At 42.8% G+C, this 72,089-nt stretch overlaps 1 protein-coding gene across 1 annotated transcript; it reads right to left on the reverse strand.

The window, feature by feature from the left end:
* Window positions 1–1,301: 1,301 nt before the first annotated feature.
* RCL1 (RNA terminal phosphate cyclase like 1) lies at window positions 1,302–59,663 on the reverse strand. Its single transcript, XM_008144990.3, has 9 exons — window positions 59,353–59,663; window positions 43,110–43,181; window positions 39,406–39,581; window positions 33,563–33,637; window positions 29,831–29,955; window positions 20,350–20,475; window positions 16,443–16,599; window positions 11,977–12,080; window positions 1,302–2,071 (listed from the first exon to the last, which is right to left on the reverse strand). The coding sequence occupies exons 1-9, from the start codon at window positions 59,486–59,488 to the stop codon at window positions 1,921–1,923; spliced, it is 1,122 nt and encodes a 373-aa protein (XP_008143212.1). The 5' UTR covers window positions 59,489–59,663; the 3' UTR covers window positions 1,302–1,920.
* Window positions 59,664–72,089: the final 12,426 nt, after the last annotated feature.

Consider the following 72,089-nt stretch of genomic DNA (forward strand, 5'->3'; position numbering starts at 1 on the left):
GGTTATTGTTTTAAGCTGCTAAGTTTGTGGTATGCAGCAACAGAAACTAATACAGCATGGAAAGCTCTCGGCAAGTAGAGTGCACAGTTCAAAATGGTCTGGCCTTCCTCAATCTCCACATCCTCCCACACCCCAGTCGTAACAGCAGACTTGCTCAGGCCCCTTTCACTGAAAAAGAAAAGGGTGCCAAGAGGATTAGGGAGGCAAAGACTTTTCATACTTCCAAAGCCCACCCCAGAAGGGAAATACCACTTGGAATCCTAATAGAAAGAATTAGCCAAAACCGGTTTGGCTCAGTGTATAGAACGTCGGCCTGTGGACTGAAAGGTCCCAGGTTCGATTCCGGTCAAGGGCATGTACCTTGGTTGCGGGCCCATTCCCAGTAGGGGGTGTGCAGAAGGCAGCTGATCGATGTTTCTCTCTCATCGACGTTTCTAACTCTCTATCCCTCTCCCTTCCTCTCTGTAAAAAATCAATAAAATAAATTAAAAAAAAAAAAAGAATTAGATCTTCCCCCTTCTACCAACTCCAATGCCATAGCCGCAACCCTGAGTATTCCTACACATTCGTGCTGGGGAGGCCTTTACCTACCTGGCCCCCTTCTCATAACTGCGTTCACTGCAAGCAACCTGGAGGTATGAAGTCATGTCCACACCTGGAACAAGAGCAGGTATGCTGTAGGGGGCAGAGTCCCCAAGCATGCATGTGCCTTGCCTGTGATGCAACCCACTGCGTGAATGGCATCTTCCTGGGCCCCTCCACGTCACCATGTGGGACTTGGGAAACGGGAGGAACCAATTCAAACATGAAGTCATGCTGCTCGCTGTGCTCTGAGTGACAGGCTCAATCCCAATTGGGGGGCGTGCAGGAGGCAGCCAATCAATGATTATCTTTCATCATTGATGTATCTCTCTCTCCCTCTCCCTTCCTCTTTGAAATCAATAAAAATATATTTTTAAAAATCAAATTCTCTGACTCTTGAGTGAGGACTCTCATGTATTCTGCTAGCATCCATGAAACATTAATAATCTAACTTCCTAGCTTATACGTGAGGCAAAATTCCAGACTCTGACATTATTACACTTAGATCTTTAAGTCAGGTGGTCTAATGTCTTTACATTATAAATTTCAAAGGAACAAAATATCCTTTTTGAATATTCTTGCGGAGAGAATTAACTTCTACATCACAGAGTTATTATGAGAATTAAATAAGAAAATGTATAGCACACCTGAGATAGAGAAAATATCCAATAACTTTAATTGGACCCCTTCCTCCCCCCCCACCCCACCCCCCACCCCCAGGCACTCATCCCCATACACACAATGAACCAGACAGGGAGCAGAATCTGTCTCCAAGACAGCTGAGTCCATTCCGAAGATGAGGGATGAAATAGTCTCATATACCGTTTTGTTTTGTTTTTGTTTTTCCTGAAATATGCGTAACACTGCATTACTCATAAAGAGTTTCCACTGTGGTTGTCTCATTTAATCCCTACGCAGAAACCAAGGTTCAAAGAAGTCAGTCCTTGCAGAAAGAACAGTAACAGATGCCACAGGTCTGGAAAACGGCCACACGCCAGGAGCCCAGGGATGTGGGCTGAGGAAGCACTGCTGACATGGAGCTGTGATGATGGTCTATCAGCATGACTGTGTCCTGAAGGCCTGTTCTTTGTCCAGGTAAGCGAAGGGAGCACATCGTGACAGGCCTCCTGAGGAATGGCAATACCACTGGAGAAATGGCTGGAAACCACATGATATAAATATGTCTTTTATTTGCATATTCTGATTGTTTTTAAATGGAAAATGAAGAAAGGCCTTAATATCCGAGGTTATCCTGCCCTGTTTGGACGTAGTCCCTCTGGGTCCTTGGCAGCTTCTGCTTTGTCTGTAGGCGTTGGGGCCTTTTATCCTGTGACAGTATCACTTGAGGGTCTTGCTAAGGTTGGAGAAGCCAATGCCAACACAGGTCATCAGCACTTTATCCCCGCCCTTGCATTCTTCACCACATGGCTTGGTTTCAATTTTAAACATAATCTGGAAAAAGCTCTTCAAATGCCGCAAAAATTCTATCCTAAAATATAAAAAAGGGGAAGAATGAAAGAGGAATTTGATTTTTAAAAATATATTTTTATTGATTTCAAAGAGGAAGGGAGAGGGAGAGAGAGATACATCAATGATGAAAGATAATCATTGATTGGCTGCCTCCTGCACGCCCCCCAATTGGGATTGAGCCTGCAACCCGGGCATGTGCCCTGAATGGGAATCAACCAGAATCAAACCGTGACTTCCTGGTTCATAGGTTGATGCTCAACCACTGAGCCATGCCAGCCAGGCAGAATTTAATTTTTTTTTAAGTTCTCCTCCACCTAGAACCCAAACTTTTGATTTCAGATCAAGGGGAATGACCAAAATTAAGCAATTCTCATCAAGCTGATTAAATAATATTCCTTTATAGCCTACCAGTTTCCAAAGAGGATTTGTGTGTGTGTAGAGATGCACACAATACAAGCAGATTGTTTAAAGAAATAATGTTAGAAGTTAGTACACGACAGATAAGTCCTGTCCTGCACCTGTGTTACAGTGGACATAAATGTGGCATTAATCTCTGAGTGGCTCCTGCAAAGAAAGAAACACATACTGTCAACGATTCACAGCGTCATGCAGTAAAACCAAGCAGAATGACTACTGCTGGTGCCAAAACAGAGACGTGTCTCTTCATTCCTCAACCTCGACAGCCCCCTTCCACTCAGTTAACAAATATTTACTGAATGCCTACAATGTGTCAGGCAATGTTCTTGATGCAGATGATGCAGTCAACTAAAAATCACTTCTCACATGAAGTTTTCAATCTAATGGGGCAGACAAGGTAAGTTAAATATTCTTGAAGAGGGAAATTTAAATAACAAGGCAGATGAGGAGGAAATGTGGGTATAACAATATCTATGTGTATATGGAAGGAGGCAATATTAAATAAGGTGGCCAGGAAAGCGCTCACAGTAAATATGGCAAGAAGTTTCATGAGGCTGTTTCTTGTCATCTCCCTTAAGACAGAGCTATGGCTTCACCCCAAGAGTACCTTGGGAACAGCAATTCTGTGGCAGGACCATGGTATGAGTATGTAGGCTTCTGCTGGTCTGGCCTATAAGACTCACCTGGAAGAACTCATTAAACATACAGGTTCCTGAAGGCTCTGATCCACTGGCAACTGATGGGGAAGGCACGTCCATGTGGAAGAGCCCAGAATCACAGGCACACGTAAAGAGTCCCCCCCTTCCCACCCTTTTCCAGGCCCTGTCTCTCCAGTGCAGAGGAGCCAGAAAGCTATTATTCACAAGCACCACTGGTGATTTTTATCAGGAAAGTTTGAAAACCATTGGTTTAGTTAGGAACAGATGGTCTATATACCTGTAATAAAGTATTCCAGCAATCTTTTGTGCTCCCTGCCAATCAAACCATCCAAACTCCCTACCCCAGCCAGATGGTTCTCAGCACTGAATGTACATGGAATCCCCTGAGCGCTTTCAAAATACTGATCCTGATATGCAGATCAATGGAACGGAATTGAGAGTCAAGAAATAAACCATTTACATTCAACTGATTTTCAAAAAGGGTGCCAAGATAATTCAACAGGAAAAGAATAACCTTCTCAATGAATGGTGCTGGAACAACTTCACATAGGCCCTTTCTTAACATCATACACAAAAAATAACTCAATACTGCCCCAAGATCTGCATGTAAGAGCAAAAACTATGAAACTCACAGAAGAAAACAGAAGTAAATCATCATGATCTTGGGGCTAGATGGTGGTTTCTTAGACACAACATGAAAAGCAGAATGATGAAAGAAAAAATTAATAAACTGGACTTCATAAAAATTAAAACCTTTTGTGGACACTATCAAGAAAGTGAAAATACAATCCCCAGGGAGAAAATATTTTAAATCACATATCTGTTAAGAGTCTAGTATATAGCATATATAAAGAATTCTTACAACTCAATAATAAAAATCCAATAACCCAATTTAAAAATGGGTAAAGGATCTGCAAAGACATTTCTCTAAAGAAGATATACATATAACCAATTAACACACAAAAACATGTTCAACATCATTAGTCATTAGGGAAGTGGAAATCAAAACCACTATGAGATACCACTTCACACCCAATAACATGGTTACAGTAAAAAAGAGATAATAACCAATGAGTGGATCAGATAAAAAATGGTCACCACTGTGGAAAAGTCTGGCAGTTCCTCAAAATGTTAAACAAGGAGTTATCATGTGATCCAAGAATTCTACTTTTAGGTATATACAGAAGAGAAATGAAAACATGCACCCCCACAAAAACTTGTACACAAATGTTCAAAAGAGCATTATTCATAACAGTAAAAAAGTGGAAACAACTCAAATGCCCATTAACTGATGAGTGGATAAACAAAATGTGGTATACCCATACAATGGAATACTATTCAGCCATAAAAAGAAACAAAATACGGATACATGCTACAATATGAATGAACTTTGAAAACATTATGCTAAGTGAAAGAAGCCAGTCACCAAAGAACTCATTGTATGATTCCATTTACATGAAATGGACAAAACAGGCAACTCTACTATAGAGGCAGAAAGCAGATGATTGCCTGGGGCTGGGAGGAATGGTGAAGAACCATGAATGGGTAAAGGGTTTCTTTTCCGAGATGGTGCAATGTTCTAAAATTAGATGGTAGTTATATTTACTTTGTGAACTTTGTGAATATACTAAAAACCACTGAACGGTACACTTTAAGGTAGTATATGAATTATATCTCAAAAAAGCTACTTAAATACATAATATATATTTGTGAAGTTAAAAAAAAGTATTGATCCCGGCTCCCACCCTCAGAGTATATACCAAACTCAATATAATGTCTTCTGCAATGAATTTCCCACCCCTTCCTGTCCCTCTGTCCTAATCAATCTAGTCAAAGTAGGGAAAGACAAAAAAGAGAAAGGGGGCCCAAACAATTCCTCACCCTGTCTGGCTGACATGACCGGCATGTCAGTGGTTAAGAAATGAAAACAGGAACTCCCTGGAGTGTATTTCTGGTAAGTGCTACATACACACAGAAAAACTTCTTATTTCTTTTTAAAATTTTTTTCACTTATTTTATTTGTTTATTTGTTTGTTTATTTATTTATTTTTAGAAAGAGAGGAAGGGAGAAGGATAGAAACATTGATAAGAGAGAAACATTATCGATCTGCTGCCTCCTGCATGCCCTCTACAGGGGATGAAGCCTGCAATCCCGGCATGTGCCCTGACCCGGAATCAAACCAGTGATTTCTTGGTTCCTGGGTCGATGCTCAACCACTGACCCACACCAGCCAAACATCATCTCTTTTTAAAATTTTTTTATTTATTGACTTTTTTAGAGAGAGAAAGGGGAAGGGAAAAAGGACGTTTGGGGGGGGCGGGCATTGATTTGCTGTCCAAAATAAACGTTATTTATACATTCATTGGCTGCTTCTTGTATGTGCCCTAACCAGAGATTGAACTTGCAACCTTGGCATATTGGGACAACACTCTAACCAACTGAGTTACCCAGCCAGGGCCAATTCCTCTCTTCTTTACTCTCTCTCCACTGAAACCCATTATACTTGACTAGAGGCCCGGTGCACAAAATTCGTGCACAGAGGGGGGTTGTCCCTCAGCCCAGCCTGTACCCTCTCCAATATGGGACCCCTTGAGGGATGTCCGACTGCCCATTTAGGCCCTATCCTACATCCTGACTCACAATCCAGGACTGCTGGCTCCCAACTGCTTGCCTGCCTGCCTGCCTTCCTGATTGCTCCTAACCACTCCGCTGCCAGCCTGTTTGCCCCCACCTTCCCTCCTCTGCCAGCCTGGTCACCCCTAACTGCCCTCTCCTGCAGGGTTGATCACCTCCAACTGCCCTCCCTTGCAGGCTTGGTCCCTCTCAACTGCCCTCCCTTGCAGGCCAGGTGCCTTCCAACTGCCCTCTCCTGCTGGCCATCTTGTAGTGGCCATCTTGTGTCCACATGGGGGCAGGATCTTTGACCACATGGGGGCAGCTATATTGTGTGTTGCAGTGATGATCAATCTGCACATTACTCTTTTATTAGATAGGATAGAGGCCTGGTACAGGGGTGGAGGCCAGCTGGTTTGCCCTGAAGGGTGTCCCGGATCAGGTGGGGGTTCCCTTGGGGTGTGGGGCGGCCTGAGCGAGGGGCCTGTGGTGGTTTGCAGGCCGGCCACGCCCCCTGGCAACCCAAGCGGAGGCCCTGGTATCTGGGATTTATTTTCCTTCTACAATTGAAACTTTGTAGCCTGGAGTAGAGCCAAGCCTGGGGCTCCCTCCGAGGCCGGCAGCCATTTGTGTTGGGGTTATAATTGAAACTTTGTTGCCTTAAGCGGGTGGGCAGGGCCAGGGTGTGCGGAAAGCTTTGCTTCCCCTGTTGCCAGCAGCAACCCTGGCCTGCTCTCTCAAGCTCCATTCTGCCACCATTTGTTTGAATTTGTTTACCTTCTATAATTGAAACTTTGTAGCTTGAGTGGAGGCTTAGGCCTGGCAAGGGCAGGCGGAAAGCTTGGCTTCCTCTGTTACCTAAGAAACCTTGCTCTCTGTGGCTGTAGCCATCTTGGTTTGGGTTAATTTGCATACTCGCTGATTGGATGGTGGGCGTGGCTTGTGGGTGTGTTGGAGGTATGGTCAATTTGCATATTTTTCTATTATTAGATAGGCTAGGCATTATATCTGGCATTCAATAATGAGGCAAGAAATAGAATTTAAGAGTTAGAACTAATTTTGAGAAATGACTTAGCAATTAAGGGAAGTCAGTTTTTCCCCTGCTGGCTTTCCTGTCTTACCAATTTTCAGCGTTTTGTACCCCACCCTGTCCTAGGAAAAAAAGAAAAAACATCAAACCCATAGATAAACAGTCCACATCTGTGGGCAAAGCCTCCAGCTGGCAGCAGTGCAGACAAAGCCAGCATCTCACCCACTCACCCACTCATCTGCATTCTAAGGAGAAAACAGCTCTCTCTCTCTCTCCTCTCTCTCTCTCTCTCTCTCTCTCTCTCTCTCTCTCGCTGCTGACCGGGCTCTAACATAGGCCTGCTACCAGAGACTCCCCAGCCTACTTCACTCTGAATCATTCCACTGTGCTGGAAAAACCAGACACCTCCCCAGCTGGCAGACTCCTAAGAGGCCTCAGCTTGCTTCAGATCTCTTGGAGAAGGATGGAGAAACACAGGTTTGAGTGTGCAGGCCTACATATTTGCAGCTCTGAGGTATTTGTAGCCTTTGGAATCGTTAGAAAAAGCAAAGTCAGTTCCCCTTTTTACATAATGTTCTGCCAACGGCCTGTCTGAGGAAGACTCTGTAAGGGACTGGATTAAAATATGCTTCAGAATGTCCTCCTACCTCCAGCTATCTAAGACTAAACATGCTCAGAGGCTGAGAAACAACCACAGACAATATTAAATCCTAACAAACAGTCTCTTTAAGAAAATGAAAAGCAAACAGAGAACAAACTCGCCCCACATATACACGCAGTGAGCAAAGGTCACATCGGTGCTGATCCACATCCTTCTCCACAGCTCCAAGCACAGGCCCCACCAGGCCCCGCCTCTTCCCTTCCTTCTCTTCCAAGCACCATTCTGTAGATCCACACTTCCCAGACCCAACCACATGGCCGCACAGCCAGGCAAAAGAGAGCCATGCACGCTGAGAGCAGCTCTGCTCCTTGACAGAGGACTGCCCACCTGCGCAGTGTAACTGGCAGCTTTTCAGACCACCCATATTAGGCAGCTGGGACTGTAATTCCTGTGTGAAGGATTTAGAGAACTAAATCTGTAGTAAACTCTTTTTTTCTAATACAAAGTGACTTATTAAAAAACAAAACAAAAAACCCAGACCATGAAAGCCCCCAGGACACCTGAGAAGCAGGTTTCGAGAATCCTGGAACACAGAGAGAATTTTTCCCATATATCTTCCAAGAGTGGGTTGTTCCCACCAGCATTATTGATCAACAGGTGACAGCCATTGGGCTCAAAGTCATCTATCCGTTGAATCCCAACTGCCCAGGACTGACCAGGTGCCAGACTCTGCCCCTTAAAATACAGCACACCTCTCACCAGGTCCCTCTTCTAATGCCTGCTGGAGAGTGGAGATGAAAGCCATCATGGGGAGTTCTCCCTCCCTCCCCCCTCTCTTCCTCCCCTCTCTTCCTCTCCTCCCCTCCCCTCTCCTCTTCTCTCCTCTCCCGGAGGTGTTTAAAAGGACACTGGGCTCTCACAACCCAGCACTTCACAAGTAGCAGGAAGAGGTCATTAATTAAACTTAAAAAAAAACAAGCAGGCATGGTTCATTTTAGACTCTAAGACAGGAGATCATTTTGCAGCAAAATTTGAACTGAGGATTCTGGAAAGATGTGGCATGGCATCCTGTCTCGGGCAGGGAGGTGTCTGAAGTCCAACAAGAGGGGTGGAATCCCAGCACTTGCATAAGAGCAGTGAGTCAGGGAAGCAGGGACTCTGGACAAGACTGCCTGGCTCTGAACTCCACTTGCTGACTATGTGACCTTGGGCATGTGACTCAACTTCTCTGTGCCTCAATCCCCACACCTGTAAAATGGACTGTGCAATAGTAACCTCCTAGGGTTATTATGAAAACTAAATGAGTTCGTATTTGTCAAGTGCTTAAAACATTGGGCCAACAGTAAATACTGTGTTTGTTAAATAAACACCTACCTTACGCAGTTCTTGGGAACAGTGACATGTGTGTTGTTTATTTAGCAATATGACTACAGTGGTTAGTCATAAATTTAAAAATTAATGGAAACAGATTTATAGATATCTGAGCAAACACTTTACAGCTGACTTCAGGCCTGAGATAACCCAAAGCAAGTTTACTGGGCCTCCTGGTGTTCAGAATGACCTTAACAGGAGATTGGGTTTTCCCAGGCTGGGGCAGAGCAAGGGGGTATCCGGGCAGAAACTGCAGTGTCCAGCACTGACTGGGCTCTGCCAGGCCCACTGCATTGCTGGCTGGGAGCACTAAGTACCTTGCTCCATCTTCATAAACCCGACTTCAGGACCATTCACCTCCACAGAAAAGACCAAGGCTCAGAGATGCTAAACGCTGTCCACGGTCCCCGGTGCTTCCCGGTAGAGCCAGCATTGAAATCGGGTAGGCTGCACTTCAACGACCATGTACCGACAACAACACGTAGAAGGCTCTGTAACTGCAGTCTCCAGTCATAAATAATTTGTGAAAGTGCTATTTTCTTGCTGTTAATTCCACTTTTAAATAAAGTATAAATCCTCCCTAAACTGTAATATTAAGATTTTTCAGGGGAAGGTGGAATCACTGTAAACCAATTGCAAACCACCTGAACCTCAACAAAATGAACAAAAATAGATTTTCCACATACCAGCATGTTAGCCAATACTGTTTTATTCTTCTGAAAAACATCTCTCTGGCCTTCCTGAAAGATTTCACACATAGAGACGTGCTTTCTCAAGTAACACAGAAAACCACCAACAGAGAAGTAAGACAGAGGGAAGAATAAAGGGAAGAACAGAGACCCTTATTTTCCAGAAAGGGTTTCAAAGCAATACTCTAAGAAAACGCATCCCCCTTAATCCCAATGCTCTGTTAAAAAACACACACACACACACACACACACACACACACACACAAAACAACACTTTAAAAGCTTTTTAAACAAATCAGAATGTGAAAACTGCCACAAGAAATACATTTCTTGATTCTAGTTTTCTTGAGAAATTTGAGATTTCAAAAAATAGATTTTTATGACTTTTAAGTGTACTTTATAAAAATAAGTGATAGTTTGGTCTCCAAAACTCTTGAATCCAACTAGGATCAACTGAAACCCTCCCCCCACCACAATTATACTAACTATAGATTCTGTGCCTTTTTCATGCTAAGCTGTACTCACAAGTATGACAATAACTTTGTCTATGCGGTCCTGGAAGGACATATATTTCTTCCCATCTTTACCCTTCATCACTCTGAATGCCTGGAGCCTTCCACAATGATAACGAGCAACAAGGGTCCTGAACAGATACATCTTTCAAAAATAAACTCCTTACAACCCCCTGTCCCCACTGCGTGCTTGCTTGCCAAAAAGAAAGGAGGCGACGCTGTCCACCCCATAGTAGCCCCTCCTGCGTGAAACCCTGGGAGGCAGGAAACCCAAATAAACATAGCCCCAAGTTTCAAACATAATTCTGCTATTTGTTCCAGTCCTATAAAGCTCCATTCAGAGCAGACCACTTTGTTTTCCTGGGAGATGTAGTCATTATAGAGAGGTTTCTGGAAGACAAGACTGCAATTAATGTTTGGCGAGGGGTTTATGCGAGGAGGGCACGGGAACTTGAAAAAAATGTCCAGTCACATCTTGACCATCCTCACAGGGGCTGCTGACTTGAAAAAATTATAAAGGCCCTGTAGCCAAACTGAAAAAAATCTCTAAGAGCCAAAAAAAAAAAAAAAAGTGTCAAGGAACACTAAAAATATAGATTTCCTTTTGCACATAATGTTCTGCCAAACACCATGCCCCACGACCACACACATCTAGAGTCAGCCTCAAGCGGTGTGAGCGGTCAGGCCTTCTGCTGCCCTTGAAGCAGAGGCTGGGAAGGCAGCAGCGGCAGCGAGAGAGTTGGCTGAAGGGGCCTGGTGGTCACAGAGCAGTCAGCGCTTCCAGCCAACGCTCTACAGAAAGTGAATCTCTGCACTCAGGCGCTGTGTGTGTTCCCTCGCCTCCTCTCCAAACACCTCAGCTACAAAGTCTGTTTCAGCAATGTTGATTCCTGATGTTGGTGTTCCACTGAGGATTACTCGATTTCAGGTCCCTGTCCCATGAAATACTTTACAACTGTTAGCAGATAATGTGGTTCCTTACCAGCTTCCTGCTTATCAGTATTCCCCCACTGCTAAGGCTATATTCTCTTCCACTGCCATTTTCCAAAAAAACCACCTACCACCAACTCCAAATAAAAAAACCTCCAAAACAATCTCTTTCAAGCTTCTGGTCTCCATGCACCCCAGGCGATGTTCCAGAGGTACAAGCCCCCCTCCGCAGTGCTTGCCCCTTACTCAATGTGATGGCACCACCATTCTTCAGTTATCACAGTACTGTACCTTTCAGATATACAGCATCGGTACCATGATAACCGAAAAAGGACAGTTCAGTCTCATATCTACCTGAGTATCTCCTCCCACACAGGCCCACTCCCGCCCCACCCACAGATGGCCATGTAATGATTTCGAGCACATGTTCGCACACCCAGATGTCCGGGCTCAAACAGGCTGCTTACAGCAAGCTCATCTGCTACCTATGGGAAGTGCTGCTTTCACTGTGCTGTTAACAATCCAAGTCTTCTCATCAGCTGCTCTTTTTGTAGAGTGCTTGCTTTAATACCTCAGCAGTCATCTTCTGGTAACATCCAATGGCCTCAAACTCACCTTTACAATATCCCTACTAGTCCAGTGGCATTACTATAGATTTTGCCTCTTTTTTCCATCTTTCCAGCCAGTTTATACCCTTTCATCCTGGACAAAAAGACAGCTCTATTTGCCACAGGTAGGGAAAAGAGGGGAAATAAATAAATAAATAAATAAATAAATAAATAAATAAATAAATAACAAAATCTAAGTTATAATGGAACCAGATTACCTCCAAAATGAGAAAAATCTAAAGCACAAACAAAAGAACTGTCTACTATACCACACAACTGCAATGGCATGGGAATAATGCAACTACAGAAGAGAAAGGAAGGCAAGATGCCTGCTAAACACCAGGTTAAGAGTGACAACCTCCAGCTCATTCCAGGATCAGTACAAGCAGGTGTTCATAGTGATAGGCTATGCACAGTCCAACACCTTTGTCATTTCATGCAACTGGAAGATTAAATTGCACAGCAGTAATGAGGCTGAGAGAAAACAACTCACGTGTAGGGAGAGAGCGGTCCTAGCAGGACTTTGGAAACGTCCTGCTGCCCAAGGGTCATGAACAATAGAGCCAGGCTTTGGTTGGTCGAGTCCACGCATCCACCCTATAAATACAAACACTTTCAAGATTAGTCGTTATACCAACCAGAAAATGGAAAACCAAGAAAACAGTCACAAATACCCAGAATATCAGAACCACAGAAGAGCAGATTGCAAAGTTCAAGCAATAATAAAACAGAATACAAGTCTTTTCAGAGGAATCCTTGTATCACTTAACTTTGGGGGGTTAAACTAACTAGTCATCAAAGCAATTTTATTAGCTGAGACTATAAGAATAAATAGACACTCAAGTTTATTGAGGTGTATCTAAGGAAGAATAATACTTCCTCTCTGTAATTAAAGCAGCAGCAGCAGCAGGACATATAAACAAAAAAAGCATAATCAGTTCTAGGAAATGTACAGGTAATTAAGAAGGGTGAGGTGGATGTGGCTTGTTTATTTAATCTGTCAGGGAACACTACAGTCAATCTGACATGAAAGGGCCTTAACCTATAACTTATCCAGTCACATTCAAAACTGCTTGTCAAGTTACATTAGTTTCTCCTTTTGACTCTTCCTATGCACCTTAAAACTGAAGAATTACTAAGACCAGATCTCTCCATTCTTACTACTTATGCACTATTTCCCGCCACTTTTCCTTCCTTTTCTTCCAAATCAATAGGCACAACAGAATTCTCACAAACTTTCTCCTGAGGAATTGTTTTGGTTGCCTTTCTTCTTTCTTTCTTGGATTTCTTGACCATTTCAGCCATTCTACTTCTACTACATGCATGCATGAATGTTGTTTATGTGTGTGCCTTAAAAATGTCTATATTGCCCTGTCCAGTGTTGCTGAAGTGGTTAGAGTGTCAGCCTGAACACCAAAGGGTCACAGGTTCAATTCCCAGTCAAGGTCATGTACTCGGGTTTCAGGTTCACTCCCCGCCCCATTGGGACATGTGTAGGGAGGCAACCAGTCTCTCACACATCAATGTTTTTCCCTCTCTCTCTCCCTCACTTTCTCCCTCCAACTCTTTCTGAAAAGCAATCGAAAAAACATATTCTCAGGTGAGAATTAACAAACAAGAAAAGTCTTTATTTCTGATCTTCTTTCTGAGATAACTTTATTTAAAACAATTCAAACATATTGTACACAGTGAAAGTGGGATGACCTTAAATTTCTACATATTTTGTACATGCCACAAAAAGAACCCAGTTTCTGATGATGGCACATCACTGTTCGAACCTAGACTCCCAGACTTTAAACAGAACACGTGGCCACTCTCTCCTTTAAAAAAAAAAAAAAGTTTTTGTTGATTTTAGAGAAAGGAGAAGGGAGAGGGAAAAACACTGATGTGAGAGAGAAACATGGTCAGCCACCTCCTGCATGTGCAACTCAGGCATGTGCCCTGACTGGGAACCGAACCAGCAACCTCTTGATGAATGGGGATGAAGTTCAACCACTAAGCCACACCAGCCAGGGCAACCTCTCTCAAATGCATGCAGTGTAGGGAATAAATCAATTATCAGGCACAAACACTCATTCTTTGCTGTCAGACTTTATTTACAACTGAGTAGGAAAATAAGGGGGCTTATCCTACTGCCAGCTTTTATGAAAATCTACTGCTCTTCCTAAACTACCTTAAAGGACAATATTTATCTCTAAGCCAATGTTAGGACAAGAGGTATAACGTAAGTATTTCCATTAAAAAACAAACAAAAAACCCTGACCCATGGAGAATCTGAGGACCAACAAAAAGTGTTTTTACAAAATTTGCTCCCTTTCATAGACTGTGTTTCAAGAGATTTAGACGGAAGGGTATGTTGGAGAGGATCAGGAGAGGACTTGCACCCCTGCAAGTGGGGACAGCAGCACACCTGGTGGGTCAAGGGTGGGGGGAGGGGGCAGGAGACAGAGGCAGCTTAAAAGATGGACAGAAAAGGCAGTTTCAGAAAGCCTGGAACACAATCAAGAGGACTTGGTTGGTAACTGTTGAGACATAAATAGAATAAGAGGGATTAGATCAGAGGACTACAATGTTGATAAAAATAAACAGCACTTTCAAAGGGGATACATTTATATTATTCTTTTAAACATGTTATGTCACAGACATAAAGAATTATTCACAAAAACATGAAGTATTTTCATCCTTTTAACAACTAAAGACCATAGACACACACAAAAGAAATTTTCTTAATGACTTAAAAAAACAACAACTTGGTGCAGGCACAATGAAATGGTTTTAAATAGAACTTAACTAGAGTAAAGGGGAAAAAATAAAATAACCTAATCCAGATTGCATGTTTTCTCTCTGTGGCCTTGCTTTCACCCTGAGGCCTATAACGTGCTATTTATGAGGATACAGAACCCACCCTCCAGCTGGGCTCTTCTGTAATGTGATGCTTCCAACTCCCCCAGGTCTACTGGAAAGAGATGAGAGGGTCCCCACGGTCAGAAGGCCTGCAAGCCACAAGGAAGGGAAACCTGAACCAGTTGTCAGGGGCTTAGGACGCACGGATCACATGCACAGTCTGTCTAGATCAGCAGTCGCCAACCGGTGGTCCGTGGACCACTGGTGGTCCGTCAGGCCCGAAAGGTTGGCAACCGCTGGTCTAGATGACTAACTTCCTGTACTAAGTGACATGGTAACCTCTTGATCGCTTATTTACTCCCAACTTTTAGTTACTTCTCATCTTCCAAAAACAAAAATCACTAAATTAAGCATCAAACATTGGGCTGATTTAACATCAAAAAAGCTAAGGCCAGCCTTTGGCCACACAAGAAGTGTGAGAAGATACTTCCTCCTACGGGAGGATTTCATTTGAGAGGGCATTTCTTTCCGCCACTATTTGCTAGCTGAATGGTGAGGACAGGGAGTGGAGTTACTCCGCTGAAGACACAATTATAGGTCCTTTGTCTTCCATTTTAATTAGACGGACATTAATTAAAACCATTAAGACCTGGACATTTTAGTGAACTCTGAAGCAGTTCATTCTTACTTGTTCCACCTTGCAACCAATGAGGTATTGTTGAGAACGGTGAATGGACGGGGAGAAGACTTGGCTGTAGGCTGTTTTCCTTAGCCAGGCCAGTGCAGGGATCAATACCCATGAACCAGGTACCACTCTACCACGATGAGTAATAATTACAGCGACAAAAGGTATTAAAAAATAGAACAAAATCATCTGTTTTATTTCATAAGGGCTCACATATGATTTTTGCTACTTTAAACAGGGCAAAGCTTCCTTGGAGACTTCAGGAAAGAGCCACAGAAATGTCAACTAGCTGACACTAAATACACAGATAAATACAGAGATGAAAGGCTCTTCAGCTGCAGAGAAAAGGCAATTTACAAACACTATACACCATGCAATAGCAAATCACCCAGAGTATAGTTTTTGCTAGTGCTCAGCTCGGGAATGTGGGGCCTCGCATACATAGCAGAGAAATAAACATTCCTGGGAGCCTGTCCTGGATTCTGCATGTCAAGGAGAAGGTTTCACCTTCTGACATGGATCCGAGGCAAGGATTGTACAGACAACCAGAAATCCTGAAGCCAGATTTCTGACTCTCCTCTAACCAAGTATATGGGACCTTAAAGAATGTTTTTTTCAGGCAGCTTCATCTTATTTCTCCTGCCATCATCTTTCCTTCCCTCCCAACTCCTTCCTTGCTTATTTTAGGTCACCTCGACTATTTTTGGGAAACGGAAGAGTGTATGTATGCCTAACTACATGTTGTTTGTATGGATCGACAGAGAAAACTCTGTGACAACTGAGAGGACAGGTTGGCCCAAGTTGGTCTGAGCTGTGTCCCACCAACAGAGCTGCAGAAGCAAATGGCAACGGATGAAGTCTTGTCTTCAGCTTCGTGTCACCCTTTCTGTCTCCTGTGTTCTCGCCTTTCCAAAGCCCCTGCCATGCTCTGACACAGGCCTGCCTTCCCTAAACATTCTTCTATGCTCCAGAACACACTGCAAATTCTAGCCTGTGGACACTATTTTATATCTAAAGCAGCTGTCACATACAAATCACGATTTCGAACTCCTCAAAGAACCTGAAAACAATGAGCCCCCATCCTCACATGGCAAGGATGGGGGAGCTGGGAGGTGCCACCTGTTTTGGTCACGGCACTGTATCTTCTTCAAGTGGCCAGTCACCAGCTAACCTGCTTCATTTTACACCTTTTCTTTCCCGAATAACTCTGTCTCAGCTAAAAAGTACCTGCCCTGTGTCCCAAATCAGGGAAACTGGATCTCTGCTTACTGACTAGTTCAGCTAATACATTAAACCAGTTCATATTAAACTGTTTAATGGGTAGGAAGAGTTAACTCCTTGGCATAAAGCCCTTGAATGGGGAGTAAGAATGAAACAATGAACTGCTTCCTGATGGCTCCTCTCCCGACTGGCAGAGGCTGAGGACATACCCTGTAGATTTCTTCAAGCAGCAGCTTGGCACAGTTCCTGCCCAGGTCCTCTGGAAGCACCGCCACTCCCTGGCCCTGGGGGTTGGAGGTCAGCTCAGCACTGAGGAAGGTGCCATTGGTGGTCTCGGCAACCAGTGACAACCCAAAGCCTGGAGACCTGGGGATTCAAAGGTACAGACACTGAGTAGGGTTAATGAAGTGGGGTTCAGGCACCAGCAAAAGGAAAGAGAAAACAAACATCTCTCTGATGGCATTCTGCGTTGTTATATCAAGCCCTACTGGAGTTCCCACTAGCTTGCAGTGGACAGACACATGACTTGGTGAGAGCGCACCCGGCAGAACCAAGGAAGGTGCAAGTTTACCTCGCTTTTCCTATTATCCCCTCCCATCCCTGCCTTCTGCCCCTCCCACACTGTGAAAGATCCTACTGTGAGAGATTATAGTAGCATTAACAAGGGCGACCTGATATTCAGCACCTACTTTCTGCCAGTTTCTGAGCTAGGGGCTTTGACACAATTCTGCAGAGTAGGTAATATGTGCCCATCTTACAAATGAGGCAATGGAGAAATTAAGCAACCTGCACCACGTCCACACAGCTAGGAAGTGTCTGAGGTGTGTTTCCAATGCAGGTCTTCCAGACTCCAAAGCCTACCCAAGTTCGCCACCATAGCCCTCACTTACAACCAACCCAGAAGGTGTAAGTGGCCCGGAGACCACCTCATTACAGCTCCTCGTGGAATACATCAAGCTCCCCTCCCAACCGCCATAATGAAAAGTGCACATAAGCCAGGAAGAGCCCAGATAAGGCTCACCTTTGTTTGTGTCCCTAAGGGACACCTCTAACTCAGAATTCAATTAATAGCATCGAAGAGCTGGCACATGTTCTCTCCCACTGTGTTTCTACCACCCAGCAGCCAGAACCTAATACCCTTCCGGTCAAGAACCACGTTCGTAATTCCAACAAACACCTGCTACCATGGGCCAGGAACTGGGGGCACTGCGGTAAACACAAGAGTTCCTGTCCTCACCGACTTCACTGACAACCAGTTTGACACAAAACAAAATCAGTCCGTAAACAATAAAGCACAAGCACCTCTCCACAAAACTTCCAGATCTGACCCCTCAAATCTCCTTTGTCTCATGCCTTTTCAGTAAACGTGTCACCAGGAGAGGAGCAGCAGCCATCGTCCACACAGCATGTACAGACCTGCTCCTCTGACACAGTTCATAAAGCACCTTCTATGCACTCTCTGAAAAACTAGCCAAGATATTGGTTTCAGAAAAATTATGTGTAAAATTAATGATGCCTCAAATGCACTATGAGCTCACTGTAGGAACTATGATGGTCAGTTATCAATTTCTTTTTTATTTTTAAATCGATGACCTACGTATGCAGTCCAAGGTTAATGGCACCTGCTAAGGGAAGGGGGCAGTGAGCTACCTATGTAATCAAAGGCTCGGGGGCACTCTGTGTGATGCTTAACAATCTAACACTGTGCCGCCCCTCCATCGTCATGGGACATTTTTGCACCATCTCAAGTTGCCTTTGAGTTGCTTGACCAGGAGCAGGGAGGGGACGCCCAGCTCTGCAGGAGAGGCAGTGGAATGTAAAATGAAAGAGTAGGAAATGGAGGGGAGGGAGAACCAGGAGATAAGCTCCCATCACTGCTTTAACCCACTCACCTGTATTTCCCAAGAACTTCCTAATTTTCTCATCCATATGAGTTTTGTGAGGAATGTGGACTTATTTTAATAAATTTTACAGTTGATCAAGATCGTTCCATTTGATATTATATTTCTTTTACAGAAAACAAGATAACATATTAATCTGTTAATGTATACAACTCCAATTTTCTCCCCAATTGGGGTGTGTGTTAGGAGCCCTATTTCAAGTTACACTGACCAAGCAGCTGGTCGCCAGGTGACCTCACTGAAAATGCACATTGGTGCGGTTTACCAGTGGCAGCCTCCAAAACTTTCCAACTAGTAAAGGACGAGTTGTTTATTTTTTTTCCCATTTTTTTATTAAGGTATTATATGTGTACTGTTTATTTTTTTTAATTCGTGACTGTGAGAGTCAAAATGATACCACCCTGGACAGATGTGCACGTTGGCCACAGCACTGACAGAGGCACCAGGAACTGCTGGCCCCAAGGTCCAGGCCAGGCCACAACATAAGCCTAACTGACATGCATACTTCACCGACTCAGAAGAGGAAAATACCCATCCATGACTTCCTAATTTCATAACAGAGAAGGAAAAACACTGTATCATCTGTAACTTAAGATTCAGAAAACTAAACATGGACTTATCATACATTGGTTTTAACTTTTTAAAGGAAGCTTGAAGTTGATGACCCACAAGTCCACAAATACCCACATCTTGACCATGTGTGAGCTTCCTAGTGTGACCATGCACTGGGGTCAGCTGAGTCAGGCATAAAAAGCCACACTGGTGGCAGTATGGCCTCAAGCCTGCTCTGCTTCACCCCTGGCCAGCCTTTGGTAGAGACCGAGGCCAAAATTCCAACTGCTGACATAATTCCAGACCTGTGGCCAAGGGAAGGGAAAGGAAAGAACAGTCTTAGCAGCTACCATTTCTGCAGCACCTACTATGGCCAGGCATTGCTTTAGTGCAAGCATGAGCTGCGAGTTTGACATGCCTGACTTAGTGGCTTACATGTGTGACCTTTTCTTTTCATCTTTACAACTACCTAAGGATGTTACCACTGCCACAGTTTGAACAAGGAAAACACTGGTGATACTTGAGCAATATACGCAGGTCTGGGACCATCACTGACCTTTCCAACTCCAGAGGACACAAATCCTTTCTCAACTCTCACCTCTGACACCACCACCTCTGTTGCTATGAGCCACTACAGTGTTTCTGAAAACACCATCTTTTCCTTGGGCCTCACAAAGATCGGAGATCCCATAACATAGTCACCCTCCTTAACTCTCTTTTCTTTTGTTGCTGAAGTTAAAAGGAGCCTCAGAAGGAACACCCATGAAAAGGGTTAGCTGCAGCACTATCAACCTTTTACCCCAATATTCTTCTTTTTTTTTTTTTTTAGGAGACACAACCTGAAAACTTCAGATCTGAAGTACTGTCACTAAATGATACTGTCACTAAAATGTTTCAGCAAAAACAAACAAACCCACACAGGTAAAGCAAATTTCGCAAAATATTCATTGTTAACTACAGGTAGCAGGAATATATAGGTGTTCACCATACTATCCTTTCAAGTTTTCTTTTATATTTTTCCCAATAACAGTTTATATTTGATATTATTTTGTATTAGTTTCAGGTCAACTTTTCTTTGTGTTTAACATTTTCAGAGTAAAACAAAACAAACAAAAAACACGGTTTTAATTGCTTCCCTAAGTTACTGGTTTCTAAAAATACAACAAAAGCCCAAAACATAGATCATTAACTTTTTATTTTCTAAAGTGGGGTTTTCCACAAAGGCTTTCACTAAACCAAACCCAATCTGCAATAACAACTTTCTTTGGCTCCAGGGGTGTTGTTCCCCTAGACAGAGAGAGAATCTGACTGGCACTTGGGCCAACAAAGGATTTTTGCCTAAACTGTTATTTCCTCAGAGTGGAAGAACCTGTTTACTTTAACTTTTTGTGGGAACAGAGTACAGATGGAATTTAAAGCTAAAAGCACTGCTAATAAATAACTAGGTTTTCATTCCCCCAAGCTAGGGATGGACCCCCTCATCTCCCAGTACTGGGCACTGTGATGCTTTCCATGAGATAGGAGTTATTGGTGGCAATGGCAGTAAGTCGGAAGGAAATTAAATCTGAAATTGTTCTTCCTCTGGCCGCCCAACCTCAGAGCTGAGTATGAAAAAGGCTAGGGTAGCTGCAGAATTAGGCTCCCAAAATGCACAGACACTTACTTCCCAGAGTTGATTCCTTTCATGTGGTCTGTGTAAATGTAGATGTCGGGTATAAACTTATTGAGGATGCTCCTTGCAGAATCCACAATCCGGTTCGCCATCTGAGGTGAAACACGGACGGAGTACCTGCAACCTAGAGTTAAGGGCGTCATTCTCCTTGGACTTCAGAGTAGAAAAACATCAAGAGCTAGCAAATATTTGTGAAACTGTAATGATAAACTGAGACTTCTAATTGCATTTAATTTTCTAACTGTACTTCATCACTTACCTGTATAGTACCATCACCAATTTTTATATTATTATTTTATTTAATATATAACTTTATATTATAGTTATAAAAGGCTTAAATGCTCATGGTGGGAAATAAACAAACAATATAAAGAGTTGAAAAGTAAAACCTCCCAACCTTGATGTAAATTTCCCACCCAGACCCCTGCCCTTAGAAATGATTCAACTCAATTCTGGAATAAATGAAGGCAACTGCCTCGTATGGCATGAGCCAAGCTCCTTTTGAGGAATTCTCTGATCATCCCCATTGCTGTAACCAACGAGTCTCTCTTAGGACCTAAGATAGAAGATAGGAGCAGATGCTACACTGTTGATAGGAAAAACAGAGAGAAAAAAAAGAGAAAGAAGAAAAAGAGCATGATAGCTGCTGCATGTAAAGGTCTAAACAGGTTTGTTGTTTTTTAAATGCACAGAGACTATTTTCAATTATTTGAGTATCAATCACTCCATTTGTGGATGATTCAGACTATTCACAACTGCTACCATATGGTCAAAATACTGGTAATTAGCACTTTTATAACAGGGACCCAAGAAGGAGAGGAGGAAGATATTAGCAACACAAGTAAAAAACTGGTGCTTAAGAAAGTGGAAAACAGAGACTGGCTCTCCCCAATCCCATGAATCAAATAAAAAATAAGTATGTAATGAGCACTTTTAATGTGCAATGCATGGCCATAAGCCAGCTAGATATGCAGGGCAGGGGCTAAAAGAAGGGAGAAGTAATAACATGTGCTCTTCCCACTCCCCTTATACAAACCTCATGTGGCAAGTCCAACAGGGAAAACAAGGTGTGTGGTCTGCCCATTTCAGCTCAACTCTTCAAAAATTACTATCAATAACACATTTAATTTTCATTTGACCTGTAGAATAAAATGCTCTGAGTCTGTGCAAAAACTTGATTAGCGTCTAGCTTCCCTTTCTGATCCATCCTAAACATTCCACCCAAAGATTAATCTTCCTCATGCTGGTGAGAATCTCCCAGTAACTCCAGACCCTCCCAGATCCTGCTGCCAGACCCTCCGGCCTGCTCAGTGTTCATCCCTAACCCGGCAACCTCACCGCTCCACCCATCCAAATTCTTCACCCCGAACTACCCTTCCTTCATCCTTCAAGTCCAGAGTTCCCTCCCTCTTCTGAAACTCTCCAGCCAGCACCCAACTGTGATCTGCACTTAACACTTACCATCCATCTCCCTTCATACACACACGTTCTCACTCGTCAACAAGACTACAGACGCCATAGCAAAAGGGCTCTGCTGCTGCATCCCTCACGACTCTATACTACACTACTTTTGTACTCAGAAATATTCGATAAATATTTGACTTGTCTCAAAGGACAAACCTGAAATGAGGAAAGAGCAAAGAGGGATTTTTCAATACATACACACACAGAGCCCAGTTACATCACCACCTCTCTGTCCAGAGTGTACTTTCGACCACAGATAGCTACGACAAACAAGGCCGGGTCTCATACCCTTTGGACCAGGTGGGTGCTGTCCTTCTGAGGTCCGAGGCTGCTCACTCTCCCTAGGAGAGCACAGATGTCACACTATCCTGACACACAATCACACAGCGTTCATGGTTCCCAAAGTTGTCTTAGGTACACTGTCAACTTACTCTATGTTCATGGCAACCCTTTGGCAGGGACTATGGATCCCCCCAGGTCCAGGACTTACACTGAGGATAGGTGGGTCACAGAACTAAGATTCAAAATTAAACAGATCCACTTCCCAAAGACAACCTCCTCCCCCAACCCTTCCAGAGATGTGGAAACTAGGAGGGAGACAGCGCCAATGCAGGGCCGGTGCAAGGCTATGCTAGAATTCAGGCCATGAAGTAAAGAAGGTAAAGGAGCTTTAAACTAGTACATCCCAGAGTCACTACGGAGCCACGTGGCCTGGCATGGAGCCCCCACCAAGGAACAACTAAGGTTCTAGAATCAGACTGTGTGGAAGTCCCAGCTCCAGCAAACTGCATTGTGCTGGCTCAAAAGTGCTCTTCTCTGTCCTTTCACTTCCTCATCAGTAAGGGAAGAACAATCATAATACTCTCCCTACAGGGTTTGGAGGCTCAAATGAAAGGATGCATGTAATGCGATTAGTGGTGCCTGGTGGACGGTCGGAGCCCATCAAATGTCAGCTATTGCTTTTCTTACCGTTAGTCCAAGATTCAAATCCCAAAGCAGAGGTTCTTTTCCTTTGGACCAGAGAGCCCTCTGAAAACCTGATGAAAGCTATGACACTCTCTCAAGAAACACACGAACACACACTGTGATAGACAAGTTGGAGGTTATGAATGTCCTGAAGCTCATTCATGAATACTATACATCCTAGAGAGACACGTTCATAACTACAGTCCATATGGAACTTCACCCTCCCCAGGACTGCAGGTTAGAGAACCCCAAGGAGTGCATTCGCATGTGTGTGTGTGTGTGTGTGTGTGTGTGTGTGTAGTGTGTGAGAGAGAGAGAGAGAGACTGATTCTCTATAGTCAGAGAAAGAAAACCATATTGTCCCACAAATTCCAACTCACACCCCACTTCTGCCTCTACCTCAGTTTACTCAATTAACTCTTATGTACCAGATCATGAGCTACCAGGCCGCACTGTAAAACTGAAACAGAATGCTCCCTTCGCTCTCACCCACATCAGGCAGGGGGAAGAAGAGAGTGGGTGACATTAAATAAACAGTAACCGCACTATCCAGTCACAGCTGCTGGCAGGAACCAACACCAGTTCCCTGCCAGGCCCTGGCCAGTCAATCAGAAGGGAAAAGATGCACTTTGGGCCGTAGCTCCTTAAAACCACAAATGCACAGAGGAGAGTGGGACTAGTTCTCCCAACTTGAGCCCTCCTGTGGGGAATATAAACTCCAAGCTCAGTTCAACAGGTAACCAGCCTTGCAAGTAAAAACAACAAACCCAGCTAAAACTTTTCCAAAGGCAGCTCTTTTCTTCCCAGGCTCCAATCCTGGCCAAGAAGGTGATCTCAATTCAAACCCACATTCCTCTGAGGTGTTTGTGAAATGAGCTGCTCTGCAGACCAGAGGCGGGAATGTCTGGTTTGCAGGCAGGTATCTAAGCAAAGGTATTTTCCCAGGGAGTTTAGAGGAAGACTGGGGAGGATTCAGGGGTTATACCCGCTGCCTCAAGCAAGGGGAGGGGCTTAGGCCCTCACTAGAGTCTCTGGCTCAGATTTTGCAAAAGGAACACCAGAGGGAGAAGTTAGGGAGGAACAAAATCAAACCCCAGATGCCTGGGGCTCCACAGCCTTCAGCTTTCATGTTCTCTATATAACCCAGGATGCTCACCCCTTTCCCAGCAACATCAAAGGCTCACTTATGAGGCTTTTCTACACCCAGTAAAGAGGGTAATTACCAGGCCGGACCCCAGTGTGTCAGCCTCCATGAAACCCATGTCGTTACCACAAGATTGTGTCAAAACACGCACACTCCAGGAATCACATTTCCAGACTAGAGAATGGATTCTAAGCAGAGTTCACCGCTAGCAAACAAATCTCAGGGGGGGGGAAAAATTGAAATAGACCTGGATGGGTATAGAATTTCATGTACAAGGCCATGAACTGCAGCATTTTTGGCAGCAGCAAAGCCAATTTAACTATCCATCAACCTGCGGCTCCCGGGGCAGCACCATTTCTCCCCAGCTGCCCACCTTCTCCTCATGTACACGGGTGTGGACCCTGAGTGGCCCCGTGGTGGCCATGCAGACAACAAACTATAATCCAGGGAAGCTTTGCTATAACGTGCTCTGTTCCTGATGATCCTGACAGAGAATGTAGACAGCACCCCTGGGTTGATCTTTATCTCAACAACGGCTTCCCCTATTCAGCCGGCCCTATTCCATGTTCCTCACCACTTACTGTTCAAGCTAATGGAGATCTCTGAAACGTTCGTCCACTACACACTTTTCCTCCAAGTAAGCCCTCCCTAAAACCTCCTGAGAAGTGCAAAGCTGGACTCTAAGCACCTACCCCATCCCCGAGAAGGAGACATCCTGGCCGACCCCACTCTGTCAAACTCCTTACTTAGCCATCCCCAATCCCATCCAGCCCCGTGGCCCACAACACCTGCCCTTACCCAGATCTTGTCAGCACTTAGAAATTTACCAATTTTAACATCTGATTGTTTTAACCCCAAACAATCCCATAAACACAAGTTCTTGTTCTTCTACATAGACACACATCTACTTCCACTAGCAATCTGTGAAGGTTTCCAATTCCTTGAGCCCTGCTGGGTTCCTCAGCAAGGAGCACGCTGGCCGTGGCTTCAATGACAACTTGTAGTCACCGTACCCCACTGTGACGGCACAACTTTACCACCCTGTCACCCTCCCTTATCATACCTTTGCCAATCCCCTTATCCTTGATCCCATCCTAACTCACTGAAAATGAAAAACTCCTCCCATCTCCCTTCCACACACCTCCAGACAAAGCAATCTAGAGCCACACTCACCATATGCCTGCCATTCTCAATGCATCCCTTACCAAACAATAAAAAAAGTTACAGCAGCTACCACTTACTGAATGCTTACTTATCTACGAGCCCAGTGCCTTGTACAGTACATCTATGACCTCGTTAAACCTCTGTTACCGGTACAGTAGGTATAATGGGCCCAATGATAAATGAGTCAACCAAGGCTTGGGGCCAAAATCCTACCATCAGTGAGTGGCAAGGCCAGAGTTAGAACCCACACCTGTCTGATTCCAGCACTTGGATCTTAATCACAATGCTGCACTGCTTCATCACTTGGCCTCTCTCCTACTTTACCCAACCTACGGAAGTACTCAAATCATTACCAACATATTTTTTAAAGGAGGAAATCTTATCAAGTCTCTCTTCATCAAGTGACCACTTTATCTTTCCTTTTACTTCTCTTTCCTGTCAAGATTCTTGCAAGCGTGGCCTCCACACGTCACCATTTCCCTCCCAGTCACTCCACAATGCAGAGCTGATTACACAAGCGAGCTTACATGCGGAAGGTCTCCACCACCTTCTGGAAAGAGCTCCTCCTAGGGGCATTGGTGGCAGCCTGCTGTGAGTTCCTCAGCTAATTCCCCATTCTAATGCTCACTCCTCTGGGCTCTTTAAGGCACCTTCTTCATTATCCTCTCATCTCTGATTCCCAGTCTCCCTTCCTGGGAGGACTTAGTTAGTGTTACAAGTCTTAGTGGCAACTCAGGGTTCCACCCTCCCCTCTCTGATTCCACAGGGTAGCTGACTCAAATCATTCCTCACCTTGTCCCAAGTTACAGACCTACATTCCTAACTTCTTCTAGACTTATCTCGCTGTAACCACCTTGAAAGACCCTCAACCCCAACATGAAATAAAGCTGAACTTATCCATTTCCTACTGTGCAAACATGTGCATGAGGCAGCTGCGGGAGTTTCCCACAGGGACTCTATCACCAGTGTCTGCTGGCACTGGGTACATCGATGAATAAACAGGAAAGAAGGACAACCAAGATGGCGGCATAGGTAAACACCTGTACTTACTGCCTCTTACAACCACATCAAAACCACAACTAAAAGACAAAACAAATATCATCCAGAACCACGGGAAAGCTGGTTGAATGGAAGTTCTACAACTAGAAGGAAAGAAAAAAGCTCATTGAGACTGGTAGGAGGTGCAGAGGTGCAAAGGTGCGGAGGTGCATGCGAAACAGGCTGGCAACTGGGTGCACTGTTGTTTTTTTCAATTGGGAGGGAGATACAAGCTACTGACTGCTCTGAACTCCAGTTCCGGGCGAGACTCTGGGGACCCAGACTCATACAGGGAGAAACTGGACTGTCTGGCATTGCGCCGGAACATGAGGGCAGCTTTCCTTCAGAGATGCTTGCAGCGATCATTGTTCCTGCATAGGGCTGCAGGACACAGAGACCCAGGGACCTCTCTGGGGCAGGGCTAACTGGCAGCCATTACTGTTTGCTCCGCTCTGGTGATTCCTGAGACCTTGCCCCACCCAATTTACAACCCCACCCAAGCTGTGAGCAATGGCTTTTGCATATGAACGACCTGGCCTTTTGCAACCTAAAACCTAACAAACTGCAGCTGGGTCAGAGAGCCCCAGAGCTTCCAAAAGAAGGCATAAGGCCCAGCAGCAGCAGCCTGCATTGCTTCACAGCTGGGCCTCATCTGGGCACTTCCAAACCCCAAACAAAGAGGAGGAATCTGCAGATCTCTTTGTAGCTCCTGTTGGGTGGCCTCAGGCAGTGGCTGACTTTGCACCTCCTTGGAGATCCAAGAGCCAGTATACCCAGTGGTCAGTGTGAGACCATACCAGATTACAATTCTTCACATCCATAAATGACACACTTAAGGGGCAGACTCAGTGAGCACCAAAGCCCCACTGAAGCAAGTCCTGCCCCATAAGGGTGTCTCCAGCACAGCAGTTCTCCGATTGTAGACACAGCTGATCCTCACAGCCAATTGGCCTGGAGGTCAATTCTTCCCAGTGATATCAACAGCAATCAAGGGTTAACTACAACAAGACTGTGCACACAAGCCCACAAAGGGGTGCACCAAGAGAGTCCACCTCAGGTAATTGGGGAGGATGAGCTACTGGGTCCTATAGGACACCTATCAGCACAGGGAAGCAGCTAAAATGTGGAGACAAAGAAACATGTCACAAATGAAAGAAATGGAGGAAAGCAAATGACTGGATATAGAGTTCAAAACCACAGTTATAAGGTCACTCAAGAATCTTCTAGAAACATCCGAGAAATTTAGTGAGACCCTCAAGGATATGAAAAAGGACCAATCAGAAATTAAGCATACACTAACTGAATAAAGAATAATACACAGAGATCCAACAGCAGACTAGAAGATCGCAAGAATCAAGTCAAAGATTTGAAATACGAAGAAGCAAATAACACCCAATCAGAAAAGCAAAAAGAAAAAAGAATCCAAATATTTGAAGATAGTGTAAGGAGCCTCTGGGACAACTTCAAGCATACCAACATCCAAATTATGGGGGTGCCAGAAGAGAGAGAACAAGATATTGAAAACCTATTTGAAGAAATAATGACAGAAAACTTCCCCTACCTGGTGAAAGAAATAGACTTACAAGTCCAGGAAGCGCACAGAACCCCAAACAAAAGGAATCCAAAGAGGACCACACCAAGACACATCATAATTAAAATGCCAAGGGCAAAAGACAAAGAGAGAATATTAAAAGCAGCAAGAGAAAAACAGTTAGTTACCTACAAGGGAATACCCATACGATTGTCAGCTGATTTCTCAACAGAAACTATGCAGGCCAGAAGGGAGTGGCAAGAAATATTCAAAGTGATGAATAGCAAGAACCTACAACCAAGATTACTCTACCCAGCAAAGCTATCATTCAGAATGGAAGGTCAGATAAAGAGCTTCACAGATAAGAAAAAGCTAAAGAAGTTCATCACCACTAAACCAGTATTATATGAAATGCTGAAGGGTATTCTTTACGAAGAGGAAGAAGAAAAAGGTAAAGATAAAAATTATGAACAACTAAGTGACAACAAATACATATTTATCAACAAGTGAAACCTAAAAATCAAGTGAATAAAAAATCTGATGAACAGAATAAATTGGTGAATATAACAGAATCGGGGGCATAGAAAGGGAATGGACTGACAATTCTTGGAGGGAAAGGGGTGTGAAGGGTGTGGGAAGAGATTGGACAAAAATCTTATGCCTATGGACGGGGACAGTGGGGGAGGGTAAGAGCATGGGATGGGGTGGGAACTGGGTGGAGGGGAACTATGCGGGGGGGGGGGGGGGAGAGAAACAACTGTAATAATCTGAACAATAAAAATTAAAAAAAAAAAGAAAAGAAACATGAAAGACTCCTGGTTCTGTGGGGCTCAAGATTCTGTGGAAAGGTGTGGCTGGCTGGGCATGTCATGAAGACAATGTGGTGAGTGAGTAATTCCAGAACTGACTGGCCACACCACTGTCACTGCATTATAATGCTCCTTTCAGTGCACTGGTTCATCTCCCTTCTCAACCTGCCTGTTGCCACTTGGAATATATATTGGTTCATTATGATGCCAAGTGGTAACATGGGAGTATTTGATCCCAACAGAAATGCACAAGGGAGGGCAGGTGAAGTCACACGTGGAAGAAATCATCATCAAGCTCTGTCACATCATCAAGCAGCCAGAGGCTACTTACATCATCCTTAGAACCACAACCAGAGAGTATATTTTTTCCTCTTTGAACAAAAAACATTTTTGCTGTATTTTTAGATATAAAGTATTTAAAAATCAAAAGACAACAAAAAAACTAACGCCACACATCACCACAAACATTTGTAGCTACTATCAGAACAAACCTCTCTACCCAGGTGCCTAAGTGAGAAACTTCAAAATCATCCTCACAACTCCCTGTTCCTCTATTACAGACCCAGGTAATCATTGTGTCCTATCTATCCTGCCTTTAGGATCCTATAAAACTAGAGGCCTTACCTGTCCTCCAGAACCTACCCTCACTGTTTCTCTTTAAGGCACAGTAACTCCACCATCTTTGCCTCTAAGTGCTGGTCATTAGGTGATTTTCTTTTTTAACTTATACTTTTCAAAATTTCTATAATGAACCAAAAGTTCTTTGGTACCATCAGTATTGTCCTCTTAATATGCAAATTCATTTTACAGAAAACTGCTAACTTCGGAATGAAGAACAATGCCTCAGCATGGCCTTCCACCTTCACTGGCTCCTGCCCATCTTTCGTGTACCACCTCCTACTGCCAAACACCACTAGCTGATGCATTTGGGCCACACCACATTGCCTGCCGCTCCCCAGAACCACCATGCACCTGTTACCTCCATACAGGCCCACTTTTCTGCCTAAACCACTTTTCCTTTCTTGCTCCACTTCACAAGCCTTTAGTCTATAAGGCTCAGTCCAAATGGCCTGTGCACTGGTGGCCCCCAAACCAAAGCCCTGAGAAGAGTATAACATACATGGGAGCCATTTAAGTGTTAATTAAAATAAGAAAATGAACGGATCAATCAATCTAGTCATGGTGCAGCAGCTAATTAAGCATCATAACCCACCCAACAATTACAGTTTCACTGTTAAGATTTTCTATGATTGTTGCCTAAAATGTAAATAACTCTGGGAAGAAGTAAACTGGTTGTGAGTCACTCTTCATGAGGAGAGAAAATAATAAGAAATCTGAACCAAATACAAAGGATACGCCATTCCTCTGATACGTTTGATTTTTCCTGGATCTGTGAGCTGAATGGGCTTCAGGACCTTCCTTATGGGACACGAGAAAATCACTTCACCTCCTCCTCCAGGAGGCATTCCCCGCCGCACAATCTGCACACATGGTGAGAAAGAAGAGGCAAGAATACAGCAATGAGTAGATGGCCCAGACACCCAACTCAGTAAGGTTTACACCAAGGGGCTCTTCCTTAGAAAGGAGACAAATCTCAAAGTCAGGCGGGCCCTCATCCTCATGAGGAACTAGCACAGTTCAGGAGTTAATCCCATTTCTTAACCCTTTTCTCCTATGCAATTAACTGATCTATCCAATCTCTAAAGTCATGCACCACTTAACAACAGGGGATATGTTCTGAGAAATGCACCTTTAGGTGATGGGGTCGCTGTGCGAACATCACAGAGTATACTTACACAAACTTGTATGACTACTACATATGATACAGCCTATTATTCCTAGGCTACAGCACTGTACAGCATGTTACTGTACTGAATACTATAGGTAACTATAACACAATGCTGACTATTTATAGATCTAAACATAGACAAGGTACAATAAAAAAGCAGTATAAAACATGGAGCTTACAGCACTGGAAGTTGCTCTGGATGAATCAGTGAGTGGTGAGCAAACATGAAGATCTGACAGTGGTCGGCAAACTGCGGCTCTGTTGACTAATGAGTTTGCCAACCACTGGGATAGGGGCTTAATCACAAGGAACAACAACAGCCTGTAATTATTGAAATCGAGAGTCTAGGTTTGCCTACCACTGGTCTAGGACATTACTATGCACTACTGAGGACTTTAAACATTGTAGACTTAGACTACATTAAATTTATTTAAAAGTGTTTTCAATATTAATAAATAAACCTTGGCTTGTTGTAACATTTTTACTTTATAAATTTTAAATTTCCAACTTTTATAACACTTAGCTTAAAACACAAACATGCGTACCAGCTGTACAAAAATATTTTCTTTACATCCTTATTCTATAAGCTTTTTCTATTTTTTTAACTTTTTTGTTAAAAACTAAGACACAAAAACACACACATTAGCTAGGCCTACACAAGGTTAGGATCATTAAATTCATTGTCTTCCCACTTCACATCTTGTCCCACTGAAAGGTCTTCAGAGGTAATAACACAAATGAGCTGTCATCTCCTTATAACTATGCCTTCCTTTGGATACCTCCTAAAGGACCTACCTGAGGCTCTGCTTAAGGAAATATGTCCACTTTGGTTTTCTTGGTTTGTTTCTTTTTTCATCATTTTTTTTGCTGGTAAGCAGATTTACATCACGAAAATTCCTCTCTATTAATGAAAACCTTTTGGTGTTGGGGAGGGGTCCGTGTTTTCCAACTTTTTAAGGAGCTTCTTGAGTTCTTCAAAAGCTTCTGCTAAACACTTCACTGGGAATTTTCTTTCCCTTCTCCTGCAGTTTCCTTTTCTCTTCCCTCTTTTTCAGCTATGCATTCCTGTCCCAGTTCCAACAACTCTTCATTAGCCATTTTCTCAGGAACCACCTCTAGGAGTTCCTCAATGTCAGCCTCATCCACTCGCAGGTTAAAGTTGTTTGCCAACTCAACCACAGCCCTGTTGATTTTTACAACGTCCTCAGCCTTGGAAAATCCTTTGAAGTCATGGACAAACTAACTGAATGTCTTCTTCCAGATGCCATTCATATACTTCTTGGTGACATCACCCCAAGCCCAAGCAAGGCTCTGATGCAGTCATGGATACTGTAATCCCAGAATTGCACCAGTGTTTTTTCAGTATCTTCCTCAGCTGCAGCAATAGCTTGGGCAAAGGTCCTCTTCAGGTAGAAGGCCTTAAAAGCTACTATAACTCCTTGATCAATTGATTCGATAGAAGAGGTAGTGTTTGGGCAAAGAAACACAACTTTGATATTGGGATAAAGATCACCAAAAAAAGGAGGATGTCCAGGAGCATTGTTAACAATAAGCAAAATCTTAAAAGATACACAATTCTCCAAATAGTACTTTTCCATTCCACTGACAGTAATTCAAAAGGGCATCTTGGAAGAGCAGCTGGATCATCCATGGCTTCTCACCAAACCTGTAGGATATTGGCAGCGTGTGCTTACTGATATGTTTAAAAGGCCTTTGGGTTTCCTTGGCCAGCTAACAAAGGGTTTCAGTTTGTAGCCAGAAACAATGCCCCCAAGCAAGACATTATCCTGTTCTGAAAAGCCTTGAAACTAGGGATTGTCCTGACCTTCTTATGGATGAAAGTCTTTTCAGGCATCTATTTCCAGAATAGGGAGGTTTCATCCATATTGAATGTTTGTTCTGACAAGTAATTTTCTTCCACAAACAGTTTATCTAGAGCAGCGGTGGTCTGTGAGGTCCGAAAGGTTGGCGACCACTGGTTTAAGGAAACCTTTGGAGCAGCGGTTGCCAACTGGTGGTCCACAGACCACTGGTGGTCCGTGTGGTCCAACAATCGCTGATCTAGAGTATCCCAAAATTCTTCAGCTCCCGTCACGGCACTCACAGACTCACCACTCAATTTCACATTACATAAGGAATAACCATGCTTGAATCCTTTAAACCACCCAGGGCTAGCAGTATATTCGACAACGTAATCGAGTCCAGCCTTCTTTCAGCATCCCAAACAAACTTTTTGTTTTGGCTGTGATTGTCATAGTGCTGAGAGGGATACACTTCTATGTCTGGTCTTCAATCCAGGTCATTAGAAGTTTCTCCAAGTCTGATATAGGCCCTTCTCGAATTTGTGTTAGTCTTGTTGCTTTTAATGAAGTAGACCCTTTAATAGCTTTCATTACTTTGTTTTTGTTCCTCAAGATCATATCATAGCTATGGTAGAATAGGACATGCCTGACTGGAGAGCAATAACCATCACTGGTTTTCTACCTTTGTAGTCTCTAATCACTTTTTAATTTTGTTTCCAGGTCAATCACTCAACATGGCCTCTTACTGGGAATGCTACGGTGGCTTCTGTATGCTTAGGGGCTATTATAAACAAAACAACATGAGATTCATACATAATTATATGTGTTATACTTTTATTTTTTAAAATATATTTTTATTGATTTGAGAGAGGAAGGGAGAGGGAGAGATAGAAACATCAATGATGAGAGAGAATCATTGATTGGCTGCCTCCTGCATGCCCCCCCACTGGGGATCAAGCCTGCAACCCCAGCATATGCCCTTGATCGAAATCGAAGGCCAACGCTCTATCCACTGAACCAAACCGGCTAGGGCTGTATGTGTTCAACTTTTATACGACTGGCAAAGAAGTGGGTTTATTTATGTACACCAGCCTCATCATAAAAATGTGAGCAACATGTTGCACTATGATGTTAAGACATAATCTATATCTAGATGAACTAGATTAGAGAAGCATTATGGCTAGAATCCTAACTCTACTACTTATTAACTGAGTGACACAAATGGAGTTGTTATGAGTAGTAAAGTATTAATACTTGTAAAATGTTTACAACAATGCCCACCACAAAGAAAGTACAATATAACTGTTGGCTACTATTGTCCTTCTAAAGGGTCCCTTTCAACTCAAAATTTTTCATGTTTGTATGTCCTATGGGTCTTCTCATAAATGCTTATTTCAAATATCACACACACACACACACACACGTCATACAGCTCTTCCAATGAGTTGGCAAGGAAATGTTTTACACAGATGTATACAGAAAACAATTCATTCTTACCTTTAGCTCAAGTGATTCACCATCAATTCCAAAATGTTTCAAAACAGGGAGGGCCGTTGCCCTAAGAACATCAACCTGTAGAATTATTTCATAATAAATAAAACGTTTCATTTAACCTTGAGCAGATGGGAAGAAGAAACAGCCAATGAAGCAAGTGGAGACATAGCAACCAGGTAGATGATGTATACTCTGGTAAAGAAAGGATTCTGGCTTACAACTGAGGGCATGGGAGCACTCTGCTCCGGAGGAAAACAGATTTTATAAGCCACTAGCTCCTCCGAGCTCCTTTCCTCGTTTTTGACATGGAGACTTATACCTACCTTACAAGTCATCATCATGACCAAAAACACATGCAAAAAGTATGAGAACCTGCAGGATTCATATAGAACAAACTTGGACCTCTGCTCATTCTTTTATGTATTTACACTACAGAAAAAAAATACCATATTTTTTATTAATCTTTTCCCAACACAGTTGTTTAATCTTTAAAGCTTGTGGCACGTCAAAGCCAAAGCAAACCAAAAAAAGGAGTCAACAGCTACTTAAGAATATTGCTGATGCCCATCGCATAGGCAGTGAAAGAAAGGGTGGTTCTGTAAGAAAGTGAGGGCAGTGGAGGAATGATTGCCTCAAACTACCTGAAGCAGCACAAACCCACAACTGCACAGTTAATGGCAAGGCTGTGTCAAGTATGACTAATATCTCCTCCCTATTCAGAACTGATAGGAGGCCTGGGGTCCTATCCTGTTCACATATAGATTCCTCAGAGTATAAGGATGACATTCAAAGCACACTGATCCAACAAGACAGTGAATGCTGACTCAACTGCAACATGGGAAAGAAAGTCACTCCCTTCCTTGCTCCCAATGGGCAAATGGCCGTTCCTAGGCACTTGGGAGCTGACCTTATCAGGAGCAGTGAGGGCAGGCAGCGAGAGCAGAGGGTGTAAGGGAAAGTGCTGGTCCTGGTTCAGGCTCTCCCTCTAGTGAGCTGCATAATCTCAGACAACTGTCTAATTTCCTTATCTCTAAGGCAAGCGTGTCAGCCTGTCTTCAAGGTGCTACCCATTCCAACATGCTAAGACTCAACAGAATGATACTCCAATAAGGCTTTATAGCAGAGAATAGGCCCTGCCTACACACTCTGGTGTCAGAAAATTAACGTGAGGTAGAAATGACATATGAAGCCTAGGATCATGTAGATAATGGATGAGGGGGGCGCTGAAGAAGTTACTAGGAAAACTCACTGAAAATTAGCTCATTTCAACCTAAATATTAAAGTTAAATACACCCAAATACTTAAAACATACATTTGGGATGGCCAGCACCAAGGAGAATTCAGCCTAGGCTAGTACTAAGGGCAGCTGGGGAGAAGGCCAAGCCAGATTCTGAAAAAATCAGGGGATACAAGGATGTGAGTTACTCTGCCCATATAACTCCCTGGAATAGGCAGCCACCAGCTCTCCTGGAGACAGAAAAGGCAAGAAAGCAGAACAGCCCTTCTGGTTCACCCTCCCTGTACCTGGAGTCATACAGGATGAAGTCAGATTTACTCTGAGGTTCAGCCAGAAGCCTGTGTATAACTCCAGGTGTGGTCCTGTCTCCTAAATCACTCTCCATCTGATGCAAAAGGCAGGCAACTTGCGTGGTGGGATGAGGGCTGGAAGAACACATGTAGGCTTGAGTCTCACTCTGCCTCTTACTAGCTGTGAAACCTGCACACTCCCTACCTCCCCAGGGCCTTGGCTTCCTGCTGTGCATGAGGGGCTGGACTGGACTCCTCCGGCTCTGCACCATAGTTTCAGTAAAGTGGGGGTGGGCTGTAAGTTCTACTTAAGGAAAACTGAACACTCAGTGGTTAGGAAGAAAAAACAAAGTCTGACCCAAGTGGCACCTCAGGGCAAAGTCGTCAGTCAGCCTGACAGGTTCACTCACTCAATCAATCAACAGGTAGAAATGTCATCAGATACAATGCCAACTAGAAGGGAAGAAACTGCTCTCAGTTACCTTGTCTGAAACAGTGGCAGGAACCCCATCTCACAGGGTTTGTACCAGAATTAAATAAATATGGCTACATTTACTAGAACTGTGCTCAACACACAGCAGACTTTATTGTACTTCATTCCCCTTCCAGAACGGTAATGAAAAAGAATGGAATCTTCACTCACCATCTGACCATGATGTTGGCACCAATAAATATCTATTGCTATTGGGGGTTCTGGTGCCAAATCACTGAGCTTCAAAGGAACTTTGCTTCTCCCCAGAATGTCTCCCCATTTTCTATCTTTTGCCTCTGAAGGGAAAAAATGTTCCTACCTATTAATAGGGCTCATCCCACCACTTCTGTTTTCGATGCTCATCCCCTCTGGACTTCTGCAGGAGCTACCCTTACTAAGTCCCCCAACCCTTTTAATTATTTCCTTCTCCATTGCAGCATCTCCTCAGCCTACAAGCAAGCTCAAATCTCTCATTTAGAAAACCATTTCCAAACTCAGCTCTTCAGGAAACATCCTATCTAACCTTCTGAATCTCCTTTCCATGGTTCTCTTTTCTATTCATCCCTCACCCTGTGACGGTCCTTACACACTAATGTCACTGCTCCCTCAAAGGTCAATAAAACTTCTCATTGCTGAATCTCCCTACCCAATCCTCAATCAACTCATGGCTTCTCAAAACTCCAAACTTCACCATAAATTCCAAAATGTTTCAAAACAGGGAGGGCCGTTGCCCTAAGAACATCAACCTGTAGAATTATTTCATAATAAATAAAACGTTTCATTAAACCTTGAGCAGATGGGAAGAAGAAACAGCCAATGAAGCAAGTGGAGACATAGCAACCTGCTTGGCTTCTCCAAACACTTCTACCTCCACTCACTGTCTGCAGCTCCTCTTCCCCTACTCACACCTTACACATCCATTTCCTCTTCTATTCTCGGTCCCTGGGACCATACAGCAAAACCTCTAATGCTCAATACAGGCCAGAAGGGGAATGTAAATGAATGATGAGATCAGCTAAGACCTCCAGCTAACTGGAGAGCTCATGCCTTTTCCCAAGAGGGCGGCTACTACTCAGCTCCAATGGGAGGCTGTTGGAGAAGAACTGCCATCAATGCTGCCGCATCAACCTACTACAATGTAAAATCTGGGTTCCAAACATGAACATTCAATTCAGATACACACACCACCACCTTGCGCAGGCCAAAGGAAAAACACTGATAGTTGTTTTACTATCTGCATCAGGATTAACTCAGACAGAAAGCCGTCGGTGTTCAACTCTGCTCAGCACTGGTCAATCTCATTCTCCTAGGGATTTAACCTTTTGCACTCGGATGTCGAGTGTGACTCGACACAGCATTAAATCCCGAGTAGAATAAAGGAATCGAGAAAAAAGCAAGTGAGTGCAAAGGGTTAACTATCAGTAGATAAGATACTGATGACATATCACTGAAGCTCCAGACAGTAATGTCCAACTGCCAACTGGACAACCACACATGGATATCCTTCCACCATACCAAAATCAACCACATCACCCAACTACCAACCACAATTTTCCTTTTCCCTGTGTTCAACTCCTTCTGATCACTATCCTTCAAGTCAACCAGGACAAAAATCATGAAGTTATTTTATGAACACTTCCTCCTATCCCATCTCCAATTAGCTGTCAAATCATGAAGTCTCCCCTCCACACTGTCCTTCATATCAGTTCCTTCCTATCTACTTCCATCTCTATTATGTTCAAACTAATTGACAAACCTCCAATTCATCCTTCTTTCAGCCTCCACAGTGCTCTTACTAAAAACCAGGCTGATTCTGTGGTTTCCCTTCCTCTACAAAACCCTCCTTAACCCTCAGCACTTTGTACCTCTATCAGAGCCCAGAGGTACTCAGCCTTGTAGCCTCCCCTCTATGCGTTCACAGCTGTCCAACCCATGAGAACAAGTTCCCAAAGGGCAGGACGCATCATATTCATCCTGATGCAGACAGCAAATGTGGACATGAACTGATGGGGAAACGACATGTTGAAGAGAAAGCTCAAAATGAAGCAGCCACAGGCTGAAGAAGTTATTCTTTATCTAAGATTAGGTGTATTTATTTTATCCTGGGTTGGAGCCAAGTACTATCCAAGGTCATTTTAGTCTTGCAGGGAGCAAAAGCAGTCCTGTAGCATATGAAAACAAATTTCTTTTATATGTTCTGCACAAAAGAATTAATTTCTGGGGAATTCTTCAACTAACCTTTGTCTGTTAATATATAAAACTTTTAAAAATATTGCCAGCTTTTAAGGTCATTAGCAATTATAGAAAGAGTACAAAACTGGGACACAGTGCCAAAGTCTCCTGTATGCTCGGGGCCTTTCCCATTACTCAAGGCACCTTCTCCACCCTCCACCTGGAAGTGCAGAGGCCTCCCCTTGGGAACACTTTCAACTCAAGGGCCCACTTCCTAGAATCTTCCAGAAAAATACAAGAAAAAAGCAATCCTTTGAAATTAGTTTAAAATTCTAGACAGTTTATTCAGCATTCCTTTACAGCTAAGAATTTCAGATCATGCACTGTACTAAGATTCTAGGAAAAGAGTTTATGTACCCAAATTCCCAAGAATTGGGAAATAAGTCTTTTACTGCCTAAGAACACATTAACCAGGTTTATACTCTAAAAGTGTATAGGTGAATACCAGCAGTCTCCACTGTGCAGCTCACTGAACCACCTAACTGGTCTTCCCTGGTTAGAGAAGTTAGATACTTCACATTCTACTTTAGAAGCCACCCCTTCATCGGTCTTCAGATGGAAAAAAAATTTTTTTTCAATTACACTTTACATTCAGCATTATTTTATATTAGTTTCAGGTGCACAGCATATACTTTACAAGGTGTTCCCCCTGATATTTCCAGTATGCAACTGGCACCATACATAGTTATTATAATATTATTGACCCTTCATCAATCTTGGTTCCATGTCTGTAGAGGTGAAGATAAGAGTCCTCAGTCAGGACTTGGCATAGTGGCCACAGGCATTAAGATACCCTCTCTGGGCAGCAGAGCAGCTAAAGGTGAGGATCCTTCTCTTCCTATGAGAGGTCTAAGGCAGGTCTGGCAAGAACTACTCCAATATCTCTCTCTCTCTCTCTCTCTCTCTCTCTCTCTCTCTCTCTCTCTCTCTCACACACACACACACACACACACACACACACACACACACACAAATCAAAATCCATCCTGGACTGGCACTAAGACACTCGTGGTGGCCACAATGAAAATTCCACCTGTATATTAAACTATCTTCCCCATACATGCAGGAAAATTAGCCTACTTAATAAGAAGGTTGCTGTGCCCTTAAACTATCAAAGGTTACATATACAGTCCCTGTCCCTATGCCTTTTTCCTAAATCTGCAAACTCTTTTCAGAAGAATGTCCTAAAGTTTAAATAAGTCAAGACTATGCTGCAACAATGCCAAGGAAATATTTTCTGTCTAAAATTTTGGTCTGCTGCTTTCCAGCCTCAGCTATCACATGACCTTGCGAAAGTTTTACTCCCACACACTTCAGCCAACAGAGCCATATTTCATGTCAACCGTGGTGAGACTGCCAGCATCTGTTCTGAAGGTTCTTTGACACGACAATGAAAGGCACCTTGATGAATGGCAACAATCGTTACTGAATATGACTGATATGAATCTTGGTTCATCTTCGTCCTGCAGTGATTAATCTCTAAATCTCAAGGTAAATAACAAAACAAAAACACTCAACAATAAACCTGTGCTTTATCAGGAGCTTGTTTATCAAAAGTTGAGTTGTGACAAGAGACAAAACAAAATTCACACCATGGTGTGGCCTCACTACTCACCGAGGGGTCAACCTGGTCATTGGTCACTCCTCGAAGAACTATCCTTAATGGGTGCTTCATAAATGGAGCCAGGCAAAGAAGACTCTCCAGGTAATAGCCAATGCCACGAAGGACACTGCAGTCATGCTCCACGGATCCACCATACAGGAGGCCAGGCTGGTAATATAAGGTCGTCCCTTACATAAGAGGAAAGAGAGCCACATTCAGCAAGGAAAAAAAAACCCTCGGTGTCACAAAATCAACACAGGCAATGAGCCCCAAGGGGAAAGTCTGACATGGGCATCCAAGGGAGTTCAAAATGCCATTCCTAAGAGCCCACACTTCAGTCCAAAAGCTGACTCATTACTGTCAAGCCCTTGTAATAATAATAAACGGTGAGTGTAATTTAATAAACAGTAATAAATAAATTAAGCCCCTCCCCAAGCCATCTGACTTGCCAAAGTCATGGCAAGGCAGAGAGAAAAAAAAAATCCTAACAGGTATCTTAAATCTCCCAACAGCACATTCTCAGAGTTTGCTGAACAAGGGTGTTTACAAACGATGCTCTGAAACCATCCCACCAGCAATCAGCTTCTTGTAGGCCCTTGAAATGAGATTTCCCATGTACCACACTCACCAAACAAGATGCCTAGAAAAGCAAGTACTTTATGGCAATTCCATTAATAGTAGCTATTATAGAAATAAACAAATAAAAATATCTAAATTTACTTATTACTAGCTTTATTAGAAACTTTTTATTATCTTTATTCACTTTGTCACATATTCCTAACATTCAAAAAGTTTCTTGCCAAAACCGGTTTGGCTCAGTGGATAGAGCATCAGCCTGCGGACTGGAAGGTCCCAGGTTCGATTCCTGTCAAGGGCATGTACCTTGGTTGCGGGCACATCCCCAGTGCGGGGTGTGCAGGAGGCAGCTGGTCGATGTTTCTCTCTCATCGACATTTATAGCTCTCTGTCCCTCTCCCTTCCTCCCTGTAAAAATCAAAAAAAAAAAAAAAAGTTTCTTACCAGATTAACATATTAGAGGAAAAACAAAATAAGATACTCTAGATGATCTGGGAGTATAAATGGGTGAACAAGGTCTTTTTGCTGCTCAAATGTTTTGCAATGTCTTTTGGCACAATTTATCAATAAGCAAATTTAGCAACAGAGGAAGGAGATACATTCAGTCACTCCAAAGGGAAAGCAGCTCTTGGGAGTTTCACAGAATAAATTTAGGTCTTACTATATTAAAAACTAAAACCCCATCAATCACAATCAGAATCGATCAAAATCAGAATCATATTCCTCCCAAGCTTCTCAAAGGGAAAGATTCTACATTAGTTATTCTAAACACTATTCATGAGTCACAAAACTAATCCTCTAGTACAAAAAGCCATTTAAAAAAAAAGCTATATAACAATTAAATACTGCTTATCTGTTTATCCCTGCAAATTAACCAAATGAGAAATTGACCAGGTCATCAGAATGAAGTATTCTACCCTGGGGTGGAGGTGGGTATGGAAGAGTGATTTTTGCGTTGGGACAGGGTAGATACAAGGTAGAAGCAGGATCATGTAAATATCTACTTCCCAACCTACACTGTCGAAGTGATTAGAAAATAATACAGTAGGTCCTCGGTTAAGAGATCCGTTCCTACAGCGTGACATAACGCGATTTTCGCCATAAGTCGGACCTCTGAACCCACCTACATAAGCACATACGTCACTCACATGAGCACATACACAGCAGTAATGAAGTGAAACAGTGGGGAAAAAAGTTAAAAGATAACAATTCCTGACCTTTACTTGTGGTAAATAAATAATAAAAAACATAAAGCACATATGTACATACGTCGAAATGACAGAACTTTTTTTTTTTAATAAATAAATGGGAGATGGTGACGTGACCACTTACGTCGAGTCCGAGGTAACCCGAGGACTGACTGTACAATTACCTGCCCTCTGAATCACCAATATAAACTGCTGAAAAAATCTCCAGGTATTTCAAAGTAAACAGGCCAAGAAAGACTAATGGGACCATAGCTTGCAAAGGGCATCTGAAGCCTCATACCTAAAACCTGTTCTCTGCAACAAATTCCCTGTGGTGCCAGGCCACTTATTAAGCCAAGCTTGTCTTCTTTCTTAAAAGAGACAACATGTGGGCCCTGGCCGGTGTGGCTCACTTGGTTGGAGCGTTGCCACGTACACCAAAGATTTTCGGGTTTGATTTCCAGTCAGGGCACATACCTGGGTTACAGGTGCGATCCTGGTTGGGGTGTGTAGGAGAGGCAAGGAATAGATGTTTCTCTCTCTTTCTCCCTTCCTCTCTAAAATCAATAAACGTATCCTCAGGTGAGGATTAGAAAGAAAAGAGTCAACAAGTTCAGAGTTTCCTCTGTTGCACATGTACAGAAAGGTACATAATTCCTTCATGGAACCCGGCAAAGATGTTTGCTTCCTATACAATGTATATATTGTAAAAGTGTTTCTAATAGCAAACAAACAACAAAAAGTACCTAGAAACAAAGTGAATGAAATAAATGATCATGCATCCATACAATGGAATACTATATGAGGCCTACTGAAATAACTGAGATTAACCTGTGACATCTGTGCTAGTGAAGAAAAAAGCTGGCTGTAGAACATAGCAAGCACACAACCCTGTTGATGGTCCTAGACCTGGGTCGGCAAACTGCGGCTCGCAAGCCACATGCGGCTCTTTGGTCCCTTGAGTGTGGCTCTTTCACAAAATACCACGGCCTGGGCGAGTCTATTTTGAAGAAGTGGCATTAGAAGAGTTTAAGTTTAAAAAATTTGGCTCTCAAAAGAAATTTCAATCGTTGTACTGTTGATATTTGGCTCTGTTGACTAATCAGTTTGCCAACCACTGGTCTAAGACAGCTATTTTCAACCATCCTCATCTCACTAATTAAAATTCTACGGCACACCAAAAAATATATCAAGTGTTTTTGCTGACCTGACCAAAAAAATTTAGGTATAACTCTGACTCATTCACACTGGACAGATATTGTGTTCGCTATTGTCATTTTTTTTTTTTTAATCTGACCATCTAAGGGAAAAGAGGTCAGTGCCACTGACGAAATAGTCAGGTATTGCATCTTTTTAAAAATTGTTGCAGCACACTGGCTGAAAATGGCTCGTCCAAGATACAGAGGTGCCCATATAAGCAAATGCATATAGAGGAAGGAGACAAGCGTACACCCCCGCCCCAGCATGGCTGCACCTGGGGAGGGAATGGAAAGGAAACAGTTGAATGGGCTTTCACAATTTTTGCATATACTTATTTAAACTAATCTTAAATATATATTTAAACTAATCTTAAAAGCAAAGTAAAAAATAAAATTCAGCACATACAACTACCTCCTAGAGTTTGTTCTAAGATTTTGTTGTGATAATATAAGTAAACGACTTTGATAAGTTGTATGTTAATAAATGGTAGGTATAAAATACTTTACTGTTAAAAAAGAGGAAGTGCTTGTTGGTTGATCTGAAATTTTCAGTCTTCTAACTTCCTTAAATCAAGTGTATGCCCCTTAAATTGACATAGTTCACACATATCTCCAAACAATTGTATCACAGACAGGAAACTGGATGTTTCCATCTGAATATAAAATGTATACCATCAAATGGAGTGAGAAACAGAAGAATGATTAAGTAGTGCACATGTAGGTGCTTTCCGGAATGGGAAGAAAAGGAGCTTACCTGTTTGGTTTATTTCAATTCGAGAACCATTTGTTATTTTGTCCAAAAGCCTTATGAAGCTGGCTTCAAAATCTGTGGGGAAAAAGAGAAAACAGAATGGACTCATGTTAAGTCACCCTTTCCAGGCAGCACTGCCCAATCAAGTTCTGCCATGGAGGGTAGGCTACTTAGGTTTTTCTCAGGACCTGAGAGGGATCACTGGTGGAGAACCTGAAGCATTTGAAAAGCACTGACTAGCAAATATATGGTTAATAGAACTGTTAGAAACAGTTCAGCTTTCATATTCCACAAAAAAATAGAAACTCTACCAGCAATCTAACGGGATACTAATTTTAGCAGCACAACAACCATAAGATCTGTTCTTCTGACCTCGGGAGCACATGCCTAATAAGGGAGAATAGCAGTAAAAAGGGAGAATAGCAGTCAAATACCTACTTCTTACAGAGCAGCTAAGAGGGCAGATTAAAACAAGGTTACTATCTCTCCCATTCAACACTGTCCCTTCTCCCGTCCTCTACCATCTTACTAATCTAGAGCTATCTAGCCAGTTCAGTTTTTAATTTCATTATAAAGGTGCCTGATGTACAGTATTAATGCCACCTTCTTTTAAATGCATGAGAAAAAACTGGAAGGGAAAACACTAAATGTTAATAAATGGGTTTCTCTTCATATTAGGACTTTATATGAATTTAATTTTCTTATTTAAATTTTAACATTCAAATTGGCTTCAATTCCTTTTAAGAACAGATTTTTATCTAAAATATAAAATGGAAGGAGGTAGAGTGAAAACTCAGGACACAGGAGAATATGTCCTCTAGCCTTCCCCAGAGTTGATCTTACACACAGAAACACACACACACACACACACACACACACACACACACACACACACACACACACTTTAGCTTCAACCTCCCACCCATGAATAAGGATAGCAGTCCAACTCTTCTGCACTGAAGGCACTGTAACTGCCTGACACCTTCATGCAGCTCCCACTCCTATAAAGAACTAACAGAACTTGTGAGCACACATTCCAGCAGTCACCTGACCTGATCCCAAAGGGTCAGCAAATCAACTAAACCAGTGGTCGGCAAACTCATTAGTCAACAGAGCGGCAAACCGCGGCTCACGAGCCGCATGTGGCTCGCGAGCCGCAATTTGCCGACCACTGAACTAAACAATTCCCATCCACTTGTTCTGCTACTTAACACTGTCCCATAACTCCTGTCCTAGTAGATTCTGCAATCTGTACAAAGACCACTGGGCTCAAGTCAGAGAAACTCCAATTTGTCCTGAAACAAGTAATAATGGCAAAAAACAGTGGGTGTGTATTAATACTTACATTATAGCCATACATTCTTCCACTTAATCCTCAAAACCCCAAGGTAGGAAGTGCCATTCCCATTTTCTAGAAGTTTTAAGCTCTAGAATGCCTACTAGACTGGCAAGTGGCAGAGCCAAGAGATGAGCCCAAGTCCATCCTCCAAAGTCCAGGCTCTTAAGCACACCACCATGACTCTAGTTTGCCTAACTCAGTTTTTTTTTTTTAATATATTTTTATTGATTTCAGAGAGGGAGAGCGGGAGAAACATCCATGATGAGAGCAAATCATGGATTGGCTGCCTCCTGCACACCCCCTACTGGAGACTGAACCCGCAACCCAGGCATGTGCCCTGACTGGGAATCAACCATGACCTCCTGGTTCATAGGTCAACTATCAACCACTGTGCCATGCCAGCCAGGGCTTCCTAACTCAATTTAATCCCTCGGAGCCAACCTTTTCCCTCTAGAAAATTGTGGCACCTTTTCAACTGCAAGCCATGACCTACTGAAGAATCCTGCAGACAATTTAATGAGTCCCCAATCACCACTTATTTTTAATAAAATTACAACAGAATAAATGATATCAGAATAACTGTACATATTGAAACTTTAGCACACATACATCCTATATAATAAAAGGGTAATATGCAAATTGAACTGAGGAACAACCGATTGCTATGATGTGCACTGACCACCAAGGGGCAGACACTCAATGCAGGAGCTGTCCCCTGGTGGTCAGTGTGCTCCCACAGGGGAGCACGGTCAGCCAGAAGCCCTGAGCTGGGCTCACGGCTGGTGAGCACAGCGGCAGTGGCACAAGCCTCTTCCCCCTCTGCAGCAGAGCTAAGGATGTCCAACTGACAGCTTAGGCCCACTCCAGCAAAACAGTCATAGTGGGGGACTTTAATACCCCATTGACATCAGGGAGCAGGCCTAAGCTGTCAGTCGGACATCCCCAGAGGGCTCCTGGACTGCAAGAGGGTGCAGGCCAGGCTGAGGGACCGCCCTGAGTGCACGAATTTCATGCATTGGGCCTCTAGTATATTCATATGTATATTAGGTGGTGATGTAAGTAGCATGACAAATTTTAACCCTTTGCACTCGCTTGCTTTTTTTCTCGATTCCTTTATTCTACTCGGGATTTAATTTTTTAAATACCCCAGATTTTACAAAGCGCGGCAGTAGAATAAAAAACTGGAGTTTCTTTTCATACAAACTTATTTATTTGGATTTTTTTATATTTCAAATTATTGATATATTCAAAGAGTAATTTTAATCTCGACATCTGAGTGCAAAAGGTTAAAAGTAACTTAACTACCAAAGTTAACTAGAAAACTTAACTAGAAATTATTTCTATGGTCTTCTTATACAAAATAATTGTGTGTGTTTTTAAATCAGGCATGATCTATATACCATAATACCATTTCTACTTATGTTTATAGAAAATGCAAAATAGTTGACACAGAAAAGAAAAAACATCAATTTGCTCAAGCTTCAAAGGTCCCTAAATGGGAAAGAGGAACAAGCATCCTATATAATAAAAGGGTAATATGCAAATGGACCAAATGGCAGAACTGAACAACAAAACAAAGTGTAATATGCTAATGACATGCTAAGGTTGCTCAACCGCTCGCTATGACGTGCACTGACCACCAGGGGGCAGACAGTCAACTGGTCGACCAGTCGCTATGATGTGCACTGACACCAGGGGGTCCCTTCAGCCTGGCCTGCACCCTCTCCCAATCCGGGACCCCTCAGGGGATGTCGGAGAGCCAGTTTCAGCCCGATCCCACAGACCACTCCCATTGGGAGGGCACCAGACGCAGGGCTCATGGCTGGCGAGTGCTGCTGTGGCAGCATGAACCTCTCCCGATCAGGACTGATTGGGCGCGAGCCCGCGGCAGGCACAGTGGGGCCAGGATGAGTGGGAGCTGCAGGAAGGAGCTGCAGGCAGCGTTGGACTGCGGGTTTCAGCCCAAACCCCGCAGGCCACCCAGAGGGACCCCACCCGTGCATGAATTCATGCACTGGGCCTCTAGTCTATATATAAAAGGCTAATATGCTAAGTGTCCTTCCCACTGTCCAACCGGTCGCTATGATGCATACTGACCATCAGGGGGCAGACGCTCAATGCAGGAGCTGCTGTGTCCCACACAGAGAAATGGCACTGCGGACCTGGCACTGACAAAGCAACACTAGGCTTCCCCCAAGTGGGACACAGGCCCCGCCACCACCCCAGAGCGACAGCCCACCAAATCACAGCCAATGCTGCTGAGACCCCATGGCACAAAATGCGGGCCACAGCCCAGCTCAGCCCAGCCCCCAAACGATGGCTGTGGGTGCCAGGTAAAGACATCACGTTTTTGTTGACATTCTGAAGCTGAAATTGTTGACAGAATATGTCTGAAAACCAACTATTGCCAAAACATATCTCTGAAGCCAAAAGAAAGTGACGTCGTCGACAGAATATGTCTGAAGCTGAAGAACAGTCATCGACAAGTACTACCAATACTGGTAGGAACTGCCTTCATAGCAAAAATGAGGTAAATGAGGATGCAATTATCGAACACAGTTGTGGTGGAATGACTGTTACATGTCAATTTTGCCTATTCCTAAATTTCTCCAATAAAAACCCATCTGATGGAAAATTTACTTGATGTTGTAGCAAAGGCAAAGTTTGTCCAAAGGATATAAATTTTCCAGAATATCCGACATATTTTAAAAACTTAATGATAAACGAAGATTCTGACAGTAAAAATTTCATGGAAAATATTCATTATTACATCATGTTGTTATTGTTTTTTATTTAGTCAATTTACATATTATTTTCATGTACATTTTACTAATTCTTTCATCTCTGACACTTCTATTATAGAGAAAAGGCGAATGGCGATATTAAAATATTTCTCGTAATAATTTCCTTTCAATGTGCACAAATTCACTAGTTTATAAATAAAGCCCTAAATTAAACTCCAAAGCTTTTACAGATTTGGAAAGAAAAAATAAGAGCAGAACTTTAGAAAAATCTTCTTCTTTTTTCTTTCTTTCTTTTTTTTTTTTTTTTTTGCAATGCACACACAGTTAAAAAATGTCGAGCAGAGGAACACGAGTAGAAACAGAAGGAGCATATAAGGAGACCTCCAGGCAGGTCTATGCCCTGGTCACAGCAAGTAAGTGCTTAAGAAGCAGCACTTCAAAGAAACAAACACAGAGCTAGCTCTGGAATCCTAGCAACAGTGAAGATATAGCTCCATCACCTGGTACAAAAAAGATCTCAAGTTCACCTAATAATACTAAGGCTGAAGTTCCTCAAACTTCACTAAGACAAGATGCGTAAAATCCTTCCCCTTCACTTCCCACACACCCCTCTATGGATCTTCCTCTTCAGGGCTGCTCCTGGGGTACAAAATTTCAGATATCTAAAAACATTAGGGGAGAGTTCCAAAAATAAGCACAAGTTTACTACATTGCTTATGATTACATAGGTTACAGTTATGAAGACAACATGAATACCGTTATGATCAGAAAAGTGGTCACCACAGAGCGTGTGGAAGGAGTTGTAAATTAAAAGGCCCCAGAGGTGTAGACAATGTTCTATTTCTTTATCTGGACTGGGTCACACAGGTGTTCATTTTATAATCCTTTAAGTACTACTTTAATGTGTTAGGCATTTCATATGTTATTACTAGAGGCCCGGTGCACGAAATTCATGCATGGGGGGGTGGGGTGTCCCTCAGCCCAGCCTGCACCCTCTCAAATCTGGGACATCCCTCTCACAATCCAGGACTGCTGGCTCCCAACCGCTCGCCTGCCTGCCTGATTGCCCCTAACCACTCTCCCCTGCCAGCCTGATTGACACCTAACTGCTCCCCTGCTGGCCCGATTGCCCCTAACTGCCCTCCCCTGCTGGCCTGGTTGCCCCCAACTGCCCTCCCCTGCAGGCCTGGTCCCCCCCAACTGCCCTCCCCTGCAGGCTTGGTTGCTTCCAACTGCCCTCCTCTGCAGGACTGGTTCCCCCCAACGGCCCTCACCGCAGGGCTGGTCCCCCCAAACTGCCCTCCCCTGCAGGCCTGGGTCCCCCGCAACTGTACTCCCCTGCAGGCTTGATCGCCCCCAGCTGCCCTCCCCTGCAGGCCTGATCGCTCCCAACTGCCCTCCCTTTCAGGCCTGGTCCCTCCCAACTGCCCTCCCCTGCTGGCCTGATCATCCACAACTGCCCTCCCCTGCCAGCCATTTTGTGGCGGCCATCTTGTGTCCACATGGGGGCAGCCATCTTGTGTTTTGGAGTGATGGTCAATTTGCATATCACCTCTTTATTATATAGGATAACAAACACTGAAGATTACTTTTTTGTCCCATACCTTCAAATTTTCCTAGATATTTTGCTTTGCTTATATAAAAACCTGTAAAACAAATAAAATAAACAAAGGGCAACTTAACTCTCTGACTTATGCTATTTTCAATACCTTTCAAGTTTTCTATTTAATATCAAAACTCTTCAGTTCTACTCCTTTTCTTTACAAACACATCAGGAGATAAGCTCTCTAGCAGAAATTCACTAGAGCATTTCCTCAGAAAACTATTAGAGACAGATAAAAAACAACATCCTATATAATAAAAGGCTAATATGCAAATTGTCCTGCAGCCCCTCCCCCCAGCCAGCCTTGCCACCGATCAGCACCCCCTACCCCATTGGAGCAGGCCAGCCGGACCCCACCCATGCATGAATTCGTGCCCTGGGCCTCTAGTTATATAATAACCAAAGAGTCAATCCACCAATCTTAGATGTACCAAACAACAAAGCTGCAAGATATATAAAGCTAAAACTATTATAACTGAAAAGTGAGAGACAAATCTACAATTATAGTTGGAGACTTCAATATCCCTCTCTCACTAATCAATAGAAGAACTAAACCAGTGATTTTCAACCTTTTTAACCTCATGGCACACATAAAAAAATTACTAAAATTCTGCAGCACACCAAAAACTATTTTATGTTTTTTGCCAACCTAACAACAACAACAACAACAACAAAAAAAGGTATAATTTTGATTCATTCACACTGGAGGGCTATTGTGTTGGCTGTTGTCATTTTTTATTTGACAATCTAAGGGATAAGAGGTCAGTGCCCCTGACTAAATAGTCAGATATTAGATGTTTTAAAAATTCTCATGGCACGCCAGTGTGCCTGCCGCAGCACACCAGTTGAAAATCGCTGAACTAGACAGAAAATCAGGAAGAGCAAAGAACTAAGCAATGTCATAAACCAACAGGACCTAATCCATATTCATACAGCAGAATACACATTTTTTCCAAGTGCCCATGGAATATATACCCAGATAAACCATTATCTTGGGCCATTAAAAAAAAACAACAAAAAAAACCACCTCAACAAATCTAAAACAACTGAAATCATTCAGACCATGTTCTCTAACCATAATGGAATCAAACTGAAATCAGTAAGAGAAGGATAGAAAAATATACCCACACTTGGAAACTAAACACACTTATAAATAATTCATGGTTCAAAGAGGAAATACCAAAGGAAAGGAAAGAATCCACTGAAGTGAATAAAAATTAAAATATGACATCAAAAACTGTGGGACACAGCTAAAGCAGTGTTGAGAGGGAAGTTTATTGCAATAAATATGTACATTGGAAAAGGGAAAGTTTCCAATAATCTAAGCCCTACCTTAAGAACTTAGGAAAAAAGAGCAATAAAACCTAAAACAAAACAAAACTTCAGAGTAAGTAAAGGAAAGAAATTATTATAATAAAAGAGCAGAAATAAATGTAATTGAAAAAATAGAGAAAAATCAAATAAACAAGCTAGCTCTTAAATTAACAAACTTCTAGCAACACTGGCAAAGAAAAAAGGGAGAAAACACAAATCATCAATATTAGGAAAGAAACAGGGGATATCACCCATATGAACAAGCTAAAGAAGAAAAATTACATGATTGCATCAATTGGTACAGAAGAAGCATATGACAAAAAAATATTCAATCACAATTTTTAAAAAACCTCTTCAAAAACAGGAGTAGCCCTAGCCTATTTGGTTCAGTGGATAGAGTGTTGGCCCTCAGACTGAAGGGTCCCAGGTTTGATTCCAGTCAAGGGCACATGCCTGGGTTACAGGCTCGATGCCCGGCCCAGGTCCAGGCACATGTGGGAGGATCCCTGGCCCAGGTCAGGGTGCATGCAGGAGGCAATTAATTGATGTGTCTCTCTCACATCGATGTTTCTCAGTCTCTCCCCCTCCCTTCCACACTCTCTAAAAATCAATGGAAAAAGATCCTCGAGTGATGATTAACAAAACAACAAAAATGGGAATAGAAAACTTCCTCAACTTGATAATGGCATCTAAAAAATATATACAGTTAACCTTATACTTAGTGGCAAAATACTGGACATTTTCCCTGTAAGATCCTTGAGGATGTTTTTCCAAATGGTACTAGAGTAGTCAGACATTTTTAGCAAAAAAAATGAACCTCGATTTAAGTTTTCAACCTCATACAAAAATTAACTTACAGGATCTAGGATGAGGCAAATAGTTCTTATATATATATATATATACATACACACATATATATATATATATATACACACTCACACATATATATATATATATACATATTTTTATATTTTATTGATTTTTTACAGAGAGGAAGAGAGAGGGATAGAGAGTTAGAAACATCGATGATAGAGAAACACCGATCAGCTGCCTCTTGCACAACCCCTACTGGGGATGTGCCCGCAACCAAGGTACATGCCCTTGACCGGAATCGAACCTGGGACCTTTCAGTCCGCAGACCGACGCTCTATCGACTGAGCCAAACCAGTTTCAGCAAAAATAGTTCTTAGACTTGACTCCAAAAGCACAAGCAATAAAAGAAAATTTTGATAAATTCTATTTCATTAAAATTAAAATATTTTCCTCTGCAAAAGAGAATGAAAAGACAAGCTCTGGAGATGGATAAAATGTTAGCAAACCACATATATCTGACAAAGAACTAGAATATGTAAAGCAATCTGAAAACTTAACAGTAAAAACAAACAATCCTACTAGAAAATTGGCAAAAGACATTTCACTAAAGGCTATATTGATGGCAAATAAGCTCATCGAAAGATGTTCAACATCATTAGCCATTAGGAATATGCAAATTAAGCTACAAGATAGTACCACACACCTATCAAAATGGCTAAAATTAAAATTAGTGACAACACAGGAGCATTTTCTCCCTCCATTCAGAGTTTCCTTCCCAGCAGTTGTCATCAGTTTGGCTCAAATAAACTCCTAAAAATTCAAAAAATTAAAATAGTAACACTAAGTGTTGGCAAGCATGTAGAGAAACTGAGTCACTCATTTATTGTTGCTGGAAATATAAAATAGTAAAGCCACACTGAAAAACAGCTTGTCAGTTTCCTAAGCATATAAACTATCAAATCACCCAGCAACTAGACTCCTGGACATTTATCCCAGAGAAAGAAGGGCTTATTTCCACATAAAAGCCTATAAGCAAAAATTTTTAGCAGCAGTATTCAGAATAACCAACCAAACAAACAAAAACTGGAAACAATACAGATGTCCTTCAACAAGTGAATGATTTTTTTAAAATATTGTGTTACTTTCATACAATGGAATGCTATTCAGCAATAAAAAGGAACAAACTTGGTTAAAAAAAAAACACAAAAAAACAAACTTGGATAAATCTCCAGAGAATCATGCTGAGAGAAAAAAGTCAACCACAAAAAGTTGCTTACTGTATGATTCTATTTAGAAAACAAATTATAGGAATGGAGAACAGTTTCATGATTGTCAAGGGGTAAGAAATGAGTGGGAAAAGGAGGGAAGTGAGTGTGGCTATAAAAGGGCAAAATGAGGAATCCTTTTGATGATGAAAATGTTAAATATCTTCACTGTTATCAATGTCAACATCCTGGTTATAATATTGTTACTCTAGTTTTTCCAGATGTTACCACTGGGGGAAATGGGATAAAGTGCAGACAGATCGCTCTGTATTATTTATGATAACTGCGTGACAATGTGCAATTATCTGAAAATAAAAAGTTTAGTTAAAAAAATAAAAAAGATGGTGCATAGTTCCATCTAGAATAGCATTCTACAGCTTCCAAGCAACAGCAGATCTGAATATAGACTATTAGGATTCTTGGCATTTGTCTTTAACAGATGAGCATCTTGTTTAGGGCAATCAATAATCATCACAAGGGAGCAAACTTTCACAGTCAATAGAGGCACCGAGGGCAGATTCTCAAGTAACAGGACAATATTCAATCTAAACTTATCATTAGTATAGTTGTCGGCCTTCCCCAAATCCACTTATCTATCAACAACTCTGGGTCCCAGACCATACTGGTACATCCTATGGTACAACAAGAAATAACATTTGGTCTGTGTCCTGGTTCCTGGCACAAACCTCCTAAAATCCTTGGAAGTTCCAGAGTGATAGAGTGTCTTTTAAAAGTTATTCATACGGAGCCCCTTTGAAGGCACTACAGTTTATGCTGATGAGGTGACTTAGCCTCAGAATGGAGCTTGGGGCTGGTTACCAAAAACACCAAATGATTAGAAGGTTGGGGGGGGGGGGGGATGAAGGTTGGAACTTTCAGGCCTAGGCGGGAATGGGAGTCGGGGCGGAGGAGGGTGTCAAACACAGAGATTAAGACCTATAAAAACTCCCAAACAAGGAGAGAACTTGAAGACTGGGGAAGGAATACAAGTTCTCGGAAGGTGGCAGACCCTACTTCAGGACCCTTCCAAACCTGGCCCTATATAACTCTTCATCTGGCTGTTTATGAGTATCCCTTTTAATATCCTTTATAATAAACTGGCAAGTGTAAGTAAATGCTTCCCTGAGCTTTGTGAGTCATTCTAACAAATTAGACTCAAGGTGGGGATTGTGGAAACCCCCAATTTACAGCTGGTTGGTCAGAAGTACAAGTGACAGAGATTTTCCGATCAGGACTTGTGACTGGCATCTGAAGTAGGAAGGCAGTCTTGTGGGACTGAATTCCTACCTTTTGGGATTTGATTCTTATCCCCGTAACAGATAGCTTAAGAGTTAAATTTGTGGACACCCAGTTGGTGTCAGCTGAGAACTGGAGAATTGCTTGATGTGGGGGGGAACCACTTATCTAGTGTCAAAAGTATTGAGAGTAGAGGAGAAAAACAGTTTTCCCTTACAATTCTCCTATTAGAAAATCCAATTTACGAACAGCCAGACTGATCCTAAAACAAATCAGAAGATGTTTTATCTCTCAAAGAACCTCTATGTAGCAAGTTTAATCAGAATATTTTAAAGGATTCTTTTGATTAAAACTCCATTTACCCCTCCTTTTTCAGAATCTCATCTGGTTAAGCCAACTGCAACACTCCTATGGACCCAAAACTCTCTCTAATTTCCCAGGGGAAGACAGTGACGCTTGGTCACATGACCTGCTCAAGAACTTGGGTGGTAGCAAGCAGTTCTGTGTCCTAACTACTAAACCAGTGCACTCTTGCCAAGTCCATCATTTCTATATTCCCATTTTAAACAGCTATCGTTCTGGTGAATTTTTTTCCATTTAGACCTCACCTTACTGAGAAAATGTTAACTAAACTGAACCTTGCAAGACAAAACCCTTGAGAAATCCAGAGACAGAGGCATTCTGGACAGCTGCTTTACAACATGAGGAACAGCCATGTCCATCATGCAGTAGATGGGAGAACAGGCCCTCCAGGCTGGAGGTGGATGCACTCTCTTTCCTGGGGAGTCTGTCACTCAGGGATGTTCAACCAGTTATCACACTTAACCATCTTGGCTTTTTCACTTTTAGTAATAGAGCAATCAAAAAATATGTATATCCTCCTCAATGATAGGAAGAGACTAATGAGACTACATAATTGTTCATACTCCTCAAGAGTGAAGCAAAAATTACATGTGGCTATATAATAAAAACCATTCCAAGATCATCTTTTTGGGGGTTCAAATTCTTTGCATTATTTATAATCCCTCTGCTTGGAAGAAGGCAGTTTTAGTTAAAAGATTAATTGATCTGTCAGAAGTCACAGAGTTTGAGCTGTTTCATCCCCTTCTGAATCCTTGTACAGTTTTCTTGGGACCACATACTGCTTTCCCAAACATTAGGGATTGGAGAAAAGAAAAGGCTTAATAATTAAGTCCAGAAGGTCGAGGTTTTTCAACATCAGCACTATTGATATTTTGGACAGAATAATTCTTTGTGTGGGGAGCTGTCTGATGCACTTTAGGAAGTTTAGCAGCATCCCTGGGCTCTACCCACTACATGCCAGGAGCAGCCTCCCAGTTGTGACAAACAAAAAAATGTCTCCAGCCCTAGCAGATTTGGCTCAGTGGATAGAGCATCGGCCTACAGACTGAAGGGTCCCAGGTTCGATTCCAGTGGAGGGCACATGCCTGGGTTGTGGGCTTGATCCCCAATAGGGGGCGTGCAAGAGATAGCCAATCAATGATTCTCTCACCACAGATGCTTCTATCTCTCTCTCCCTCTCTCTATTCAATTTTTTTTTTTTTAATTGTCTCTTGGGGAGCAAAACTGCCCCTGGTAAAGAACCATTACATTACACATGGCATAAGACACAAATATCTGGAAGCCATCACAAAAAAGAAAGCCTTTAGACCGAAAAGAGAAAACAAAGAGAAGTCATAATTCTCTTTAAATATCTGAAAAGTTTTCATATAAATGGGGGAACAGATTTCAGATGCCAGAGAGCAGAACTATTCCCCGTGGGTAGAAGCATATATGATAAAACCAGCTAACACTTACTCTTCCTAAATGCCAGGCACTGTTCAGTGCACTTTGAAGTGTTATTTCATATAACTTTCACAATAACTCTATGAAGTTGGTAGTACCGGCCCCACTTTATAGATGAAAAAACAGAATCAGAAATGTTAAAGAATTCGCTCAAGGTCCAAGAGCTAATAGCAAAAGCAGAAACTGAGGTCTAATTCTGAGCCCAAGCTCTTAACCACCAAGCTACTACATCTATGACAAATTAACCCTTTGCACTCGCTTGCTTTTTTCTCGATTCCTTTATTCTGCTCGGGATTTAATTTTTTAAATACCCCAGATTTTACAAAGCGCGGCAGTAGAATAAAAAACTGGAGTTTCTTTTCATACAAACTTATTTATTTGGATTTTTTTATATTTCAAATTACTGATACCTTCAAAGAGTAATTGACATACAAGCTGCTACCGATGCTAACCGTGTCGAGCCACACTCGACATCCGAGTGCAAAAGGTTAAAGATTCTGCCTCAACAGAATACATTTTTAAAAAAGAACTCTTTGACTTAAAAGCTGTTTCTTTCACCTACAATCATCCTGGTAGCCACCATCTCAATCCTATCTGCCCAGATCAGAAGCAGATCCAGAAACCCTTCCTTCATAACCTCCAGGGAAGTCTCGCTCTTACACCAATGAGCCCCTTTACAACCTTCAGCTCTTCCTACTTCAAGTTACTCAAGCTACTCTGTCAAGCTCTTCCTTAGAAAACTCCTGGAGAGTGGGGAAACCAGCTTCTCACATTCACACCCCCACAAAGCCTTGCACATACTGGGGCTCAATAAACCTTTTCTGAATGACTGCACCATCCCCACCCTCCAAAGCCCACACCAGCAGGAATGTTGAAGCAAGCACTTTTGAGAGATGTAATTCTGCACATAAGCTACAAGCAGAAGATTTTATTGGAAATGTTCTGGGTTTTTTCCAACTCTCAGAATCTGAGTTCAGGAAAAGTCAGAAAGGGAAAGATGACTGGTAACACAGCCCATTGCATCTCCAATTTAAGCTCACAAGGACTTGCTTGACTATCACCAAATAACATGTGTCAGGGGCTATATGTATTTATGTATATGTGTATATGCACATACACTTACATGAGTATATTACATATACACATATCCATGCATATCTGTGAATGCATATACAGTCATCCCTTGGCAACCGTGGAGGATTGGTTCCAGGACCCTGCAGATATGAAACTCTAGATGCTCAAGTCCCTTATATAAAATGATGCGGTACTGGCCCCACTTTATAGATGGAAAAAAAACAGAATCAGGCTACAGCAGGGTATGCCTACACATCATTTCATTTGCGTGGATTCAGCATAGTGCTTGGTGAGTAGCAAATTCAAGTTTTGCTTTTTGAAACTTCCTGGGATTTTTTTTTTTCTGAGAATTTTCGACCCACAATTGTTTGAATCTGCAGATGTGAAAACCATGGATACGAAAAGCCGACTGTACTAGTATATACCTATATCTCAGTTACCTCTATAAGAAATTAAACAATGTCTGTACGATTTTTGAGACCTTGAAGCAGCACAAGAAGGTCTAAATTAGGGACCTCTTTCTTCCCCTAGTATATTAATAAGGTTAGGCAAGTAATGCTATACATTGTATTCCTCAAAAAATACCAGCACATTTGCTAACTAGTGCCACCTCTCCCAGGGACCAGAACTGGCATCCTCTCAGGAAAATGCCAAGTGGCCAAGCCCTGTTCGTGTATGTGGCAGTGAGGAGACGCTCACAAACAGTGCAGAGGGAAGGCAGGAAAGCATCCTTTGGAACATTAAAACATTAGTTTGGAGGCCACCTGTCAAGAGACAAACACCAGCCCTAACCAGTTTGGCTCAGTGGATAGAGTGTCAGCCTGCTGACCGAAGGGTCCCAGGTTCGATTCCCGTGAAGGGCATGTACCTTGGTTGCAGGCTCCTCCTGGCTCGGCATGTATGTGCAGGAGGCAACCAATCAATGTGTTTCTCTCACATCGATATTTCTCTCTGTCTTTCGCTCTCTTCCTCGTTCTCTGAAAATCAATGGAAAAATATCCTCGGGAGCTATGGTGAGTGCGTGCACAGGCGGACCTGAGGATTCAATTCACTCACTACCCTGCAGGGGCTTAAAACCTGCGATGCTTCCACTCCAGGCCGCCAGGAGGGAGGAACTTGGGAGTCTGGTAGCTGCATAGTCTGGCCCTCCCAGCCCTGAGTCTGAACAGCCCCCAGGGGCTTTGAGGTCCCAACTTCAATATATTTTTAAAATAAAGTTAGAAAAAAGAAAGAAAAATATCCTCGGGTGAGGATTTTAAGAGAGACAGAGAGACAAACACTAAAATTTTATCTTATGGGCACTAGATTTCCATGAGAAATCCCAATCTCCAGGATAAAGTACTTCTACTATTCCTTTAAAAAAAAGAAAAAGAAAGAAAGCCCGGCCTGTGTGGCTCAGCAGTTGAGCATCAACCCAGGAACCAAGAGGTTGCCATGCCAGTTCCATTACCAGTTAGAGTACATGCTGGGGTTTTGGCAGCCATCAATGACTTCCTCTCTCATAGAAGGCAGCCATCAGTGTTTCTACCAATGTTTCTATCTCTATCCCTTTCCCTTCCTCTCTCTAAAAAAGAAAAAAGCTATGCCCAGTATGCACAGAAGTAAAAGCCTGTCTTCTTTCCATAGCCAGCTAGTGGGGTGAGTTCTCTAGGCTAATTTGGGAGGCAAAAGGGAGAGCTGGCTGGGAATACCAAAGAGTAGAGCAATCAAGCAATTGCTTTGCCCAAGGGCCAGACTCAAAATAAGGGCAGAGATGTCGAGGGGAAGAGCATCCGACATAAACCAGGCTAGCAGTCTCTCCTCAACTTCTTCAGTTAGAGCAAGGGCAAGAATCATGTACCAATGTAAGCCTTTCCTACTGTCACCAGGTTCCTCTCCAAGGTATGGAGGTCTTCTGGTTCTTTCTTTCCTAATCTTGTATCTCCATCAATGACATGGCATTTTTCCCTCTAACGTGCAACCAGTCACCATTCAAGAGAGGCACAAATGTAATTGTCCAGAATAGACAGCCAGATGATGAAACTGGCTGGCCACCTAGTACAGAAGCCAGTGCAAAATTAAATTCATCAACACGACCCAGAGAGCTTCCAGAGCCAACCACACACCGTCTCCTTCCATCTGCAGGCAGAGTTGGTTGTGTTTGGTTCTTTTTCCTTTCTTTCTTTAACTGAGTGTCCCAATTTGGGATCAACACATTGAAGCTTTTAAAATGCATGTGCCTTACCGCAGGGGACCAGTGGAAAATCGGAGCCATTTAATCTAGGTGTGTTTCAATGGGGCCTACTTTTAATCTTATCTACTTTTGTAGGGAGGAAAAAAAAAAGGGGGGGGGGGCCTTGAAAGCCTGTAGTTTAGCGCTTGTCACCAACACTTGACTCAAGTCAAGGCAATTAGGCCCATGACGGTTAAAAAAATTTATCTCAAAGCTCCTGTCCTGTGCACATCAATCACAGTCACCGTTGGAAACAAAACAGCATTTTTAAAGATTCTTTCATCCACAGTCAAGGGAAGGTGTGAGGACAGGCGAGAAGTCATGGCGACAGGGACAGCCGCTGTCCAAGGGGGCAGCTGCATGGGAGACCTGTTCTGGGACAGGGCACGCAACCAACCAGTGGCACTCTTCTCTCCGAATCCCCCTCCATCTTTACATCTGCCCATTCACCACATTTCGGGCCAACAAACTGTGTTTTTTTTTTTTCTCCTTTGAGACGTTTAGGGAGAGAGCCAAGAGGGGCTGAAGACAAGCGAGGGAGCGAACCTTGGGATTTGCTGTGACACGTAACGCTGGAAAACGTGTACCTGTTTACTACCAGCGCCCTGGAGACGCGGAGCGCGGCGCACAGCTGAGTTCACCCCTCAGAGCTCAGCCCTCGGGGCCGACCCCGCCTCCCCACCGCCTCGGGTGCATTCGTGATTGGGGGCGACCCGCCACCCGCCCTCCTCAGAGCGCCCGCGGGACCCTGAGGCTCCCCGCGCGCCGGCCCCCAGGACATCAGCGCGGTCTCCCCGGGGCCCCCCTCACTCACCCTCCGCGCTGCCAGTCCCCAATTACCTCGGAGGCCCGGGTTGTCGTCTCTGGCCCGGATCTTTCGGATTTTGACCGGGCGCCCGCTCAGAGTCGACAGAATCAGACGCTGGCGCAAGAAGTTGCAGCCCGCGTAGCTGAGGGAGTGCGCCTGAGTCGCCATGTGCGCGCTCTGCGCAAGGCGTGGGCGCCCGGGGTGCGGCTACTTCGGACGGGAGCGGGGTCGCGGCGACAGCGGCGGCGGCGACCGGGGTTCCCTCCCGCGGACCCGCAGCCCCCGGCGTGTCCACGTGGTTTGGAACAGGAAGACGGGGAAACCAGACACCGGGTCAGAGGGGAGCGGGGAGGAGCCGGTGACCGCCTCCCCGCCTCCCCGCCGGGCCGAGGGCGGCCCCGTACCGGGCCACGCCGCTATTGGCCCGCCCGCGGTCAGGGCGGTGCTCGCGCCGCGTCGCCATTGGCCCGCTCTGGAGCTGGGCGGAGCCCGTGCCGCGTCGCCATTGGCCCGCGCTAGAGTTAGGCGGTGCCCGAGCCCCGGCAACAGAGCGGAGAGGAGCGCGGGGTGGGGGCGGCCTGGTCGCTCAGACAGGGGAGCTCGCTCGCCCCCACAGCCTGCGCGGGGGTCTCTCCCAGAGATGGAGCAAGGAGAGGGGACGGCTGGGGTTCCGGGCCTCCTACATGCCGCTGGTTAGCCTTACTACTGACTGGCCACCACCGGGATGGGGACGGCATTATCTAACCCGCCTTTTTCTTAATAGAGGAGAAAACAAGATTGGCGCGCTTACCCTGCTGCAACGCTGTCCTGAGCGCGCAGCTGGCATGCCCCCTCGCTCCTCGCTGTAACCCTGAGAAGTACTGCCTGCCATTCCCGCGGGGCAAGACCCGAGGGGCATTGCAAAGCTGGCCGTGGCGGCGCGCACTGGGACTCCAGCCTCCGGGCACCAGGCTGTTGCTTATGTTTTGTGTGAGGCACCCAGCTTGCCCCTTTCACATTGGTCTCTTCCTTTATAGCCACAGCGCCAGGTCAGATCCTCCCATCTCACATACCTCAAAATGGATTGGTGTAAGGACTCCACACACAAACACCCCCCACACACACCCTGCTTTTCCCTCTTTCCTGTCCTCTCCTAATCCTGCAACCCAAAATCGTCCCAAAGATTGGATTGTCGGCCCACTGTTCAAAACCTTCAAAGGTGCGTGGACCCTAGCAGGTTTGGCCTGGGGACTTGAAGGGACCCGTTTTCCATTCTGGTCAAGGGCACCTGCCGGCGTTGTGGGCTCCATCCCCAGTAGGGAGCGTGCAGGAGGCAGCCAATCAATGATTCTCTCTCATCATTGATGATCCTATCTCTCCCTACCCCTTCCTCTCTGAAATTAATAAAAATATATTTTTTTAAAAAGATGTGTGGTTAACTATCACATGACCACAAATTTAGGAGCCCAATATCATAATAATGTGTGTTTGCAGTCATTCTTGAACAATGTCACCAGATCATGCGTTCCAGAACACATTGGTGGAGGAGGGAGGTCTAGAAAGAGTAAGAGCCTAAATAAGATTAAGGAGGGTAGCTTGCCTTTTGTGAACAAATCTCAGTTATGAGGAACCAACCTGAAGGTCTGAGCTGGTTAGTGACCGGTTATGAGAGATATAGGTAGAATTTAAGATAATTAGCCCTTAAATCCATTGAGGAAGGGAGGTAATTCATGCCAATTATTGCCATTTCTCCATACTGCCTTTCAGGAAGTTGACAGTGGTGATGTGGGACTGTTGAAAGCTCCAGGGCCCTAGCTGGTTTGGCTCAGTGGATAGGGTGTGGAACCTGCATACTAAACTAAAGGGTTGCAGGCTCAATCTATCAGGGCATGCAGGAGGCAACCAATTGATGTGTCTCTCTCACAGCAACCAATTGATGTATCCATGTTTCTCTCTCTGTCTCCCTCTCCCTTCCACTGTCTAAAAATCAATGGAAAAAATATCCTCGGGTGAGAATTAACAAACCCCCCCCCAAAAAAAATGAAGGGGAGGGTTCCGAGGGGGAGGGGTGCTCCAGGTCTCTCTTGAATCCTATTCTGGGGGAATGCCAAAGCAAGGAGAGGAGCCATCCCACCAGGAGAGGATTTTTTTTTAATATCATCTCATTTTTAATAACTCAACCACCTTAAAAAACAACTAATATCCTCTGTAGCAAAGCCTGTCAGTGCCTCACTAATATCCCTTCAGCTCTTACTATTTCCAGTGAAAATCTTTAATTTTTTTGCTAACAATGCCTATATCCCTTTGTTTGGAGTTTTCCTCACCTGCATGGAACTTCACAGAACAAACGTACTGAGGAATTAATGCACCCCTCCCCAGTCCTTAACCAATGACTGATGGGAGTTCATGTATAAGGATCCCAGTTCCCTCGATCCTTGGGTGAGACAGCTCTGAAATTATACAGTGTTTCCCAGGGTTCCCCAGAGGTTTTAGCACCAGTTGCCCACAGGAGTAACTTGCTTCATTAAGTACCTATTACTGACTTACTTCCCTTCACTGTATCCGCCCCAGATAACCTTCTGATAATTCTGAGATTAACTCCCAAATAAACTACTTTCACTCCAGTTATTGCCCTGAGGTCTTCTTCTGGGCAACCCAAAATAAGTCCTGATTTTTAAAAATTGAGAACTGAGGTTCAGAGAGAATAAATGACCTGCTTAAAGTGACATAGCTAATAAATGGCAGAACCAGAATAGAAAGTCTATCTTCCTCTCTCTACTTCTTCTCCCTCTCTCTCTCCCTCTGTTTCTATATCGCTCATCCTCTCTCTCCGCTCACATGTCTTTGGAATCCTGAATCTCCAATTTAACAGTCTGCCTACCATGCAGCTGCCATGTCAGAGAGACCACACAAAATGAGACCGCCAGCTGTTCCAGCTGACAGCTAGCATGAACCACCAGACATGGGAGTAGCTAGCCTTCAGATGACTCCAGTCCCCAGCCAGCCTCTGGCCAACTAGAGCCACCCTAGTTGATGCCAAATGAGCACAGAGAAGCTGTCCTCACTGCGCCCTGCCAAATTGCATCTTCCTGAGCTAAATAAATGATGGTTACTGTTTTAAGCTATGGGTGTGGGGTAGTTGGTTACACAGTGATAGATAACAGAAACTACATATCCCTGAACTCCTTTCCCTGCATAATTCTGGACTAAGCAAGCCACAAGAAACATCTTGCATGAGATTTGGAAGACAAAAGTGAAGTCACAGCCACATTTTTTTATGTTGAAAAGTCACTGCAGGGCACTAGGCTCTCTTGTAGCTCACGTACTTACTTGATACTGACCTTATTGGCATGGGGTAGCCCCCAGGCCCATAGCTCCTCTAACTCCTGATCCTACTTTGGCAACTCCAACTGCTGGGCCAGCTATGCATTTGAACACCATCTTCTGCTGGTCACTCACATCACTGAAGTTGGAGGCTTGGAGGCATGCAGGTTCTAGCTCATCCTGCTAACTTTTGGGCTCCATCACCAGGCACAAAGACAACAGCCTCATAGACTGTGAAACCAGCCCCCACAATTATTATAAGGTCAAATCCCTCTAATAAACCTCTACTTAGTGATTCTGCTTCTTCAACTGAAACTTGACTGGTGCAGAATTCATTATTGAAAGCCAGCTGAGATTAAGGCTCTTTGCTAAAGGCTTTCTATATATGATCTCATTTGGTCCTCACCCCAACTAGCTCAAGAGTTGGATTATGAATACAGAGGGATTTTTTTATATAATTCTTTCTACTTTACTTTATATTTGAGATTATCCATTGCAAATGTTTTTAATCTGCTCATACTTTTACATACTAAATGATAAATGGCATATGCCTTGCCTTTTAATCACAGATACTTCCATTTTAATGAGAACGAAAGTATACTTGGCTCAGCAATGGGACTTTGGATTTAGGGGCCAAAGTAGAAACTGATTCTTCCCAGTCCATAGAGAAAGATTCTCAAGGCCCCATCTCTACTGTCTGTTGGAGACCCATTGATTGTGATATTTCATCTGCTCTCCTATAATTGTTAGCCATAAAAATGCTGATAAAATTTGAACAAGTTTGTGTCCTTGTTTCAGAGCCTTTAGGAGAGGGGCAGGGGGAGGAACTGGAGTCTTGTTTTACAGACAACCATAAGTATCTTCACTGACTGTGAAAGTGAAAAAGAGGTAGACAATCAGCAGGTGATAGACAATCAGCAGATGATAAACACTCAGAGACGAATTTTAAAGGCACCAGCTGCCGACCTTAAAGCCATCATATCATAGTTATGAAACACTGATTTATAATTATGAAACTTCAAATGTGAATTGAAGCCTAATACACAAATGCAGCATTGTTACATAAATGTTACATTTCTGGTTTTCTAGAACTGCCTTAAATTTCCATAGTTTATTGTCTCCATCAAATCACACTCATCACTCATCAAATCATGTTTCAATATTTGATTTAGACTATCTGTATTACAACTCTTTCACTGTTTCAAAATACTTAACCATAAAAAAGAATTTATTGATCCACTGGAAGTCAGGGGGTATCCGAATGTCCATTAACTGATGAATGGATAAACAAAATGGAGTATATCTGTACAGTGGAATATTATTCGGCAATAAAAAGAAATGAAGCAGAGGGACCACACAAAGTGAGAGTGTCAGCTTTTCCATGCTACATCATGAAAAAACCATAAAGACATTATGCTAAGTGAAAGAAGTCATCCAAAAATATCCACATATTGTATAATTCTATTTATATGAAGTGTCCAAAATAGGCAAATCTATAGAGACAAAAGGTAGATTAGGTGGTGTCAGAGTTGGTCATTAGAAAATCCAGACTCATGTTCCACCAGCTTAGCAAACCCAGAATGAAGAAGCCACCTCTTTCCTAACAGCACCAATAAATCTGGGGTTGAGCTCTCATTGGGTCACACATCCATTTCTGAACCAATGGCAGTAATCTGGGAGAACATGTGCTCTGATTGGCCAAACCTGTGTCACATATTCACCTCCTTTGCAGAGAAAGTATTATCAGTGCCTCTCAAACTTCAAAAATGGAGCATATGCCTGGCTGGTGTGGCTCAGTGGATTGAGTGTTACCCTCTCCCTCTTCCCCCATGCACTAAGACAGTGATCGGCAAACTCATTAGTCAACAGAGCCAAATATCAACAGTACAACGATTGAAATTTCTTTTGAGAGCCAAATTTTTTAAACTTAAACTTCTTCTAACGCCACTTCTTCAAAATAGACTCGCCCAGGCCATGGTATTTTGTGGAAGAGCCACACTCAAGGGGCCAAAGAGCCGCATGTGGCGCGCGAGCCACAGTTTGCCGACCACTGCAGTAAGAGGTCACTGGTTCAATTCCAGGTCAAAGCATATGCCCAGTTGTGGGCTCAGTCCCCAGTAGGGGGCATGCAGGAAGCAGCCAATCAATGTTTCTATCTTTCTATCCCTCTCCCTTTCTCTCTCTTTAAACATGCAATAAAACATGCAAAAAAAAAAAAATAAAAAAGAATGGAACATAAGACAGGAGTGGCTCTCATAATGAAAAATGAAGGTTTATTATTATAAAAGGTAACAGATGCTAGACAGGCAAAAAGAATACATGACCACTTTATCAAACCCATACAAGGCCAAAGAATATCATCACATCACGACTTTTGGAGTTAAACCTCCATGATATGTGAATACTTTTCCAACTCAGTTCAATTCCACAGACATTTATCTAACACTTACTAGAGTGCTAAGGCTGGCTCTGCCAATAAAGGTACAAGGATGCACGGTGAGAGACTAAGAATGCAAAGATAAGTAAGACTCAGACCTTGTTCTCAGGATGTTCACAGCCTAATTCAGTAGTTCTTGAGCTTTATCATACAAAAAAATTCACCCTGTGGATCTTTTTAAAGGTATATATTCCTAGGCTACAATCCAAGATTTTCTGATTTGGTAGGTGTGTGGTTGGCTCTAGATATGTGCCTTTAAATAAACACCCTGACCATGCTGCACAGAGTCCAAGAACTGACTCAGATTATCTGATGGAGGAAAAAGACATGCAAAAAGAAAGATACAGTGCATCTGAGAGTTGCTACAAGACCAGGTCGATGTCTGAGAGATGAGGAGGAAAAGGTGTTCTTGTTGAGCTTGTATCATGTGTTTTGCACAAGATATGATTTCCAGTCAAGGAAGCTATGGGATTATATCCAGCCTACTGTGAATATTTCTGATTATGATGAGCCTGGGGATATTTGGGAGACAAGAAGCTAAGAGTTGGCCTTTGTTCATTTGCTTGTAATGATCCTGTGTATTTGCTCTCCTTTAATCCCACTGAGAATTTTTAGTGATACTACAAATGAATTTACCCTTCAGAATTTACCCTCCCCTGCAGTATTTTCTCTTTTTTTTAAATATATTTTTATTGATTTCAGAGAGGAAGGGAGAGGGAGAGAGAGAGATGGAAACATCAATGATGAGAGAGAATCATTGATTGGCTGCCTGCTGCACACCCTCCACTGGGGATCGAGCCCACAACCCCGGCATGTGCCCTGATTGGGAATCAAACCATGACCTCCTGGTTCATAGGTCACTACTCAACCAATGAGCCACACTGGCCAGGCTCTTCAGTATTTTCTTACCGAAAAATCTTCTGTTTCTTTCAAATTGTTTCAATATATTATTTTAACCTTTGAAAATAATTTATTTTATATACTATTAGTGCCCCAGTGCATGAATTTGTGCACATTGAAAGGAATTAGAAGAAATACTTTAATATCACTATTCACCCTTTCTCTATAATAGAAGTGTCAACCAAATTCACAATAGACAATGACAGATCCAAACACACACATGTGATTGGCGCCAGTGAGAGCTTTATATGTATTGCACATGCACGAGTCAACTTAGCCTTTTATAGATATAGAATAAACTTGCTTAATTAGACTTGCTTTCTGATTGAGCTAAACTTTTTCCATCCCAGTAAAGCACCCCAACTTCTCTTTCAAGGTAATTGTCAGCAACACAGTAGTAAATATCAACACGAAGCAGATTATTATTGTAGATCACACAGAGAGAACAAAAGGCAAAATATGTAACTGTAGCAGTGTTTGACTATATTCTGTACAGTGAAAAAACCTGAAGTAATTTTCAAGGTCCACCATTTCTTACTTCTTTTCACTCAGGTCAAGTTTCGAAACTTTCTAAATCTCTGTTTTCCGGTTAATGAAAAGAAAAATAGGATTCTACTGAGTCTCCTATCTACCTACTCTAGGACTTCTGTGAGGATCAAATGAGGTGAGGCACGGGAAAACACTTCACAGACATTTGGTTAAAGTGTGAAATGTTTGCACCTGGCTATAAAGCAAGTCGTGTTCCTGGGCTGAAAAAACTGCAAGGAGGCTAGTTGTTAGGGAGAGGAAGCCGGGCGTTGCTACATACATCATTACCTGGCGCCCACAGCCACTGTTTCTGGGCTGGGCTGGGCTGGGTTGTGGGCTGCATTTTGCGCCATGGGGTCTCAGCAGTGTCAGCTGCGATTTGGTGGGCTATTGCTCTGAGATTTGGTGGGCTGTTGCTCCGGGATGGTGGCAGGGCCTGTGTCCTACTTGGGGGAAGCCGAGTGTTGCTTTGTGGGCGTCAGGTCCATGGTGCCGTTTCTTTGTAAATGGCCAACACATGTCACGGCAGCTCCTGCATTGAGTGTCTGCCCCCTGGTGGTCAGTGCGTGTCATAGTGACCGGTTGGATGGTTGGACACTTAGCATATTAGCCTTCTGTATATATAGATTAGTGTTCCTTTTAGTTTGACTCTCCTGATAATAAGTAAGGAGGCACCTTAATCTCATGAGAAAAATGTAGGTACAGTCCCCCAACATATTGAAAACTGACCCTGCAGTCTTTTTTATACTAGGATAAATTTCTGAGACTAGAATTTTTATCACTTTAGGATGTCATAAGCAGGTAAAATAAAAAGAAAAAAAAAAGGAAACCAATTGTGGTGGTTTTAGGATATGTCTACCAATTCTTCGAAACTCCCGTCAATGGGTGGATCCTAATTTCCCTTCCCTTGTGTGTGGGTTGGACTTAGTGACTCACTTCCAATGAATACAATATGGCAGAAGTGACAGGATGACTTCTGAGACTAGGTCACAAAAGGCAATGCAGCCTCCTGCTCATTCTTACTCTTGGAATTGCTCAGCCTTTTTGCATCACATAAGGATTCCTTGATTACTTTCTTGTTTTCTTGGATGTCATGATGTTCCAGGCTCAACTTGTATGTTTTCTGTTTCGAATCTGGAACCAGGCATTTTTCTAAGAAGCTCTGATTTCTTTTAGTGGGAAGTGGTAATTAGATGCCATAATCTGGGTACTCTTTGCTATTTTGTTCTTGTTTCTAGGCTTTTTCAATAGATAGAGCAGAATAATACTTTTTTCTCTATTTAAGGTAAAATATACTGTGAGTTCATTGTGGTACTTCCAATTCAAATTCAGGATTCAAGGTATTTTGTTGTTGTTGTTAATCCTCACCCAAGGATATTTTTCCATTGATTTTTAGGAGGGAGGAAGGGTAAGAAAGGGGTGGGGGTGGGGGGAGAGAGAGAGAGAGAGAGAGAAACATATAGATGGGTTGCCTCCCACACACCAGGGCTGGGAATCCAGCCTGCAACCAAGGTCCACTGAGCCAAACCAGCTAGGGCAGGATTCAAGGTATTTAAATGAACCTCGCTGTTCTTACATGTGTATATCTTCGTTCCCATAGCAAAAATCTTGGTTCCCAAATACCTCAATATAATTTCCCAATTGCTTTATCCCACAAAACACACACAAGAAATAGTTTTAAATCAACAATACTGACTTGCCCTAGCTGGTTTGGCTCAGTGGATTGAGTGTTGGCCTGTGGACTGAAAGGTCCCAGGTTTGATTCTGATCAAGGGTACATGCCTGGGTTGCAGGCTTGATCCCCAGTAGTGGATATGCAGGAGGCAGCTGATCAATGATTCTCTCTCATCATTGATGTTTCTATAGCTCTCTCCCTCTCCCTTCTCTAAAATCAATGAAAATATATTTAAAAAAACAACAATACCGACTCTACCACCAACAATATGATTACAGAAAAGAGTTTACAATGTTTTTTGTTCTTTGGGTATACTCCATAAAGAATATATAGTGAAGTTACTGGTGTGTTTTTTAAGTACTTGAAATAGTTCCTCTTGCCGAAACCGGTTTGGCTCAGTGGAGAGAGCATCCGCCTGCGGACTGAAAGGTCCCAGGTTAGATTCCGGTCAAGGGCATGTACCTTGGTTGTGGGCACACCCCCAGTAGGGGGTGTGCAGGAGGCAGCTGATCGATGTTTCTCTCTCATCAATGTTTCTAACTCTCTACCCTCTCCCTTCCTCTCTGTAAAAAAAAAAAAAATCAATAAAATATATTTTAAAAAAAGAAATAGTTCCTCTCTCTGTGGTTATGGCATCTACTCAATATAGAATTAGACTCATTTGTTTCATTTTGATTCTAATGTTCAGGGATTTATTTTTTTAATTTAACTTTATTTCATAATTATGTAAAATTTACAAAATAGGACATATTTACCAAACGGAGTATATAGAGAAAAAATGTGGCTACTATCCTTGTCCTCTCTACCCTGACCTGCTCTCTCCTATAGAGGACTGCTTTTTCCGTTTTTGTTTTTGTTTTTTTTAGTTTTGGGTTAGCCTTTTTAAAAATATAAGCATATATCTGTAATTTTATCCACTCCCCCTTCATCTTTCTTAGATAAGTAGTAACATACCACACACATTTTCTTCATGTTGGTTTTCAACAAACACATATCCTAGAATTCACTCCATAGCAGTACACACAGTTATTTCTCATTTTCTTTACAGCTTCTTTTGTGTGGATGGGCCACTTCTTATTCAACCGCCCACTAAAAAATGGACATCTCCAGTGTCTTGTTACCATGACACTAGAGCAATTAATAGCTCATCTCATATCTATTTTGCCAGTATAACTTTGGGATACACTTCTAAAAGCAGGATGGTTGGGTCAAAGTATAAATACATACATAATTTTTCTAGATATTGCTAAATTATTTTTCATGCAAATCATATTATTTTACATTCCCACCTGCAATATATAAAAGTACCTGTCACTCTACAGCCTCACCAAAAGATTATATGGTTAAGCTTTTTTAAAATATATATATATATATTTTTAATTGATTTCAGAGAGGAAGGGAAATGGAGAGAGAGAGATAGAAACATCAATGATGAGAGAGAATCATTGATTGGCTGCCTCCTGCACACCCCCACTGGGGATTGCAACCCAGGCATGTGCCTGACAGGAAATCGAACCTTGACCTCCTGGTTCATAGGTTGATGCTCAACCACTGAGCCATACCGGCTGGGCTATTAATGTTTAACTTTTGAATTTCTGTCAATCTGATAGGCAATAAGCAGTATTTTGGCGTATTTTTAATTTACAAAAACTTCTTTTCTCTCTAAAACAGTAAGGTTATAATTTCGAAATGAAGTACAGCCTTTTGAATTAAAAAGTTGTATGCAAACCTTACTCACTGTCTTATTCTGGGCTGCTCTAACAAATTACCACAAATCGAGTGGCTTAAGCAGCAAATATTTATTTCTCACATTCTGGAGGCTGGGAGGCTGGGATGAGGATGCCAGCATGACTGGGTTCTTGGTAAGTACATTCTTCTTGATTTACAGATGGCCATTAGGCCTCTTCTTATAAGGGCACTGATCTCATTCTTGAGGCTCCATACTTTTTACCTAATTACCCCCCAAAGTCTCCAAATACTATCACATTAGATCAAGATTTCAACAAATGACTTTTGAGGGAACATAAACATTCAGTCAATTACACTCGTTAAATATTATTTATTTTTCTCACTTTACTAGGTTGGTAAAGACTTACTTATAGGCTAGTATTAGTCTCCAGAATATAGTAACCATTGCTCTAGCCAGTGTTTCTTGCCAGTACATATAAAATAATAATATTTGTAATTATTATTAGCAATGGCATTCAGGAGTAGAAGAGGGAGGCTAGTCATTACCAAAGACAATAGGCTCAGGAGTTTCACCACCCCAAGACTCTGTCCAGCTACCCCAAGGATGAGACCTATAATATTGCTATATATTTGGAATCGATACCTGTTATAAAGCTCTGTATTGGAAAGCTAACCTGATAATGACACATGGATTCTTGTTAGTTTCCATCTTGTTAGTTGCCTTTCCTTAACCATTGAGTAAGAACTAGATCTTAACTCTCAGGCCTATAACCTTCTGTGCTCTGAGAACAAAGAGAACAAAGAATAAACTGTTCCCAATTCCAGTGAAGCATTTCAAAAGTTCTTTCCACATCTAAGTGCTTTAAAATTATAAATTATATGCTCTTTATATTATCAGTCATTTTGATTTGCCCCTTAAAACAATGAGTCTGCCCTGGCCAGTGTCACTTTCAAGCAGAAGCTTTGCCATGGGGACCAGCATTTTTCCAATTATAGGTTAGATCTAACCAATCATCAGCCTGGATCCCATAGTGAAGACAAATATGATGCAGAAGTCAATCCACCATGAACGTGAGCCTGAGTGAGAAATAGACTTGTGTTGCTGTTTTAAGCTACTGAGATTTGGGGATTGCTTGTTATTATAACATAACCCAGCCTGTCCTGACTATTACATTAAAGAGTCTAATGTGGCTCTGTATTATGGAGACCCAAGGTTTCAATGCAGTCGAAGAGATTGGAAAAATGTACCTCCAAAATCACACAGAAGTACCAAATGATTATGTAACTAAAAGAACAATGTATATCATCTGTGGGATCAATATCAGTTTATAGACTAATTAAGTAATTATTCATGGAATCATTGGTTTTCAGAGCTTGATAGGATCCTTGAGATGAGCAAGTTCAATGCTCCAACACACAGCCCCTGTACCATTCCTAGAGAGTAGTCTTCCAGAAGCTTCTTGAAAACCCACATTGAGGGATAGCTTATGTCAACTGAAAGCAGCATGCTCCATTTTCCAATAACTCTAATTGTTTAAAAGTTCTTTGTATACCAAGTAGACTTCTTTCTCTCTCTTATTGAAATGCATTGATTCTATGAGTAAATTTAATGTCTCTTGCTACAAAGACCTAGCATACTATTACCTTCTTCTCTTGGTGAAATATACCGTTTTTGCACTATTCCTTAATGTCATTATTTCCAGACCATTATCTTTCCCGTCACTCACCTTTGGGCCATTCTTTAATCTAATAACCAAGAAGACTGAATTTGGCATTGTTAACGAAAAAAACCATTGAAACCTGTAAAGAAGTTTTGTGAGTTTATTTGACCCAAACTGTCGAAATATGCTGGGAAGCAGAACCTCAATGAATTGAGATAATGCTCCAGAGAATGGAGGGTTCCATCTATATTTATACATTGAAATCAAAGAAAGGGACGTAGGTGAGTTACATGAAATCCACTGGTGATAGATTAAGGAGGTGGGATAAAGCAAAGCAGGGAAACCTCTGGGATAGGGTGAGAAGTGAAATGATGGACATGTGCTTCTTTTACAGAAATGGATACAGGATACTTTAAAGTAATTAACAGTTGACAATTAACTTGATAACAATAACAATGAGGCAATGTCCCAGTGCCATTGGTTGTGCCCTTTGGGGTCTGGGGTAAAAAGGAAGTTACAAGTTACCCAGACATCTCACAGATATGTTACCTTAGAGGCAAAAAGGCAAATGGCTCA

Source organism: Eptesicus fuscus, chromosome 15 (assembly GCF_027574615.1).
Source record: "Eptesicus fuscus isolate TK198812 chromosome 15, DD_ASM_mEF_20220401, whole genome shotgun sequence".
Lineage (NCBI taxonomy): Eukaryota > Metazoa > Chordata > Mammalia > Chiroptera > Vespertilionidae > Eptesicus > Eptesicus fuscus.

Bases quoted from the DNA above. Each gene is read 5' to 3' on its own strand.
- RCL1 (XM_008144990.3), bottom strand. From the start codon at position 59,488: ATGGCGACTCAGGCGCACTCCCTCAGCTACGCGGGCTGCAACTTCTTG. The intron at 16,600-20,349 runs GTAAGTGTCTGT...TTGAATCCCCAG, and splicing joins AAAGGAATCAACTCTGGGAA to GTCTCCAGGCTTTGGGTTGT. The intron at 2,072-11,976 runs GTGAGTTGTTTT...TTTATATTTTAG, and splicing joins GGACCGCTCTCTCCCTACAC to GATAGAATTTTTGCGGCATT.